Here is a 64,160-nt window from a genome sequence, read left to right on the forward strand (position 1 = left end):
GGATATAATTTGTGTTGTTTATTGTTGCATTGGGAGGTTGTGTTGTTCTGTGCTGTCAGTCCATTTCCTGCTCTCTCGCTCTTTTTCTGAACCACTAATTTCAGTTTTTAGAAATTCAAAGTTCAGTTAACATCAAGTGAAACATCATTAAAGCAGCCATGTCTTATGTCTCGTGAACTGGATATTTTAAGGTCCAGTTCAAACTATTAGCAAACCATTAACTACAACCTTTGTCTCAATACACTCCTAATTTGCTGCTTATTAATAATTAGTAAGGTAATCGTTAAGTTTCGGTGTTAGGGATGTAGAATATGGTCATGAATTCCACACATCTGCTATAAGTGTTTGGGCACTGGATTTCTTAGACACCAAACTATTCCCAGAGATGTTCTTATATAGGAGCTCAATGCCTCACATTCACATGTGCCTGTCAACACATTAAATTACATTATGGCCCTTGAACTCAGTGACTGTCATAAAAGTCTGATAGCAATTCAATCAATGTTTGAGAACATTAAAATAGAAATTAAGTGCTGAAATTATTTTGCATCGTATACCTGACACAAAATTGTATGTGACTTCTCTTAAAAAAGAGCTTTTTTTATTTTTATTGTACACTACAAAATTACATCAATCCAAAATGAATGTTTAATTGCAAACGTACATCTCTCTCAAAAAACAACGGATACTTGTATGCATTTTTTCAATGACAAGATAATAAAACACGTGATACATTACAATACAGTAAGTGTGCAGAGATATGGCAGAAACAGAAAGCAAAGTGAACTGATAGCAGGTTTCAAAAAGGCATTTAAGAGGAACAGCAGGGTATTTAACAAGCAACTGATTAAACTAAACTAGAGTAGATCTGGTAAACTATGAGCACCACTGTAACAGCGGCCTCTGCTGCCAGTGCGCAGTACTGATTTTTGAGCTAAGCAGCTTTTGCATTCTTGATTGAGTTGTAAACAGTGTATATAGTGATTAGGATGTCAGTCACTACACCAAATTGTTATAAATTGTATATATAATTTATGTATATATATATATATATATATATATATATATATATATATATATATATATATATATATATATATATATATATATATATAATTAAGAGGACTTGATTAGTGTGACAACAGTTTATTTATATCCATAAGCAAATCATGTAGTAAACGATGGTTATCGGACAAAATGAATGAACAAAGTATCTGAAGTGATGTTTAAGCACAACATTATTTATAGGAAGACATTCTAGAGGTTGAATTCCCCTTCACATCTTAAAGTATTATATTATTCAAATAAACATCTTGTCGAAGCTGCACAAGAAGGCAGTTCAGATGCAAACCTTCTGCAATCATTTCAGCTGTCGGAGGGCAGAGTTTATCTTTCACATTCATTTACTCTACATCAACAAAAGAAGAACATTACCTACTCCACTGTTGCATTAACCACATTTTATGAAAGGTAGGAAAATCAGGATACATGATTCAAATAGTCCTTCAGTATTTTGGGAATATCCAGACAATCTATGCAGCTCATTTTGTTTTCCATGGGAAGGAACTTCCAAAAAGAAAGTCGCGCCTGAGACATCAGTGTTTTTGGACAAACTGCGTATAGAGAGGATTTGATGTTAAAGTCACATAGGAACGAATGACAGCATGAAAGTAAAGCAGACACACACACACACACACACACACACACACACACACACTGAGTGGTTTTCATACTAAGCTACTACATCCTAAATGCTACATAACTGTTTCACCCAAATCCATGAGCGTAGCTTGACATTTATGTTGGCAGGAATGAGGGGTTAACTGGAAATCACCAATACCATACAAAACATGAGAAGATTTAATGAGGCGAGCCCTGTTCAGTTTAGTATCCATTGTTACTAAACAATTGGCTGTTATATTATTTTCTAACACTGCATCGTTACGCACCGTAAAGCTCAGGCACCAAAACATACCAAAACAATTTCAAATGATTAAACTGTAGTGTTCTACCTAGTTATGAGCCTTATCTTTCAGCTCACCAGAAGTCAAACATCTATGTATGCCACACGGCTGTCAGTCTACCAGAAGATACCAAAGCAGATTCAGCTTCAATACACAACTGAGATTGAGGGAAAGTATTATTTTGTATTTATTTTTCACGTCAGTGATGATGTGTCCGGGAGCATCACGTGGTGGTAGATGTTAAAATAATAGATATTAACAATTTAAAGTCTATTCAATTACTTAGAGGATTTATTTTGGATATGAAAATATGTATATATTTGTTTTGCCTCTCCCATGCACTAAACCTCGCCTTACAGACACATTAATGTCAGTAGATTTAAGTGCAGATGGAATGTAAAAAAGACTTTCTGGTGAACAACACAAATGTGTTGGAGACTCACCTCTCTCTTTGAGCAGAAGCAGCGCTGCTTCATTCTGTCTGGTTGTTTTATCTGCAGTGACCGTGGGCAGATAGACACTTGCTCCAAAGTCTACGAGCAGCTGAATGTATTCAGGCCCGCAGCCGTATCTGAGACACATCTCCAGCACAGTTTTAGGCTGCTTGATGCGGCTCAGCATCTTTTCTTCAGTGCAGTTGTAGTCCGGGTTCGCGCCGTGCTGCAGTAACAGTTTGAAGCACTCCAGATGACCGTAACAAGCAGAAATGTAGAGCGGGCCCCGGCAGGCCGTGGCGTTGGAGACCCAGTCTGGGATCTTGGGCTTGACGTCCACATCGGCTCCGTGCCGCAGGAGCTCTCTCAGGATGTCCAGGTCTCCCTCTCGGGCCGCGGTGAGCACCGGGGAGCAGTTGTTATATGGGCTGCCGTTAGGGTCAGCTCCCGCTCTTAATAAAGCAACGACACAGTCTAGGTGTTTGCCAGCGACGGCTGTGAACAGCGGAGTCTGGGCTTTGACGTCCAGGCTGTCGACCTCGGCCCCGTGAGCCAGGAGCAGCTCCAGACAGCGCAGGTGACCGTGAGACGCAGCGGAGCGCAGCGGAGTGACCGGGACGCCCCAGCCGCTGCGCAGGTTAACACACCTCCTGTACCTGTCCTGAGACAGGAGCTCTGTGAGGAGTCCCTCGTCGTCTCTAAACACGGCCTGACTGAGCTCCTGACTGCAGCCCGTGTCTTCCTCCTCATCCTCTTTGGGTTGAAGAAGAGAAAAGATCTTTGATATGTCCATCAAACTCATGCTGGTGGGCTTCTCCAAACTGCTCACGTCTCCATTCCATCAGACAGCAAAAAAGAAAGAATCAATTTATTTATATCAAGATCTACAACATTAAAAAAGGGGCAAAGTAGTTTTTGCATTTAAATATTTTCCAATGTTTCAGTTTCCAGTCTCTTCGCTCACAGGTAATAGCGTGATATTCAGACCATAAGAACGATTATGAGTGTGATATTGCTTTAATAAAGAGTAAATATACGAAGAGCTTACTTTTTAGACACGATATTGCCAGTTACTTTGTCTATTTTTACTTTATTTCTGAATGTAACAAGCACGTCTGTGAACAACAAAGTCTCTGTGTTTCAGTGAATCAGTGTTTCTGAGTAAATCGAGTAAACAAAGTAAAAAAAAAAAAAATCTGTACTTTCTTACAAATCCTGACCAGAATAAACATGGATTTGATTTTCTACATATATAATTCCAATTTTCTAAAATTAATGGATGAAGACAAGGAACTCTTGGTACAGCTACACTTGGTATGTGCTCAATAAGATATTGTTTAAACATTTAAATAAAATATATGCTGACGCATTCCATTTATTTAACTCTGATTATTTGTTAAAAAAAAAAAAAAAAAAAAAAAAACAATGCATGCTTGGACATGAGTTTGGCATTTTGTGATTTTTATTTATTTATTTATTTTATTCATTTAGACTGGTGGCAGATATACAGTACAGTGTCCCATCATCAGTGCTTTCAATTTTGACAATGACAGCTAGAAATTAATAATAATAATTTGGCAATGACATATCAACATTTACAGTATCTGCACAGTTCATTATGAGGAATAACAGTCAATTCACAATAAAAGAGGAGGAAGTCGATTTAAGTAATTCACTAATTTGCCCATGTGATATTTTAAAAATTTTTTTTAATAGTTAGTTTTGTTTATGTATTTATTTAAGAAACAAACAGATGTATGTTTTGAGTCCACCAAGAGAAGTTTGGAGGCCCTTTGAATGATAAGTTATGCAGGTTATTGTGCCATGCTTCTGCTGTAATAAATAAATTGTAGCTTACCTGTCGAGTGTGAAGTATCCACAGAGAGAAACACATGAAGGCTCTGAAGCACCGAGGGTCAGTGTGACACACACAGATCTGAGCAGACACACGGCTAAGTTTAGGCCACAGATGCACCAGCCCAAACTTCCATTCTTGGAGGTCCAGAGGAATGGAGTTATAATTAGAAAGGAGATAGACCTGTGACAGGCACAGACAACATGAGCTGTTAGTGTAAGATCACAGCCTCACTGGAAGCCATCTATACATGTCTTATATCCACCGAGATCATTTGCAAAACAACAGTGTTGCGCTGAAGCCGTTGAGGATGTGTTATAATCTCAGTCATCTGTACCTTTGTCATGTTAATGGTCATTCCCCTTGATCCTCACAGTCACAGCTGTTGCACTGTCAGGAGCTGCTGATGACGTCAGCTGCTGAAGCACCTATACAGCCCCGAGAGACAAATGTTCACCAGTTGTTTTTGTTTTCTTACAGTCACAGAGTTCTGAAATCTACTGCTAAATGGAAATGTTAAGAGCAAAATTAATTGTTGTCTTTTTTTAATCATCCTGTCTGTTCTGATGACATGGTACCATCCTATTATTAACAGAAAAAGTAAACTTATATATAATGTATGTGTGTGTGTGTGTGTGTGTGTGTGTGTGTGTGTGTGTGTGTGTGTGTGTGTTAATGTGAAAGGCTCTGTGTACAGTCACTGATGTTTGGCCATAATCATTGCTAATGAATCTAAACATGAAAGGCTCTACATACAGTTCAAAAACTGATGCATGGAAATACTGCTAATGAATCTATATGCTGTATTTGTTTGTTCAATGAGGTTAGAAAATTTGGGATAAGTTTATTGTTCCAGAATGTGGCAGTCAAACGAAATGCACGATGAAGGAGGATTCATCACACAACACACACGATGCTGACTGCATGTCTAGCGTTGAACCTTTAAATAATTGCACACTGTAAATGTTATTTCTATGGCTTTCTTTCTGATTGTTTCCTGATGATGAATTCCCACACAAGGCTTTAATCTGAGGAGAGATTCCTGGGCTGCCATTGGATTAGAGGCACAATGGAGCACATTAACGAGAGTAATCCTGGAGAATATCACAAGTCCTTTCATATGACTCTGACGAGAGCGGACCATTACGAGAAGACAACAGTGAGGAACTACACAAATATAGTCAAATGTCTGTGAGTATCGATTATGCATTTATTATTGCAGATTCATTCATTCATTTTTGCACATTTATTAATATGGATCTTTTTTGCTTTTCTAAAACGTGTAAGAATATTGATATACTTATGACAGGGTATGCGTTAAATCAGTAAGAGAAAATACGTTTTGTACTCTCTCTCCCTCTCTCTAATAAAAACTTTATCTTTTTCAAATACTCTAGTTTAAAACACAATCATTGAAGCTTTGTGTTATTTGAGTTGAGTTGAATGGAAGGTGTTGGTTCACAGTTTAGGACTAGCGCCTAGTTCAAATCTTTATGTTAATTTGGATGTTATCATGAAATACTTGTCAATTTATTTTCAACTAAAGAAAGCTATAATTATAATCCTAATATACTCAGTTTTGGAGCTTTTCACACTGCGCTTAACACTGGGATAACTTCGTTCTTAAACCTTTTTTTAACCCCGGGTTTTGAGACGTGACCCTGGGTATCTAGTTCTGAATCCTAGTGTTTTGTTTAGCTTTATGTGAGTTTAATGACCATCTTTCATCTCAAGGCTTCCATTTCTTCTGAAGTTATCTTTGATTTGGTGTTACTTTTCAAGAAATGATGAGGCTATATTCAGTTGTCAAAATGCAGCTGACCCTATCTACAGGTGCTTTTACAATAGTTTTAACAATGTCATGTGTTATTGCACATCATGTATTTTCAGATTAACGTAAGGGTCACTACAATGGATGCTGAGCTGGAGTTTGCCATTCAGCCCAGTACAACTGGTAAACAACTTTTTGACCAAGTATGTATGCTGCATGGAATTCATCAAATGCAACATTGACAGTAGACCCTGAAGAGTGAACAATCAGTGACATCACTCATTTATCCTCCTGAAGTTGTGAAAACGATTGGACTCCGAGAGATCTGGTACTTTGGACTGCAGTATCAGGACAGCAAGGGCTTCTCTACATGGCTGAAGCTCAATAAGAGGGTTAACCTTCATCATATTTGCTTTATTTATTTATTTATTTGTTTTTTGACAAATAATTACTAGTCATTATTAAACACTGTGATTATATATATATAAAAAAGGTATATTTATAATGTAGGTTGAATAATATGTACGTTTATAAAATAAAAACCTCGATATTTTCTTTAACAAAAATGAGTACAAAAAATATAGCCCTTTACAAGTTTTCATGATTGTGGTTGCCAGATGTTGAGAATTTTAATCCTCTTATCCCCTTTTCTCATAAAAAGACGCAGTTTCTGGCCAGTGTTTTACTGAGTAGCGTGACCCTGCAATACAGGAGGCTGCAGTTCCAAGACCACAGTCCTAGGACAGCATTTCTATGTTTTTCAATATAGGCTATGGGACCTATTTCCTAGTTGTAAATCCAGTTTTCTTAGAAAGAAAAGCCTTTTTAATATATACTTTGGATATAATACCTGGGTCCTATTTCATTTTTGTTAGTAAGGTTTTCTTTTTTAGAAAAGCCTTTTTAAGCCTTTTTAATATATACGTCTGGTGTGCAGCTGGCTTAAAGTTCAGGAAAATGTAAAATGTGATGATTTTAATGAATAGAAATAATATGATGAATATGATTTGTATGCATAACAATTTTTGGTTTAATAATGGATTGTTGTTTTTAATTTTAGAATTGAAATTAATCCCACACACACACACACACACATATATATATAAAAGAAAAGAAGCATTGAATTGCTCCTGTTTGTTTCAGGTTTGGTTCAGATCTCCTCTGATGGAGCAGAATTTAAATGAAACTGCTGGTATTGCAGGATTGTACTATTGGTTGCACTTTATATGTGCAACCTTTCAACCATACATGCTTTTTTAAACACTGCGTAAAAAGCTGTAGGCAGCAAATCAAGCCCCAGCCCCTTTAATAGCTAATGCTAAAAGTAAAAAACACTTCCCAATAAGGTCTCTTGACAGTACAAATTTTATGTGCAAAAACTACATTCTCTGTAAATAGCAACTGTCTATGTTCTATTTTCTGTTCATATTATTGTTAATGTGTAATAGTATCTGTATTTCTGTGAATACAGAGTTTTCCTTTGCATCGTTTAAAAGAACATAGTGAAACACATCTTACAAATGCATTTGTGTTTATATGTTAGGTGACTGCTCAAGATGTCAGAAAAGAAAACCTATTGATGATTAAATTCCGAGCAAAGTTCTACCCTGAGGACGTGGCTGAAGAGCTGATTCAGGAAGCTACACAGCGTCTTTTCTTCCTCCAGGTGAAAGAGGGGATCTTGAACGATGATATCTACTGTCCACCTGAGACGGCCGTTCTCCTGGCCTCATACGCTGTGCAGATGAAATACGGTGCATACAACCACGAATATCATGTGCCTGGATATTTGTGCAAAGACAAACTGCTGCCACAAAGGTGTTTCTCTATTCTTTTAAGATCTTAACACCAACTCTATTCTGTTTTTTTTAACACCAACTAAGATTTTGAAAGCTGCTGTTTTACATACAAATACCTTCTTCTAGAGTTCTAGAACAACACAAACTGACTAAAGAGCAGTGGGAAGAACGAATCCAGGTGTGGCATGAGCAACACAAAAGCATGATCAGGTAGAACCTTTACAACTTCTGAACCTAAAACTAGTTGTTTGAGTGCATGGTCAGAAAAGCTTTATCTCCACAGAGAGGACGCTATGATAGAATACTTGAAGATTTCCCAGGATCTGGAGATGTATGGAGTGAACTATTTCAGCATCAAAAACAAAAAAGGATCTGAGCTGTGGTTGGGTGTTGATGCTTTGGGACTCAACATATATGAACGTTCAGACAAGTACACCTTTATCTATATTTTATTTGTAATACAACTAATTAGATTTGTTATTAATTCTATGCAATGAACCGTGCCCAAGTGTACCACACACGTCTTGAAAAGTGGAGCCAAAGCATTTTGATCGCCATCTGGTGTTTGGCTGCAGTATAGATTAAAATCCCCGCCCTTTCGATGCAAACGAATGGGAAATAAGCCAAACTAAAAAAATAAAATAATTTACAGGTCAAATAAATTTTTTTTACCAAAGATTGTTCCCATCATTTTAGGTAGTTAGTTATCGTGCTGATGTATGTTCAAGTGCTTGTTTTTCTAGTAGGTTTGCCTTTAATGCTATAAAAACGTCATGATTGTGAGCTTGTGATTGGGTCTGGGGGAGTTTGGGCGGGACTTTGATATCGCTCACTATTCTCTCACGGCCCCGCCTCCTGATCACTACTGCACAGACTCAGGCTCCAAATTACGTCACTGGTGCAAGATGACAGCAGCCATACTGGGGTGTTTTGGCTTCACTTTTCTATAGTGAAAGGAAGTGGAGGCGTGTCCATCTTTTATTAGTCTATGACCATGCCATGTTAGTATTCCTGTTTTTCAACAGGCTGACACCTAAGATTGGATTCCCTTGGAGTGAGATACGGAATATTTCTTTTAATGACAAGAAATTTGTCATTAAACCCATAGACAAAAAATCACCGGTAATTAAGTATAATAATACATTTAACCCTGCATTAATTAATTAATTAATTCATAGTCTTTCATCTGCTGTATTACATTTCCTTTGCTCAAACACAGGACTTTGTGTTCTATGCACCTCGCCTGCGCATCAATAAGCGTATTCTGGCTCTGTGCATGGGAAACCATGATCTTTACATGCGACGCCGCAAGCCAGACACCATTGAGGTGCAGCAGATGAAAGCGCAGGCCAGAGAGGAGAAGAATAAGAGACAACAAGAGAGGTGACAACATTTATAACAGATTTATCACACATAGCATCTCCAACACTGTTTTTGTGATACCAAAGACAAAATCACTTCATCTAGGATACTGTCTTTTATGCAGACTGTATCTTTTATGAAAGTAAATCTTTAACACAATAGCTCTGTTCTAAAACTTAGTGAGCTGTCTATCTAGACAGCTTTTTAAAGTGTTGTGGGCATGCTCCTAATGTCAAGGCTGTTCCATAAGGTAGGCAGTAACATGTGGCTGCTTTATCCACCTTATTGTTCCTGTAAGGAAGCTGCAGCTGCGGCAAAACTGTAAATTTGATGTGTCTGGCTTCTGGTGTCATCTGCTTCTAGCTATTTTTAGCTGTACAAAACAGCTCGCTTTGCTGCTTGATATTGCAAACTAGTGTGTCTTACCATATTATTTTAATGTATTATCTTAATTATGAACACACTGGTTTGTAGTGCAAACTGTTTTACCATTTACTGCACATTCTTTTTCTTCTTGTTATTTCCCCACAGCAGCTAATGAACCGGAAGTCTAACACATTCACAGAAAACGGCTTACTTCTGTGTTGAAAAATAAGGTGGATAAAATACTGGTGTGCGAAGTAGGGTCGCTCCCTAAAATAAGGAATTTTTCTTCACAGAAATTTGAGAGAGGTGTTGGTCGTATTATTGCACTGCAAATAAATAAATTAATTGCTACAATTGTTGCTGCAAGAGAGCCACATATTCATTATATATATTCTTTAAAGCCGTCTGTGCACGTCACAAGCATATTCCACTGGTTGCAATCGGCTGCATGAGCTTCGGCCTTTTCCTAATTAACCCTGGCTAACTTTAAGTTCTCTTTGAACATGCTTCGCTAGGCCTTCTTCAACTTCGGTGTCCATTGAGTGGCCTCAATGCCATAGTGGTCAAGTCACCTTTATTTATATAGCACTTTATACAATACAGATTGTGTAAAAGCAGGAAAATAGTGTGTTGATAATGCAAAAGGACAGTGGGAAACACTAATTTTTTCAGTTAAAGTCAGTTCATCGATTCAGTGATGTCATCATCCAGCTCAATTCATATCAAATAGTATCTGTGCAATCAAGTCGACAATGTTGCCAGAAATTAAATGTCCCCAAATAAGCAAGCCAAAGTTGACAGTGACAAGGAACTAAAACTCAATCGGAGGCAGAAATGGAGAAAAAACCTTGGGAGAAACCAGGCTCAGTCGGGGGCCAGTTATCCTCTTGCCAGACAAAACCAACATGGCGTGGTTTAATTCCAGGCTGCAACACAGGTCAGATTGAGCAGAGGAATCATCTGGTTCCCGTGGTCTTGTGCCGATGTTTGTCGAGGTGATGAGGTGTTCACAGGGGATCTGTCTCTATGGTTCATCTTGTTGACATGGTCTCTGCTGACATTCAGGGCTGTAGAGGTTGTCTCTAGGTGCTGATCCACCAACTGATCTGGATACAGACTGGATCTGGTGGCTACAGTGACCCCGGAATAAGAATGAAAGAGACTAATATTAGCGTAGATGCCATTCTGTGGTCTTTGCTAGGCACTGATCCAATTGCCACAGGACTAATGTTAGCGTGGATGTCTTTATGTTGTGTTTTTTAGGTTTTGTTTGACTCGTTACATGATGTGGGGAATGTGTTTGAGTCAGCACTGCTGAAACATGTCCAAATTGTGGGCAATGGGCACTGTTTTTTCCAGGTCTCACAGGCATTGATTGTCATCAGTAACATGATGACACAATCTCCCGAGCCTATAAAATGGTGCAGTGAAAAAGTGGTATTCAATAACATCAATTAATACATTAATACATACAGTATATTAGGGTCATTGGGAATGTGCTGAGGTTTGTTTGCCTAGAAGTGATTGTCTCTGAGATTGTCTCTGATGAGGGGTCCAGGCAAGGAGTTCTTGCCAGAACAGCTCAAACATCTGCTCCACTGACGTGCCTCAAGCCCATCTCAAAAGTCAAAAACATCAGTCTTAGAGAAAAACTGAGATGACAAGTGAGCACAGTAATCTCAATTTTAATCCATGCTTGTGAATCATGGACACTCACATTAGAGACCTGCGCAGGATGGCTTTTTCAGTTATGTCATGTTCACCCATGACATTCACATTTTGCCCCACTTCCACCCACAACAGCCCACAGGTAAAAGTAGAGGTTAATTGTTCTGTACCTGTAATTGCCAGCGCTCCTCTATTAATATGGTATGTTTCTGCTTGCTCTCCTGTTGAATAAAATAATAATAATAAAAAAAGAAACCATAACAAACAGAAATGATTAATTATCCCCTTAAATTTTAGAACATATATTTAGCCCAAGTCAGAAATAATAACAGTTTTGCAATGGAAGATAATAAAAACAAAAACAAATGAATCTTCACATACACCTTTAAAGCCAAACAGAAAAGCATTTAGCTATATACTGTTTAAGAATATACATAGAGGCTTTTTGCCTTTAGCAATGCATATCCAAACATTAAACAATAACTATTCATATCCCCTAATAACAAAACAGGACTGTCTTCAAATATATATAAAAATTTATATTATTATCCCCTAATAACAAAACAGGACTGTCTTCAAATATATATACTGAATTACCGGAATTAACAATAACTAAATGAATAAATATGTAGGTCTACTTAATGTGTCTATGTCATTCACTGATGTCATACACCAATGAGGGATTCAGATTAATGTGTCTTTGCTTCAGTATGCGACTACAAATTCTGAAAGCTCTCTCCTGCTGGGATGCAAAGTACATGGCAAATTCTTGAAAAGCAGCCTTTTTTGCTGGTGGCAGTCTGTGTTTTCCTCATCAAATCCCAGTTCAACAACTAGCACTTTGACAGCAAGGATTACAGATTTCATGCACTTTGACAGCAAGGATTACAGATTTCATTATCACTTTAAGCATGTAAACACTTGCTGCGAAATCAGCAATGAGTGTTAGTTGTTTTTGTTGCGAAACTGTTCAGCAATAGGAGTTTGTATGCATGTAATCCATGGCAGACAGTGAACAAGAATCATATTATCTCACTTTAAATGGCTTCAAAAAAGTCACCACAGTTTGAAGAGTACTCTTGTTGATGTACCCTTCTTTGTCATACTGTTTGTCATATTTTGTTATTGTTTTTGTAAAATTCTTTGCATCATACTGGTGAAACACAGAACTGGCACTTTTTAGCATCCACATGAGATCCACTTCCGAAGATCAGCTTGAGTTGCAGGCTAGAAAATCCGAAGTACTCTGCTAGTAGAGAGTTTCATCTTTCAGAAGCTGCCATCTTCAGGTGTTTTTTTTTTTTTTTGTCCATCACAGTGAACAGGAATTCACATGAAAGACGTCATAGATGACCTGCAGCTGCTTTACATTTTGCAAAGACACCAAAGAAAAACTGGCACTTTTTGGCATACAGTTTTATTCATACTTCAGTATGAGTCAGTATCAGTTTCAGTTTTTGCTGTTCTTCTTGCATTTACATGACTTTAACCAGCAGATGTCCTCATCATACTATGTTTCAAGTCCATCCAATCTCCATGATGAGCTTCTCTGTTGTCAGCGAGCATGAGCCCGTTAAATTGGAATAGGTTGATTGGCTGTCAGTGTTTTATTGTTCATCAGCTGAGAAAAAAAAAAAAATGTTGTGAAAGTGATCTAAACAATATTGTTCCTTATTATTATTATAATAGTTGTAGTATAGACTCTTACTATTCTCTTAAATGTATAATGATTTTAAGGACTTTATAGTTAATGTTATTGTTATTTGTCTTGGTCTAAATGGGCCTGAAATCGTAGTTTGTTTCTATGTAATGCATTGTGGCTGATAGAAAAAAGGTCCTCTGATAGATTTTGGTCCAAATGTCAGTCGCCACAGTGCATCCATATTTCACAATTGTCATGGTCATGCTATCTGCAACAGCTCATTGTGCCTTTTCTTTCCGTCATTTCAAAATTTCAGATTTTGGCTGCTGTCAAAGAGGTGTTGCACTAGTTTAATAAAACCTTAGCCAAGGACAGTGCCATAAGGTCTTAGGTTGGCACAAAGAAAGTCAACACATTTTTATGTTTTTACATATTTTAGTGCACTTGACATTTGACACTGCCTCCATCGGAGGCAGCACTGGAACAGTTACGAAAGGCAAGGGAACTAACTTGTGCAGTGCAGTAAACTGGGTGAATGGAAAGGGCCATTCTGCCTCATCTAGCCAGTGCTGGGGAAGTTCACAGCATATTTCAGTCTTCAGCAAACCTGAGCCAAGGAGCCACCACTCTTTTTACCAGGAGTAGCTGATAAAGAAGGCAGAATTATGTCTGTCGGGATGCTGGTCTCAGCTCTGACAGTTGTCAGCCTCCAAAGTCACACTTTATGCATCAGCATCTTGCTCACTGGGGCCAGTGTACCCAGTACCATTGGGTGATCAATACCATAGGTTCAGTTACAGGCTCTGGTTCAGAACAAAGCCCCCATGTTAACCATATTGTTCCAACAGTCTTGAAAGAAAATGCGGAGTACATGTCGCTCTTGGCAGAGGTCACAACACCCTTGTGAAAATGAGCAAAGGACTCCTGCTCTCAGAGTTGGAAGGGCAGGGATTTCATTCTACCTACTTTCTCCTTCCAAAAAAGGATAGAGGCTGACGACCCATCTTGAATTTAAAAAAGGTTCAACAGTTATCTACAAAAACTACCTTTTCATATGTTGAATCTGTCAACCCTCTTCACAAGAATAAGGCAAGGGGACTGGTTCACCACAGTGGACCTCCGGGATGCCTATTTTCATATTCCCATCCACAGAGATCAGGATGGATCCAGGAAGTACCTCACTTTTTTCTTTCAAGACAGGTCATACGAGTACAAGGTTGTTCCCATTGGCTGTCTCTAGCTCCTTGTAGTTTTACAAAGTGCATGAATACAGCATTTATTTTCCTCCATCGGCAGGGAATTTGCATCATTAATTAATTGGATGTTTGACTGATATGTGCCCAAACCAAACAGCAGGAAAGGAGCGATACACCCCTTGCAGAATGGTATCGTATTTGGACTTGTTTATTTGGATTTTTTTTTTTCTTCATTGATGATTATTATGATGAAGAGGAGATGTTATATTTTTTGGTGGGATATTATTAAAAATCAGTGGAGTGTGGACATAGGCTTCTTGGTCTTATGGCAGCAGCCTCTCAGGTAGTGCCACTAGGTCTACTTCACATGTGGCCATTACAGCAGTGGTTCAAAAGAAGCAAAGTGTGAATGCAAATGAAGGCGGTCAGAGATTTTTTTCAGGAGGATCCAGAGTGTATTTCAGCCATGAAGTTGTGGTTTTAAAAGTCAGGCCACCAACAGGACGTCCTTTGGGATCAGAATTGTTCAAGGGAAAAATAATAAAGGCTACCACATAAACCGTCAAGGGAGAACGCACTCTCTACAGCACTCGTACAGGGTCTTTCCATGAAGGCCTTACATCTTTCAGGAGTGGCAGCCTATTTTCTGTCAAGTGGAGGACCCAGACCAGGAGAATATAATTGGACTCTGGGCCTTTTTTATGCCTTTCCCTCATTTCTACTTCTGCTACCAGTACTTCTAGCTGTGGATGCCAGATCTGGTTCTATAAACATCTTCTTGAATTACCTTGTGTCTTGTCTCGGAATGAAATGGTGTCTACTATTGTGTTTTGAGATGACATCACTGAAGAATTAGCCAAATCAAACTGCATCACTTGCTGTCTCGCTAATTTGCTGGATTGGCACAATTTGTCAGCATAGTCCAAGGTGAGTTCAGATTCTCGTAACTATCATTCTCTTAGTTTCTTATCATATAAACCAAAAACAATCTGATCACAAATCATGGAGTCTGGAGTCATTTTTCCTCTATCTTGAGGTCTGTAAGAAAGCAATCAAAAGTCTATCCTTCAAGCTGCATTCATATTCTAAATACAAATCGTTCATAAGTGTCATTCTTTTTTGATAAACAATGAGCATCAAATTTTTCCAATATCATTCAAAGTTTCTTCTTCTCTGCCTCTTCCTCAAAATTAAAGTTGTAGACATCCACAGTATCTGCTCCCGCAGTGGTAAGTAACAAGGCAATCTTTCTTTCATCCACAGCATCCACTTGTCCAATAGCTGCAACATACAACTCAAACTGCTGTTTGAATGTTCCTCTAAATCGTGTCAACATTTCTTAGTGGTTTGATTGTGTCCATTTTGTTCTTGTTACCCCACTCCTGGTAAGATGTAATATTCAACAGAACAACAATAGAAAGAAAAGTCAAAGGATTACTGGTGCTGGGATCTTTATTCCATACGAAACAGCCATCATGCACAAAAGACTACTATTGCCCCACTTAGCAAATGAACTTAATTTATACAATTCATTACTGCCACTGGATGGACTACACAATATCTTACTCATTACACATCATCAACTCTGTTGAGCTGGTTTATGCTGGTTATGAGCAGAAGCTAGTTGCGAAGGACCAGCTTAGGACCAGCACATGGCCAGCCTAAACCCGCTCATGACCAAGTCAAGTCAAGTCAACCTTTATTTATATAGCAAAAACAGTTAAAAAAAAAAAAAAAAAACACATAATTCTATCAACATCAACACATAATTTATAATCTATTCAAAGGCTACAGAGAACAGATATGTCTTCAAGGATGACTTAAAAATGGCTAAAGATGAAGATGACCTCACATAGAGAGGAAGACTATTCCACAATTTCGGACCCCTCACCGAAAAAGCGTGATCACCCTTAGATTTATAGCGGCAGCGAGGAACCGTCAGTAACAGTTGGTCAGAGGACCTTAGTGCTCTAAGGATGTAAGGATGTAAAAGATCACTGATGTACTTGGGAGCGAGGCCAGATAATGCTTTATAAACAAACATCAAAATTTTGAAATCCACCCTAAATTTGACCGGGAGCCAGTGTAAGTTTCTCAGCGCTGGGGTAATGTGATCCCTTTTCCTTATTCCAAGTAACAGTCTGGCTGAAGCATTCTGAGCAAGTTGTAAATGAGATAATGCATTTTGGGGCAAGCCACTGTACAATGAATTACAATAATCTAACCTAGATGTAATAAATGAATGGATTACAATTTCCAAGTTAGAAGGGGAAAGCAAATATTTAATTTTAGCAATTTGTCTCAGTTGGTAAAAACTGCTTTTTACAACGGCACTAATCTGCTTGTTGAAAAGAAGGGAGGAGTCAAAAATTACTCACAGGGTCTTGTATGTTCGATGCTAACGGGCCTAGTTCGACGACTAGTCCAGGTTGACTGGACAGGGAGGATCCAAGAATCAGGACTTCTGTTTTGCTCTCATTTAATTGTAAAAAGTTATTTGCCAGCCACTGTTTTATATCTTTAAAACAATTTAATGCATTGTTAGATGCACGGTTCTTGTCTATACTCACGGGAAAATAAAATTGGGAGTCGTCGGCATAGCAGTGATAGGATATACTATACTTCTGAAAGATGGAACTCAGGGGAAGCATGTACAATGAAAATAACAGGGGTCCCAAAATTGACCCCTGAGGGACACCACATTTTAAATGAGACGAAGCAGAAGAGAAATTGGCCATGTTCACAGAGAAAGTCCTTTCTTTTAAATAGGAAGAAAACCACTGAAGGGTTGTCCCATGAATGCCCACCATGCATTCTAAACGTTTCAGAAGAATATCATGATCAATTGTATCAAACGCAGCACTGAGATCTAACAAAACTAGGACCACTGGCGAACCTGAATCCATAGATAATAAGAGATATCGTTTTGACCCTAAGTAATGCAGATTCAGTGCTGTGCAAACATCTGAAACCAGACTGAAATGTATCCAAAATATTAAATGCATTTAAATAGGAGTAGAGCTGAGAGTAGATGACTCTCTCCAAAATCTTTGACATAAAAGGCAATTTGGAGATCGGTATGTAATTATCATGTATTGCCGGATCCAGATAAGCTTTCTTCAAAAGGGGATGTATAATTGCATGCTTAAAGCTACTAGGCACAATGCCACTTGCTAATGAGCTGTTGACTATAGCTGTCACAGTGGCATTAAGTGTCATAAAAACTTCTTTAAAAAGACGTGTAGGAAGTGAATCCAGCTTATAGCTTGAACATTTCAGCTTAGCGACTATGTCTGCTATTTGTTCTGATGTAACTAGTTCGAAATTAGTCAGAGAACTGGTAACTGGAGTAGTTTGAGGTTGATCAAATGGAACAGGTATAATTCCACATTTGATTTGCTCAATTTTATGAGTAAAAGAGTGTAGAAATAATTCACAGTTCTCTTTTGAAGCTTCCAGAACAATGTTTTCTGTTGGACTTAAAACCGAATTAATTGTCTTAAACAAAACTTTCGGTCTATTTGCATTTTCAGAGATCACTGTAGAAAAATAGTTATTTTTTTTTTAAGGGAAGACCTTTGATCCTGGAAACATGGTTGCACTTAAATTGCCCAATCAGGGCACTGAGGAGGTATATAGCCTGTACACAGTTGTTAAGGAAAACAGCAGTGCATTTCCAGCTATCATCACAAGTTTCATTGAACTCTATTGGTAATGACAAAAAGTTCATAGTTGCTTTTGGGAAATCCACCCCAGATCAGCTATTGGTCTGCAATAAAGAGTCAGCACTGGGCTAGATGATATCAAAACAGGCTGGCCCACTGGGTGGTCAGGGAGAGTAAGATACCATATAGCAATGCATGTGACTCCTCCTATTAGAGTGGTAGCACATTCCACCAGAGGGATGGCTGCCTCCTGGGCATTATACAAAGGTGTGCCCTTAGAGGAAGTCTGTGCTGCAGCATGCTGGACTTCCTCACTTACATTTAGGTAGTTTTATCACCTGAATGTGGCTTCCTCTGTGGCAACCTCTGTCCTACAAATAGGGGGAGGTCTGAGTCTCTAAAACACTTGGTTCTATGAATAAGGTCAAGATGCCACCCAACATGATCACTCAGGGGCTAGGTGCTTCCAGTTTGCAAAATAAAAGAATGTGCTGGTAGTATTGCACCTGTATTTATAGAGGATGATTGCATACAGGTGGAGCAATTTGATTTGCCATCTCCTGACAGCTAGCCCTATAGCGAAGCTGTCCTATACGGTGGCCTGTTGATCTTATTACCTAAGTAATTTTTTACTTTTGATAAGTTAATTTACATATACATTTATTCATGAAGTAGGCGCTTTTATCTAAAGTGACTTAAAAATGAGGAATACAACAAGTGATTAATCATAAGGGGCAAATAAATACAAGAAGTGCTCGTAATATAAAGTTTCAGACATCATTAAAAATAGTACAAGCTACAACAGGTTAAGTGGGTGGAAAGATCATCCCACCAGCAAGGAACAGTGAATGAAAACATTCTGGGAAAGTGATTTTGTGCCTCTCTGTGATAGTACCATGAGGTGTCACACATTTACTGCCCTCAGGCTTCTGGAAGGGGTGTAGACCCCTGAGAGTGGGTGGAAGTAGGAGGGAGCGGAGCCTGTGTCTTGAACTTGATGCGAGCCACAACCAGTATACAGTGCAGGGAGATAAAAAAATGGTGTAATCTATGCGCTGTTAGGCGATGGCAGGTCTAAATGGTAGTTTGGTTAACCTAAACCCTCTCTCTCTCTGTTTATTTGACAGCATGGTGATTTCTGCCAAATGTGTCTTTTTTAACCATAGAAGAAGCAATAGGAGCTACCTGCCTACTATGCAGCATTGAGTGAACCTATGAAAGGGAATGTCATTGTTACATATCCTGGTTTATCCTGCTGTTTAATTTGGCCATACTGTTTTATTACTGCTAGAACTTCCTTTGTAGATTCTCAGGGTGTACTCACAATAGGCACAGTTGCCTTTAGTCGAGCCTGAGCGCGATTATACCCCCTCCCCACTCCCCTGCTGGCCTGCACTCACATCTGCACTAAACATTCCTGGCCTGAGCACGCTTATGCCATGTACGAGATAACAGGGAAAAAACTACTTTCGCTGAAAGACTAATAAATTTATAATTTATGCCGTGCAGTGATTTTCACTTGCCTGTATCAGAGGATTATTATGGAAACAGCTGACATTAATGAAAGAATTTCCAGCTTTATTCGCAAACTACAATTCCTGTTCATCAATAAGGTGAGAACCAGACCCATTATAAACCTAAATATACTTGATTTAATTAAATTAATTAAAAAGTGTACTGTAGTAGTAGTAATAGAAGATGTTTGCGGTCGTAGTGATGACAGTAGAGCACAAAAAATACTAGCTGTTCCATGCTCCGGTGCGGTAAGCGATCACACTACATGCGTACCGCGTCCAAACCCAACTGAACCGTGCTCTGTCCCACCTGTTCCAAGCGAGCCAGGGATGGCTAAATGAACACACTAGTCAAATTAATCAGGCTTTGGGGATCAAACACGCTCTGGCATGGTTCAGATCGCCTAATGTGAGTACACCCTTAGAGGGTGGTGCTAGTGTCATCAGCCTATGAACTGGCATTATCATAAACAGGCCTCAGACGTTTAGGGTGTTCCTGTAGTGTCACTTACTGATGCGATGTCTCATTTCCTACTCAAGGAACAGGGTTACATGTGTAACTGAGACATTTTAATTCAACATCTTCTTGTAAGTAATATTTGTATTTGACATGAAGGGACTTTTAGAAAAAAAGACAGCTCACTAGATTTTGGAACAGAGCACATTGTTCTTCTAGAGATGACAATGTTTTTAATGCATGTTAATTTTAGAGCACTTCTGGAAAATGAGAAAAAAAGAAGAGAAAATGCAGAGAAAGAAACTGAGAAGATTGCAAGAGAGACGATGGAGCTCATGGAAAGACTTCGACAAATTGAGGAGCAGACCAAAAAAGCTCAAGAGGGTTGGAATTACAAGTGTCTACCTAGAACTACAAATGTTACATTTATAGTTAATGGGTTTGGTAAAGTGTGTAATTTCCCTCTAATTAGCGTCACCAAATAGAATTGGAAAAATAGTGACTGTTCTCAAATAGGTTTTCTGAAAATGGTTGAGCCATTGTTGCTGTGTAAGGCTGGATGCTCAAACAAACAGAGACACCTTCAATATTTCTATGATATTTTACTTTTCAGAATAGTTTATTTGTGTAACATTATAGTTGTGTCATCCAGAACTGGAAGAGCAGACCAAGCGAGCATTGGAGCTGGAGCGGGAAAGGAAACTTGCTCAGGAAGAAGCTGAGCGCCTGGAGAAAGACCGCAGGATTGCAGAAGAAGTGAAGTCAGCATTACTGCAGCAATCTGAGAACCAGATGAAGAACCAGGAGAATCTGGTATAAAGGATTATGTACTCAAAACCTTTTAGAGATACATTATGATCTTAGATGGTTAGTTCATTACCTCATATCATTCCATACATGTATGCATTTCTTTTCTTGAGAAACAAAGGTATTTTGGGGAAATATAATTTGGAATGACAGAATTGTGTCAATCATGATGTTCCAAACACTATCTTTCTTCTCTCTAAAGAAGAAATTATGAAGTGTGTACACCATGCTCTTTTACATACAGTGGGGATGGATGATGTCAACTCCAGCTTTCAATCTAAAAGTTCCCATTGTGGCCATTCACAAGTTAATTGTTTTATTTAGGAGACACCTAAAATACATTTACAATATTTAAAGTTCTAATAATACCTTATTTTTCTTGTACTCTGCATTGCTGTAGTACATCTTTTCACCCTCTGCCTGAAACACTCTGTTTTAGTTACATGGATTTAACATTTATATCTTTAAAGGCAACAGAGTTGGCTGAGCTGACATCCAAGATCACTCTTTTGGAAGATGCCAAAAAGAAGAAAGAGGATGAAGCCAGGAAATGGCAGAGAAGGGTGAGAGTGTAAACCTATTGTTGCATCAGTTTTATATGGTTAGCCTCAGGCAAAGTAGTCTTACAATAGTTCACTGAGCTTTTTCTGTATGAATATCTTGACAGGCGATTATGGTTGAGGTAGACCTGGAGAAGACAAAAGAGGAGTTAAAGAGTAAGCTAATTGGGGTCCAAATCCAGGCAATGTCCCAGACGGAGAATGACCATGATGAAAATGATGAGAGCAGTGCTGAGGCCAGTGCTGAGCTCACATCAACTGGAACATGTCAAGACCGCAGTGAAGAGCAGCGCATAACAGAAACTGAGAAGAATGAACGTCTGCAGAAGCTCCTACAGGTGAGTATAAGAGGCAGTCATCATGTTTATAAAAAAGAGCTGTCATTGCCATGGGCGTTTCAAAAACCATTTCTAAGAACCTCTAAACACTGCACATTTTGTATGTCTTCCTATTCAAATACAACTAATTCAGTTCATAAGTAGAATTTTCTAAGATCTAAAAAAAATTATGTGTTAGACCAAGGAGACATTCAAAATGTGCAATGTCGGGGAGCTCCAGGAACAGGGTTGAAAACCACTGTCCTAATGGCTAGAGCATGTGATCCAGCACACTGACACATTTACATTTAGTCATTTAGTGATGGATGGAGAGTGTGATGGAAAATAGAAGCGATTAAAAATATCAAAAGAGCAACATGTAAGTGCAAATGACAAGTCTCGGTTAACCTAATGCAGTACACTTAGCAAGGTTTATATATATATATATATATATATATATATATATATTATATATATATATATATATATATATATATATATATATACACATACACACACACAAAGAAAAACAAGTAGATAGAATAGAAAAAATACTCTGAAGTAATGAATTTAGGTAAAGGGGTGTAGAGCCAGTGGTGGTTTTGTAAGCAAACATTAATGCCTTGAATTTCATGTGAGCAGCTACTGGTAGTCAGTGCAGATGAATAAACAGAGGTGTGATGTGCGTTCTTTTAGTTTCATTAAAGATTAATCTTGCAGTGGCATTTTGGATTAATTGTAGAGGTTTAATAAAAGTGGCTGGAAGACCTGCCAAGAGAGCATTGCAATTGTTCAGCATGACTAGAACAAGAGCTTGAACAAGGAGTTGTGTTGCATGTTCTGAAAGAAAGGTCCAGATCTTCCTAATGTTGTATAAAGCAAATCTGCAGGACAGGGCAGCTTTAGCAATGTGATATGAGAAATTCAGCTTATCATCAGTCACAACTCCAAGGTTTCTAGCTGTTTTTGAAGGAGTTATGGTTGATGAGCCTAACTGGATGGTGAAATTTTGATAAAGTGATGGGTTTGTTGAAACCACAAGCAGTTCTGTCTTAGCCAGGTTGAGTTGAAGCTGATGGTCCATTATCCAACAAGAAATGTCTGTTAGACATCATAAGATGCAAGCAGCTATTGTGGGATCATCAGGATAGAGTGAGAGGTAGGATTGAGTGTCATCAGCATAGCAATGGTATGAAAAGCCATGTTTCTGAATGACAGAACCTAGTGATGCCATGTAGACAGAGAAGAGAAGTGGTCCAAGAACTGAGCCCTGAGGCACCCCGGTAACCAGATGTTTCAACTTGGACACCTCACCTCTCAAAGATACATTGAAGGACCTATATGAGAGGTAAGACTCAAAACCCTGGTGTGTGGTTCCTGAGATGCTATTTTCCGATAGGGTTGACAGGAGAATCTGGTGGTTCAGCGTATCAAAAGCAGCGGACAGATCCAGCAAGATAAGTATAGAAAATTTGGAAGCCGCTCTTGCCAGTCTTAGGGCTTCAATAACTGAGAGCAAGGCAGTCTCGGTCAAATGTCCACTTCTGAAGCCAGATTGGTTGCTGTCCAGGAGGTTGTTCTGTGTGACAAAAGGCAGAGACTTGTTTGAAAACAATTGTTCAAGTGTTTTCAATGAAAGGTAGACGGGAAACTGGTCTGTAGTTCTCTAAAAAAGTTGGGTTTCTTAAGAAGTGGGGTTATACAAGCCTGTTTAAATGTTGAGGGGAAAACACCAGTGTGAAGGGCTGTGTTAATGATGTGAGTAAGTGCAAGTACAAGAGCAAGTCAAGTCAAGTCAAGTCACTTTTATTGTCACATCACCACAGCACATGTGCCTTGGTGAGTGAAATTCTTGGGAGCGTGCACCAGAAATTGCAGAAACAGTTAACATATAAGCATACAAACTTCAACAGGTGAAAATATGCAATATGCACATACATATAGTCAGTACACACAGTGTACTATTGGACATACTTACAGTGAGCACTACACGTTTTACGCAATATGTACATACATACAGTTAGCACTACACATTATACACTATACACAGAATGTACACATTCTACATTATGTAGACATATATACGCATGAAAATATGCTAAGGTGCAACAGAGTGTATGTGGGCTGGATACAGAAATGTTTTGGATGTGCATTGGATGGAATCCAGTGGTAGCAGGTAGATTATTGTATTAATAGTTCGGTGTTGAACTGTTAAAGTTAAAGTGCAGTGTGTGGCCATACCATATTGTGGAGTATGCTGTAGGGTGTATTAGTTCTGACTGTTCATAAGTCTGATAGCCTGAGGGAAAAAGCTATCCCTCAGTCGGCTAGTGCGGGATCGGATGCTGCGGAGACGTCTTCCTGAGGGCAGCAGAGAGAGCAGTCTGTGGGAAGGATGGCTGGAGTCACTGATGATCCTGAGGGAAGCTCACCTCCAACAATGTGGCTGGCAGTTCGCACGACCCTTTTCAGAGCTTTGCGGTTGCCAGCGGTGCTGTTTCCAAACCAGGCAGTGATGCAGCCCGTCAGGATGCTCTCTATAGTGCAGGTGTAGAATGATCTGAGGATGCTGGGGCTCATTCCAAACTTCCTCAGTCGTCTCAGGAAGAAGAGGCGTTGATGTGCCTTCTTCAGCACTGCATCAGTGTGTGTAGACCAGGTGAGATCTTCACTGATGTTTACACCGAGGAACTTGAAGCTGCTTACCCGCTCCACAGGTGTCTTGTCGATGGTGATGGGTGTGTGTTCTCTGCTCTGTCTACTGAAATCCACCACCAGCTCCTTGGTCTTGTCTATGTTGAGTGAGAGGTGGTTCTCCTGACACCATTTAGTCAGGGTGCTCACCTCCTCTCTGTAGGCCGTCTCATCATTGTCGGTGATCAGGCCTATCACCGTTGTGTCATCAGCGAATTTGATGATGACGTTGGAGCTGTGTGTGGCTGTACAGTCATGTGTGTACAGGGAGTACAGGAGCGGGCTGAGGACACAGCCCTGAGGAGCACCAGTGTTGAGGGTCAGCGGGGATGAAGTGTTGTTGCCCATTCTGACAGAGATCTGTTTAGTCCCAGAGTCTGGAGCTTCGCAACAAGTGTGGCAGGCACTATGGTGTTAAATGCTGAGCTGTAGTCCACAAACAGCATTCTCACATAGGTGTTCTTATTTTCCAGGTGGGAGAGAGCAGTGTGTAGGGTGAAAGCAATAGCATCGTCTGTAGAACGGTTGCTACGATATGCAAATTGTAGTGGATCCAGTGAGGCCGGCAGCACAGAGCAGATGTAGTCTCTGACGAGTCTCTCAAAACACTTACTGAAGATGGGTGTGAGAGCAACGGGCCTCCAGTCATTCAAGCATGTGATTTTATTTTTCTTTGGTATGGGCACAATGGTGGATTTTTTGAAGCACGAGGGAACCACAGACAGACAGAGAGAGAGGTTGAAAATGTCTGTAAAAACACCGGCTAGCTGGAATGCGCATGCTCGGAGCACACGGCCTGGGATGCCATCAGGACCCGCAGCCTTGCGGATATTCACCCGTCGAAAGGATCGGGTTTCATCCTAGACAGAGACGGAGAGTGCACTCACATCTTCTGCAGCAGCCGCGGGAGCTCTCTCTGTGTGGGCGGTGTTGTGAGCCTCGAAACGAGCATAAAAGTTATTAAGCTCGTCCGGTAGAGAGGCGGCAATGTTCACAGTAGCTGGTTTATTCCCTTTAAAGTCTGTGATGATTTTGATTGCCTGCCACATGCCTCTTGCATCGTTGGTGTTAAATTGTTCTTCAACTTCATTTTTATATTGTCTTTTTGTGGCTTTGATGGATTTCCTGAGATTGTAACTGGCTTGTTTGAGATCATCAGCGTTTCCGGATTTAAAAGCAGATGTCCGCGCTTACAAGGCTGCTCTAACATCGCTATTAATCCACGGTTTTTGGTTGGGGTAGATGCGGATTGTTTTTGTCTGCACTACATCTTCTACACACTTCCTGATGAAACACGTTAAAGTTTCTGAGTACGCCTCTATGTCGTCATCAGACGCTGCCCGGAACATGTCCCAGTCCACGTGATCAAAACAATCCTGTAGTATAGCGTCTGATTGGTCCGACCAGCATTGAATTGTCCTGAGGGCGGGTGCTTCCCGTTTCAGTTTCTGCCTATAAGCAGGCAGCAGAAGAAAGGAAGAGTGATCCGATTTGCTGAAAGGTGGGCGTGGGAGAGATTTGTAGGCGTCCCGGAAGGGAGAGTAGCAGTGGTCCAGTACACGATCACCATGCGTGTTGATGGTGATGTGTTGAAAATATTTCGGAGCTATTGTTCTGAAGTTGGCTTTGTTGAAGTCCCCCATAACAATAAACGCTGCATCTGGGTACGCGGTTTCCTGCTCACTTATATTCCCATACAGTTCCTTGAGTGCCTGGTCTGTGTTGGCTTGAGGGGGAATGTAAACAACTGTGATTATGACCGCTGTGAATTCCCTCGGTAGCCAGAATGGTCGACACAGAAGCATATGAAATTCCAGATCAGGGGGAGCAGAAGGATTTAATAGAGTGTAGGTTCCTTTCATCACACCACGAGTTGTTGATAAAGAAACGAAACGCCCCCACCTCTGCTTTTCCCTGTGAGCTCTTTCGTTCTGTCCGAGCGGTGCACGGAGAACCCCGTAAGCTCGATGGCTGAGTCTGGAACCACTGCAGACATCCAGGTTTCTGTGAGGCAAATAATGCAGCAGTCCCTTGTCTCTCGTTGGTATGAGATAGGTGCCCGCAGTTCGCAAAGTTTGTTGTCCAGTGACTGAACGTTAGCCAGCAAAATGGATGGGAGAGGAGGTCAGAGGGGACGACGTCTGAGTCTGACGAGGACGCAGGAGAAATGGCTTGAAGGAGATGAGATGGAATAGGATCAAGCGGACAAGTAGAAGGATGATTGGAAAGGATGCGTTTAGAGACTTCTGCCTTTGTTGTGATAGTATGTCCTTTTAGCAGTGGAGACATTAGCAGAAAATTAAGAGATGATTGATCAATATACATTAAGGTCAGTAGGACTTTGTGATTCGCGTCATAGTCTTTCTGCAGCTCTGAGCTTAGAACGATGCTCACTGTAATCACTTACCCTGTAGGAACCATGTTGTTCCAAACCCGTAAAAGCTCAGTTCATCTTCGGAACACAATTTAAGATATTTTGGATGAAAACCTGGAGGCTTGAGACTGTCCCACAGACTGGCACGTAAATAACAGTGTTAAGGTCCATAAAAGGAATGAAAGTAGTCGTCAGAATACTCCATCTGCCATCAGACGGGCAATCTGGATTATATGAAGAGTAGGGAGTGCTTTTTGTAATTGAAGAAAACAAAAATAATGACTTTATCCAACAATTCCTTTGTCAACAGTCTCTGTGTCTCTCCATATCACCATATGCTGTGTATGCTCTTCTGTGTCATCCGCGCCACAAGGATGCGCTTTTTTTTTTTTTTAATCAAAGCTAAATACACGTAGAAAACATTGCATCCTTGTAGCGCGGATGACACAGAAGAGCATACGGGTTTTGAACAACATGGGGTTAAGTGATTAATGACAAAATTTTCATTTTGGGGTGGAGTATCCCTTTAACTAAAACATTTCTGTCAAATTACTTAATTATAAAAACATTGATAAATCATTCAAAATGCTTTCTTTAATTTCTTGTCGAACTTTCTGTTTTGCCTTTTGTATACAAGACACACATAGAAATTCTGAAGAACAAATAATGGTTACACTTTAAAGTGGTCATATGATGCTACATGCACTTTTACAAGTTACTTGAACTGAAATGTGTGTTGGCAGTGTGTGTACACAACCACCCTAAAATGATAAAAATCCACCTTTTTTAATCTGTTATAATCATTACCCCTTTCTCAAATCAAGCCGATCTCAGATGCCTGTCTGTGTGATGTCACAAAAATAGGCCCAAGATAGTTTGATTGACAGTAGTGTTTCAGCGCAGACTGGACTGGACTTAGACCTGCCCTGAGTGACTGTCATCAGTCCACCATTGTTTCACCGCCGGAGCAGATGTAGACAAGAATGACTCCTAAATGATTGAGGTGTTTTGTTGTTGGATGTAATAATAATGAACATAGCAGTCGTCATCTACTCCTGACATCTGATCCAGCTTCACCAACAGAAGCAGTGAGTGTAAGGCTTTTTTAATGAATCTTTGCAAATCACCATTCCAAATGTGCTAATTAGCAAGTTTCACGATGAATGCGGCTAAAGTAAACAGTCCCTCAGAGAGTGGGTTGGAAGAGAGGGGTGGGGTCAGCAGAGCTCATTAACATTTAAAGGAAAATGCTACAAAACGGTTTGCTCTGAAAAGAGCTGTTGACATGGTAAAAAAAGGTGTTGTTTTACACTTATTTTGAGTAATTTTTAAATAAATGTGTTAAAGGCTTTTCATTGTGGTGCTGAAGAATGATATCAACTTGTGGAAAATGGGCATCTGATGACCCCTTTAAAATGACTTTAATTCATAAATTATTAACATACATTATATAATGCTTAATAGATCATTAGTTAATATATATTCAAACAGCTAGAAACAAGAGATAATGTGCTTGTTATGGTTAACTAATAACCTTTATATACATTATATTATACTATACATTACCTAATGATTTACAGATAATTATTTAATGTAAATTAAAATGCTTAACAATGTCTGTAAACTTTCAATTCGTGTGATCATGGACTTCTTCAAAATCTACAAATTATTTTGACAGATATTATGCAATGATTAAAAGCTTTTGTAAATGTATAACACTGCTGCTGCTATTGAGATACGGGTGGGTTAGGCTAAGGTTTGCTGGTATGGGTAGGTTTAAGGGTTGGTTAAAGTGTCAGAAGTGTGCAGGGGTCAATTTGATTACTATAAGGGAACAGTTCAAACTGTTTATATCATGTTTTGATAAATCAACAAGTATTGTCTTGAAAAATGTATTTGTTTTCTCCTGCTGATGTACAGTATGATTCAAGGAATATTCTGTTTTATGATATACGATAGTATACTAATAATAAGTGTTGAGGCAATAAAAACATGTTTTGCACCCAAGTTACAGAGTGTGTGATGTCTTTAGAAAGTTACATTTTACTAACCATCTTTTACACAAACGTTGTTACGGCAGATGAATGTCTAATGCCCATAAAGAAACTGAATTATTAGTAAATGTTTGTTTATAAACATTTAGAAATTATTAATAGTTTCCACTTTGGATTGGTTACTGCAAAAACATAAACAAATAATTAATAAATGATTTGTTAAAATGTGAAAATAGTAGAAGTCTACACAACCAACAAACACCAAATATAGGATCTTTTACAGACTTTGTTTTTGAGATAATGAATAATATGCTAACATGAATAGTTTATGAAGTGCTTAAAAATTACTAATTAAGTTTTTTTTATTATTTACTTTGTAAATGTAAAATATATCACTAGGTAATATATGAACTGAAATTTTATGACATTTGTTAGCATTCAAAAGTACAGATAAGCTTGTAATCATTGTATAATTTCTGTTAAAATCATTTGTAGATTTTTAAAACGTGCTTGATCGTATGAATTGAAAGTTTGATGACATTATTAAACATTTCAATTAACAATAAATAATGATCTGTTATTCATTAGGTAATTTTAATAAGTACAGTATTAAACATTAACAAGCACATTATCTAATATTTCTAGCTATGTGAATATGTATATTAACGAGTGATCTGTTAGGCATCATTTAATGCTTTTTTAATGATTTATTAATGAAAGTTATTATAAAGTGTTACCCAAATGATCATATCAGTCCCACTGAAATGATACATACGATTTGTTTCTTTATGTCTTTGACAGGTTCTGAGCTCTGAGCTGGCAGATGCTCGTGATGAAAGTAAGAAGACTGCAAATGATCTCATCCATGCTGAGAATGTGAGGTTAGGGAGGGACAAATACAAGACCTTACGGCAAATCAGACAAGGAAACACCAAACAGCGCATTGATGAATTTGAGTCCATGTGAAAAACAAGTTGGACAGAATGTCTGTCAGTTAGAAGTATTAATAATCCATTACAGAGCATTTGAACTGCAGAGTCTAGTGATTTTAGTCTTTTGATGTGAATTAAAAAGCACAACATGAAGTAAAAGCAAGGGTAAATGTTGTGAACCTCTTGATTGTTTGAATTAAAGAAATTAGACTGTACTGAGTTCACATAATAAATAAAAAGAAACAAACTAAATTATTATGTGATTGTACCCCTGATAATCTCCAATGTGGTCATCAGAGCAGTTTATACAATAAAGTGACACGTTTCAACCACATGATCCTGGTGTTATGGTAAGGAAGTTTCTTCAATGTTTGATATGCTTCAGAACTCATGCACTATTGGTTTCATCAAACTGAAAACATTCCTGTAACACTTCCTTTGTTCAGCTGAATTCATGGTCCATGCTTCTGGAGCATATGGGCCATCCTGGGAGCTCAGTCAGCGATGCAGGTGTAGTTTTATTTTTTTTTACAGCTTGTCCTCCAATCCTCGTATAGCTCACAATTCTGTGATGAAAAGGGAAACGCCTATATCCACCAAAGGTCCCAACGACACCATCCTAAAAGCTGTGAGACAGGCCTTGAATGAGAAACAGCAGTAATTTAACATCTGGATCTGCTAAAGCAGAGGTGTAAAGTATTTGAGTAATAGCATTAGTACTACTAGCATGACTGATAGTTATAGCACTACTATACTGAAGTGTTACTTTGGGGAATCTATACTTTACTTGTGTTCTGGTAAAATACCTTTACTCAATTACATTTACAGGAAAAAACTCAACAATTATATGTAGACTTAAAAAGTACAAAGTACTGATGTCACGTCATTTTCCTTAAAGTCTGAAAATCTTTTAAAATCTAATGGATCTTTCTCAATAATTAAAATATAAAAATAGTATTTTTTCTTTATCCTAACAGGACTAAAAAGCCAGTCAATCATGTTTACATAAATTCAGCTTTTCTTTTATTTAAACAGCCAATTAATTATATTTTAGTGTACAGTAAATACTAATATGTGAGCAGTTTTTAAAGTTCACCAATTTTTTATTTTTTTCCCCAACATAATTGTCATTCCAGACATGCATGACTTTCTTCTTTTGATCACAATCATTAATGAACTGACTTTAGCTGGAAAAATGGTTACTTGTTATTGTCTTCCTGCATTGTTGACAATCTGTTTGCCTGTTTGACACTGTAAAGCTGCTTTGACAATTCATATTGTGTAGAGTACTATACAAATAAATAAAGGTGAACACTATTAATAGTCAATGATATGCCATGAAGAACTTTCCTTTGTTTGCTAAATGTCCACGTGGAAACTGGGAATGAGGAGAAACAGGAACATGAAGACTGATGAGAAGGACACAGAGATGAGTATATTTCAGGTAAGTCACAATCCAAACAATAGCAATCAACAAGAACAATCAGTGCGTGCATGGAGTGTCCTTATATCTGGTGCAGGGCTCATGAGATGATTGGATCCAGCTGATGATGATGATTGTGGAACGTGTGCAAGTGGTGGACCAGGAAGGATTCTTTGAGATGTAGCACAGAAGGTGAAAGCATGGTGACTGAGATTGTGACAGTCTCAGTACTTTTTACACCTGAACCAGCGCTCTCTCTCTCCCTCTCTCTCTCTGTTACACACACACTTTGAGTTTTCATGTTTTATGGGTTCATTCCATAAGCATAATGGATTTTATAATGTACAAACTGTATTTCCGATCCCCTTACCTAACCCTTACCTAAGCCTTACAGAAAACTACAAGCATTTTTAGATTTTCAAAAAACTGATGAAAAAATGTTCCCACAAGGTCAAAAAGTTTGGATATTGTCATCTTTGTGGGGACATTTTGTCCCCATAACGTAGTGTGTAACTGAACCACACACACACACACACACACACATTTTACATAAACAGAACATCAATGCTCATTCACGATGAAGTGGGTCTATTCTCTTTCTGTTCCTTTTATTAAATAAATAAAACTAGCCACAGTACAGAACTACATCTGACATCAACACAAACAGCATGAGAAGAGGAGAAAATGTACACCTGAAAATAATAAAAAGTGACTGCTGCATTTGCAGGAGCATTGTCCTTTCTGTCACCTTCTTTACAGCTTTCTCCTGCTCATTTAGGCACTGATGTTTTTCTTGCAAAAATAATTTTGGTCATATGTATTTCATGATGGGTATACATCATTTTGGTAAACAATTTTAGTCTAAACCTATTTCTAACCACAGTGTTTCTACAGGTTTTGGCTGTTCTTTATAGGTAGAGAATTACATAATGGTAAAAGAGAACGTTAGACAAGAAATCATAATATAATCAAGCCATTACTTTACAAAACTATAGGTTTGCACAGGAAAAAGTAACTCCACAAGTTTGAATAACTATGCCAGTGATGAGATCTCTGTATGATCTATTAAACCTTTGCATTCTTATTAAGGTCAAGGTCAAACATTTGCTAATACTTTTACTATGCACTCAAGATAACCTAAAAATAGCATTTCTTTATACAATATCAGTGAAGTCAACATGTCATACAAGCTGTGTATATTTTCTCTTGCTTCTGAAAAAAAAAAAACTCAAGATAACCTAAAAATAGCATTTCTTTATACAATATCAGTGAAGATGATATTATTTCAACTGACTTATAACAGATTACTCAATAACAGTTCAGTAATCTTCATGCCATATTGATGTCCAACGATATACACTTTTATGTTTTTGGTCCTGACTTTATGGTTTCTATTCATGTTTATCTGTGTAATGTATTTGTGGCTGGTGCAATCTTTTATGTAGGCTATAATACAGTTCTACACATAAAGTCTTGGAAAAATATATGTATTTTTGTCACAAAGAAGTAAAAAGGGGGAGGTCTTCAGCACCACTGATGGTTCTGTTAAATACAAAGAAATAACATCATTTAATGTCCTCACATGGATTGTTTGAGGCTACATTTACAGTATATAAGAAAAGAAAACCAAAGAAGACTGCTTGTTGCTCTCCATGTAAAATCAACTTTGTGCACCATAGATACACAAAAGACACCAGCAAAAACCCCTATTTTTTCTTCTTTTGTAATTGTTTTGTTTGTTTTCTTATTTGTCCAAGTTTGGTAGTAATCTTTGCACCTCACTCTGTCAAATTTGAGATTTGTTTTTTATCAGTTCAGTATAATCCATATTGTACATTTTGGTACAATCATCTACAAACATTTGTAGATCACTACAGATAGTTTTTCCTGAAATCTCTCATTTAGTCTTTTTGTTTCTTTTTTTTTTTCTCTTCATACTCTGAAGACTTTTGTGAAATATTGAATATATTAAGGCTTTCCAATTGTGCTCCCAGAAGGCCACCAGCAGAGTTTAGCTCTAGTCCTAATTAAACACACCTGAACCCCCTACACAAGGTCTTTAGGATCACCTGAAACTTGCAGGCAGGTGTGTTGGAACTAAACTCTGCAGGACAGCGGCCCTCCAGGAGCACAATTGGACACCCCTGGAATCATCATTCATAATATACTAATAATCATACATTATAAATAAAAATACAGACACCCAGTAGTTGAACAAAAAATATCACAACATATAAAACACTTAATTCAAACAGAAATCAGAAAAAAAAAAGTTTGGAACATTGACCTTACTGAACTTTCTTAGAGCACAACAAGACGGGAACAATCAGTTTAACTGTTTCAGACAAAAAAAGTATTTTACTATGCAATAAAGCATTGGCTGCATGCTGATTATTTCTCTTGAACTTTTTGTCATGCCAATGAAGCATTAAATTATTGAAAATCATTTTTTTTCTATCAAAAGCATTTGATAGTTTATTATGTTTTGCTTGTTTCTTTGTTACAACAGGACCTTTCAGCTACCTCTGATAAAACAAGAACAGGCCAAGCCAAGTTTTTTCCTCCGAACGTATATTTTTCATAGTAACTATATATTGCAGTCTTTTTTCGTCTTCCTGTTTTTAAACCAATTATCGTCACTGACTTTTTCAATTAAATGCATGTAACATTTGTTTTAACCTTCATATTGCAAGTGCATTGGCTCCAATGTTTGTATGTGTAACTCTCACTGATAGATCAGATCTTAATTGACAAACACTGTTTTTTTTGTTTGTTTGTTTTTTTCTTTTTCTTCAGTTAAGTGTTGGGACACATGCTCAAGGGTAGATCATTTGCTGTGGTGGATATTTATTTTAGGTTGCAAGATTCAGAGATTTCCCTTTGCATTTTCCCATCTATATTACGTACTTAGACCTAAACTAATCCAGACTGCATGTGTATGTGTAGTGGGTAAGGGTGGTATATCATTGGGGACTGGCCGTTTGAAATGTAATAGTTACTGAAGTTGTGGTCTGTCATGTATGGTGCAGGCTGGTAGTAGCAGGTAACGTTATTGGCATTGGGAATGATGTTCTGTTCACCCAGGACTTTAAGTGCTAGAATGGTAATCATATTAAGAGTCTGACGGCGTTCATGCCCCATCAAGCACACAGTGCTCTCATTGACCACTCTCCGAAGGGTCATCAAGTAATCATATTTACTTTTCTCCTCTCCAATAAAATGGTTGCGCAGGTATGATTCAATCTTGCGCTGCTGCTCATTCACGTCAGGGAAGTCAATAAAAAACCGTGAACACATGTAGCGCTCAAGTGTCTTAATTTCTGTTTCACAGGCAGGTTTGAAGTCCCGGACAAGCAGATTACTGTACTTGAGCAGGCCTCCACCCCTGATCTCTTCAGGGTTGCGTGTCGCTATAAGCCGGTAGCGTAGGTGGTCCATAGCCTGCTCAAAATCACCATACATGCTCTCAGCCAACACTGTAATGCAAGGCAGCTGTTTTGAAAGGTGTATGCGCTCATTAATGTCTGAAGATGATGGGTCCGATATCTTGAAAACCACCTCCTCACTTACTGATGACATAGATGTTTCTAATGTATGTGACACTGATACTGCAGAGGGTTTTAACACCTGTGAATGTGATTCAGATGGTTCTGTAACTTTAAAGAATACTTCAGAGGGTTCTATGACATCCAGAGATATAACTGATGATTCTAAAAGGGGTTCTGAGATTCTAGGAGATTCTAGATTTGCTGTTGAGGATATGGAAGGTTCTAGTGGCTTTGAAAAATGTGGTGCTGATACTGTGAGGCTTTGAACTTCTGGTAAAGAGACAAGTGATAATAGTTCTGGAGGTTCTTTAGTCTGTGGACTTGGCAAAATAAGTTCCTGAGTCTGCAGAGTGGACACAGGGTAGTTGTGAACTTGAAGTGATATAACATGTTCGGAGTCTGAAGAATTAGTCCCTACCGCTTGTGAGTCAATAGTAAGGTCTGCAGACAGTGATTTTAACATTTGAGATGCACAGTTTGTTGCCATAGTGACTGATTCTGAGGGTTCAGTAAGATATCTTGGTAATGTGGCATCATCAACTCGAGCACAAGGCTCAATATCTTTCTTTTTTGGAGAGGCTGAGTTGAGGTCATAACTGTCATTCGCCTGAAGTAAAGCCTCAGAATTCACATTAATGAGAGGTACCATTGCCTGACACTGTGCTGTCTGAACACTTTCATTAAAAGGCTGGTTTATCGTGTTTTGATCTTTGGGGAGAATACTGGGATTAGATGTAGGAATTAGAATAGTGACGTGAGTTGCTTCACCAGTTTCTGGTTCTGAAGTTTGCACTCGACTTTGAAGGCTTTTCTCTGGTGATAGACTCATGTACAATGTCTTTTCAGAATGCATACCATTCTCCGGAGCAGAAACAGTAAAAGCTCCGGTAAAACTGGCTAGTTCTTTAGACTCTTTAGAGTCATTTTCTGAGGCACTGGATAATTCAAAGCTTTTTGTGGTAAGACCTGACATTTTAACCTGCATAGGTAATGATTCTTTTGGGTAAGCATTAGGTGGATGCAAAACCTGACAAGTATTAACATTTGAATTATTTGACATTGATTTTTCTGGTGAATATGGTACAAGAGTTGTCTTTTTGGACATTTTCCGAGGTGGTTTGGGTGAGGAATGCTTGAGAACAACCATTTGTGAATTTTGGTTGTTTTTCTTGGCAGGGGGTGGTAAAGGATACTCTGCATATGATTCTAGTGTTGATTGTGTAAGAAATGTAATGGGAGCAGGTTGGAATGTGCATTGCTCACCAAAGGTCTCTGTTGTTGAAAGACAAGAGAAGTCTGTATGCACCATTTCTAGCCATGGTTGGGATTTAACTGGCTCTACGTCTAACATGTATTCTGTTTTGTCAGAATCTGTTTCATTAATATAAGTTATAACAGTGGGATCTGTTTCCTTATCAGACATAGTTTTTACTTCAACTATTTCATTTCCCTCCCCTGAGTCAACACCAGTTTCATTTGTATTTACTTCGAGCAGTGTCTCCGTTTGCAAAGACACATTTTCATGAAGTTCATTCTTTTCCTCCACATGCACCATTACCGAGTGCACTGATGTTTGTTCCATAGACACAGGCATAGTTGTGGTTTGAACCATCTCTGTTTCAACATCTTTGTCTGTTTCAAGAGTTGGTTCTTGTTCTGAATATTTAGACTGCTCTTTCTGACTTGTTTTACAATAACACTGAGAGTCACAGAAAGTCTGAATATCATCAGTTTTGCAGGACATGTCAAATTCACTTTCCTGGTGATGCCCTGTGTCACAAGAGCTGAGGAGTGGTTCATCCATTAGGGCTGTCTGAATTCCTTGATTTTGAGCTAAAGAAGAATCTTGGCCCTCTTGCCCTTCCACGATCTTCCTCCTTTCAACATCCAAATAAGATTGAAGCATACTGTCCAGGATGATCTGAAAGGAATCCACACTGAATTCAAACTGGCGTCGTAGAGAGTTGACGAATTTGAGCTCCACATTCTTACCACTGTTGTTTGAAAGGGAGATAAGGCTCCAACGGTCATGCTCAGTGAACACCTTGACCATTTTTTGTACATATGCCTCTTTCATGGTGAGAGCTGTAATCTTATCTTTGTTGACACCTTTAGGTAGAAAGTCCAGCAGACAGCCCAAAACAACTTCCTTGATAATTTGGAAGTCCTCTGGTTTGGGAAGCTCCACACCAAAGATGATATCCAAGTCTTTGTAGCTGGTGCCATTCTCTTTGACCAGCACATGACTGGCTGTAGAGCCATTGAGACGGACGTCTCTCACCTTGATTTTCTTCAAAATCAGTCTGTCTCTGACCACATGGATTATGTCTTTAGGCTTGATTTCAAGGGTTGGGAAATTACCCCTACCATGAATGGGAATGACCTCTGTAAGAACTTGGTCCAAAGTCTCCACCTGTTCTTTTGTCAGTTTGTGAAACCGGCGGTCATCTTCCATCTCTATTATGTTCACAAGATCTGGAAGGAATACAGACAGAGAGAAAATTGATTATATATGGGCAACATACATAAAATTCTAGTAAATAAAGTGTAATATAATGGCCACATTTGCTTGTTGTCTTATGTAATGACCTTTATGCTAAATTAAATGTATTCAGATACAACAACATATCACTAGTATACATCCACTGTATAAATACACAGTTTCATTGGCACAATATTTCACATGATGTACTAAACTAGGTGCTTAAAAAAACAAGTCTTTGGAATGATGTGCTAATGTTTGTTGTTTTTAATCTTGATTGTGTGGATTGGTGGGTAGTTTTTTGTTGTTTTTATTTTTGATAGTTTTGTGGTCTCAGCTTTATGACAAGACAGCTGAAGCTGCAAAGGATCTGAACAAGGAAGGTTATGCACTGAAATCAATTGAAGTAGTTTTAATGAGAGCCTGTTTGCAAGCATGGTTCTAACTGACTCTAATAATGGCAATGAAGACCACATGTTGGCAGTCTTACATCTGTTGTGTAGACAATGTTACAGTCAAGAAGAGCATACTTGTTTTTCAGATATATCAGAGACATTGGTTTTAACAAAGATGTTGACCTTTAACTGAGAGCATGAGACTCTGCATTGGGGGACAAAGAGGCCTACAGTGTTAAGCAAAAGAAGTAATCTATACATATAAACTCTGGATTGAAGCTCACTTCAAATCAGACACTGATTTTCCTCGACACAGTCAGTATTTTAATATCTATCTATCTATCTATCTATCTATCTATCTATCTATCTATCTATCTATCTATATGTGTGTGTGTGTGTGTGTGTTTTTCCTATCTCTGTAAAGAAGACTACTCTGGAAAATGGGACCAATGGAGCATTGAGGACAATCTAATTCTGAACACAAATAAAACAAAATAACTCAATACTGACTTCAGAAAGCACAAATTCACAGAACTACATCAGTGGTTCCCAATTCTGGTCCTGGAGTACCATTTTATTTGTCTCCCTAATCAAACACACCTGATTCAACTTATAAGTTCATTAGTAAAGACTCCTAAAAATTAAAATGGATGTATCATAAGAAAAAATGCAATGTGGGGTTACTCCAGAAACGGGATTCAGGACAACTGCCCTACTTCAATGGAGATGTAGTGAAAAGGGTGAACAGATTCAAGATTCTAGGTATTTAAATCACTTACCACCTCTACCCTTGTGAAAAAGGTGTATAAGTGCCTTTTTTTCCTCAAAAGGCTAAAAAACAAGGCATCACCAACTACAAAAACTCAGTCTGATACAAGTTGCTGCTCATCAGACTGGAAAGGCCTACAGCAGAAGTCTCCAACCCATCAGATGCAAACCACTGTCTTTCTTTTGAATGAGAAAATAATAATGTAAAACCTACAGCATGCTGTTCTACTGAGCGGTTTGCAATTGCAGCTCCATGTAGCTTTGTTTTTTCTGTTAGAATCTCTAACTTACTATTGCTTTCTGTTGTTAATTAATATACCTGATTCAGGTTATCAGCTCATTAGTAGAGACTCCAAGATCTGAAATCAGTTTGTGAGATAAAGGAGACAAGAGAGATAAAGGAGACACACAAAATGTGCAGTGATGCAGGGCCTCAAAGAACAAGGTTGAGGACCACTGTTCTACGGCATCGCCAAAAAACCCACTCATATAAGTGAGAGTCAATTAAAGATCAAGAACAGCCAGGCTCCACACAGATTGTATGATAGCTTTTGTAATGACGTCTGTGATTTGCAGAGCAAAATCACTTGCACTGTGTAACCCTAATAAGAGCTCTGGGTTAACTCTTCCATTTGTTGTAGGAGATTGGTTTAGACATTTCAAATGATAAACAACACATAGTATGTGTAGCATCTCTAGTCAAAAGCACCTACAATAGACATGTGAGTGTCAGAAGTAGAGCCTGAAGCAATGAAAGAAGGTTGCCTAGTCTGATGAACCATGTCTTCTTTTTGATCTGGTAGATGGCAGCAGGATGCACTATGGGAAGAAGGCAGAAGCAGTGCTATGCCTGGGCAATGTTCTGCCGGGAAACATTGTGTCCTGGCATTCATGTTGACGTTGCTTTGACATACAACCTAGCCAAAGATTTTTGCAGACCATATACTCCCTTTCATGGTAATGGTGTTCTCTCTTGGCAGTGGACTTATTCAGCATAATAACGCACCCTGTCACACTGCAAAATGAATGCAACGGTTTCAGGAATGGTTCAAGGAACATGATAAGAAGTTCAAGGTGTTGCCTTGGCCACCAAATTCCCCAGACCACAGTCTGACTGAAGATCTATGGGATGTGCTGGACCAACAAATCCAATCCATAGAGGCCCCACCTCATAACTTGCAGGACTTAAAATAGGGATCTACAACCCTGCTCCTGAAGCTGAAATCTGCAGGACGTTAGCTCTTCAGGAGCAGGATTGTAGACTCCCTGACTTAAAAAATCTACTGATAATGTCTTGTTGTCAGATACCACAGGAAATGTTCAGAAGTCTTGTGGAGTTGATACCTCAATGTATTAGAGCTGCTTTGACAGCATGATGAGGAGACACTTCCTTCCGTCCAAGATGGTGCTGAGCATGGTAGCCGTGTTGTGAGCTCCAAGTAACAGTTTTTCGTTTGTTTTACTTGTTATTTTGTTGTTCTACGTGTTGGATATTGTTAGTATAACTGTCTACGATAGGCACATGCTTTTAAACATTAGTTCCTTCATTTTTAGAGTACTTGAACGCCGGCGCTTTTTTTACAGACACCGCATCAGAGCCCTTTGTCTGGTCCGCACGGTCATGACTGAGGAAAAGCCACCGGAAAAGGGGGAAGCGAGCCGGCGTCCTTGTCAGACTCAGACGTTGTCCCCTCCGACCTCCTCTCCCAACCATTTTGCTGGCTAACATTCAGTCACTGGACAACAAACTCCGTGAACTGTGGGCACGTATCTCAAACCAACGAGAAACAAAGGACTGCTGTGTTATTTGCCTCACAGAAACCTGGATGTCTGCAGTGGTTCCAGACTCAGCCATCGAGCTTACGGGGTTCTCTGTGCACCGCTCGGACAGAACGAAAGAGCTCAAAGGGAAAAGCAGAGGTGGGGGTGTTTGTTTCTTTATCAACAACTCGTGGTATGATGAGAGGAACCTACACTCTATTAAATCCTTCTTCTCCCCTGATCTGGCATTTCATATGCTTCTGTGTCGACCATTCTGGCTACCGAGGCAAATTACAGCGATCATAATCACAGCTGTTTACATTCCCCCTCATGCCAACACAGACCAGGCACTCAAGGAACTGTATGGGAATATAAGTGAACAGGAAACCACATACCCAGTGAAACAAAGCCAACCTCAGAACAATAGCTCCAAAATATTTTCAACATCACCATCAACATGTGTGGTGATCATGCACTGGACCACAGCTACTCTCCTTTCAGGGACGCCTACAAATCCCTCCCCTGCCCACCTTTTGGCAAATCGGATCACTCTTCCATTCTGCTCCTGCCTGCTTATAGGTATAAACTGAAATGGGAAGCACCCGCCCTCAGGACAATTCAATGCTTGTCGGACCAATTGGACGCTATACTACAGGACTGTTTTAATCACGTAGACTAGGACATGTTCCGGGCAGCGTCTGATGAAGACATAGAGGAAGAAGTGAGTGCACTTTCCATCTCTGTTGCAGATGTAACCCGATCCTTCTGATGGGTGAATATCCGGAAGGCTGCGGGTCCTGATGGCATCCCAGGCTGTGTGCTCCAAGCATGCGCATTCCAACTAGCCAGTGTTTTCACAGACATTTTCAACCTCTCGCTCAGAGAGACTCGTCAGAGACTACATGTGCTCTGTGCTGCCTGCCTCACTGGATCTGCTACAATTTGCATATAGTAGCAACCGTTCTACAGACGATGCTGTTGCTTTCACCCTACACACCTGGAAAATAAAAACACCTATGTGAGAATGCTGTTGAGGACTACAGCTCAGCATTTAACACCATAGTGCCTGCCACACTTGTTACGAAGCTCCAGACTAAACAGATCTCTGTACAGCTAGATTCTGGACTTCCTGGCAGGCAGAAGTCAGGTGGTCAGAATGGGCAACAATACTTCATCCCCGCTGACTCTCAACACTGGTGCCTTCTGTACAGAGGTGGGTAGAGAACCCAAAAACTGTACTCAAGTAAAAGTAAAACTACTTATAGAAATATTTACTCAAGTAAAAGTAAAAGTACTAGTCTGAATAGTTACTTGAGTAAGAGTAAAAAAGTATTGGATAAAAAAACTACTCAAGTAGTTAGTTACTAGTTACTTTGGGTCATATACTGAATATCTATAGTCTATTTTTATTTGGATATATATATATATATATATATATATATATATATATATATATATATATATATATATATATATATATATATTTAATTCATCAACCTTTACTCTAGTCTTTAGTGTCACATAATCCTTCAGAAAATCTGCATGCCACAAGAAAATAGTTACTGTCCTAGACAAATGTCAAAAAAATGAGGAGAAAGCATTGTGTAAAATAATACGGCAATCCCAGACATCCAATCTGGATGGATTAAATTTGAGTTATGATACAGGTAAAACTACTTAAGAATGTAATTAAAAAATAGGGCATATTGTGATAAAAGTTCATTATTTTCCATAATGTAATGATAATAAATTAAACTTTCATATATTTTAGATTTATTGCACACCAACTGAAATATGTCAGGTCTTTTATTGTTTTAATACTGATGATTTTGGCATACAGCTCATGAAAACCCAAAATTCCTATCTCAAAAAATTAGCATATTTCATCCGACCAATAAGAGAAAAGTGTTTTAATACAAAAAAAGTCAACCTTCAAATAATTATGTTCAGTTATGCACTCAATACTTGGTCGGGAATCCTTTTGCAGAAATGACTGCTTCAATGCGGCGTGGCATGGAGGCAATCAGCCTGTGGCACTGCTGAGGTGTTATGGAGGCCCAGGATGCTTCGATAGCGGCCTTAAGCTCATCCAGAGTGTTGGGTCTTGCGTCTCTCAACTTTGTCTTCACAATATCCCACAGATTCTCTATGGGGGTTCAGGTCAGGAGAGTTGGCAGGCCAATTGCTCACAGTAATACCATGGTCAGTAAACCATTTACCAGTGGTTTTGGCACTGTGAGCAGGTGCCAGGTCGTGCTGAAAAACGAAATCTTCATCTCCATAAAGCTTTTCAGCAGATGGAAGCATGAAGTGCTCCAAAATCTCCTGATAGCTAGCTGCATTGACCCTGCCCTTGATAAAACACAGTGGACCAACACCCAGCAGCTGACATGGCACCCCAGACCATCACTGACTGTGGGTACTTGACACTGGACTTCAGGCATTTTGGCATTTCCTTCTCCCCAGTCTTCCTCCAGACTCTGGCACCTTGATTTCCGAATGACATGCAAAATTTGCTTTCATCCGAAAAAAAAAGTACTTTGGACCACTGAGCAACAGTCCAGTGCTGCTTCTCTGTAGCCCAGGTCAGGCGCTTCTGCCGTTGTTTCTGGTTCAAAAGTGGCTTGACATGGGGAATGCGGCACCTGTAGCCCATTTCCTGCACACGCGTGTGCACGGTGGCTCTGGATGTTTCTACTCCAGACTCAGTCCACTGCTTCCACAGGTCCCCCAAGGTCTGGAATCGGTCCTTCTCCACAATCTTTCTCAGGGTCCGGTCACCTCTTCTCATTGTGCAGCGTTTTTTGTCACACTTTTTCCTTCCCACAGGCTTCCCACTCCTGCAGGTGCCTTGATACAGCACTCTGGGGAACAGCCTATTCGTTTTGAGAAATTTCTTTCTGTGTCTTACCCTCTCGCTTGAGGGTGTCAATGATGCCCATTTGGTGTGTAGGTGATGGCTTTGTGGTTTGGGTTGTTTTATGTTTGGGACCAGTGGTCCCTCTCGGTATGCAACATGTCACTCAAAATCTTTTGCAGGTGTTTAGAGTTAAGTTAGTTGATTCAGATGATTTGGGTTAATAGCTCGTTTAGAGAACCTTTTCATGATATGCTAATTTTTTTGAGATAGGAATTTTGGGTTTTCATTGAGCTGTATGCAAAATCATCAGTATTAAAACAATAAAAGACCTGAAATATTTCAGTTGGTGTGCAATGAATTTTTATCATTACATTATGGAAAATAATGAACTTTTATCACAATATGCTAATTTTTTGAGAAGGACCTGTATATTGGTATTTTATACTGGGATAATTCTGGGGTGGCAGATGGGGCGGCAATACTTTTTCTTAGGGTGGCAGTTGCCACCCCATGCCATCCTGGTAGATATGTCCCTGAAATTATGTGTATTGTGAAAAATGCTATACTAATAAACCTAACTTTACAATATGGGGGTTGGCTAGATCTCATAGCGAGATACCAAAACATCTTAGAAAGTGAATTTTAGATTACTGTCATAACCCCAGTTCTCTGATAACAGGAGTGCTTTCCTCTTTGCCACTGCACGGAGAAAAGATGTGCTGAGAATGTGGCAGTGACCAAGGGCAGCAAGATAAAGAAGACGGGACACCCTCGTCACTGCAGTGATAGGACTGTCAACCGACAGACATGGCATCATTGCATCCAGGAATAGTCATACCCAAGACATATCCAATAGTTAGATAACTCCCAGGGGTTACATGATTAATCTAAAGATAATTCCAGCCGCTGCCCCTTAATGTTTTTTGTAAATTTGTTTGGAAATAAACTTTGTAGGACAGCTGATATCTTGGAACTGGGTTGAAGACCTCAGAAATAATGCTTCATTAAATGACGTTTTATTTACAAGTTTCGGGAGGAGCGCGTCAGATAATTAGCCTAATCAACACCGGTGGACCACAATCAAGTAATCAATACCACAGCATAAATACAGCTGTCTTACCTCTATACATTGACGGTTTATCAGCATCCCTCCTCCACCCCAACTCCTCACTTCAAGTTCACTTTACAACTAGACGGGGAAGGAGGGGGGGGGGGGTACTCTACGTTCAGGCCATTCCCGAGCTCGGAGCCCTTCCCCGGACAGCACGCCAAATAAGCATTCCATACCTCAGCTAATAATATGTAAGCGTGAACTGGTGAAATGCCTTCGAGATTTACTAAACAAGGAAAATTAGCCCAATTCCAAAAAATTGCTGATTGGAGTGGAAACTTCTGTGGTTGACCTACTGACAAGGTGGACATTCAAGAACACATATGAATCATCTAATTTCAATAATGACCAAAAAAATCTACCAAGAGCATCACAAATTATTGTATGGATATGTTTGGATAATGTCTTCCTCTGGCATTCCAAATAAATTTTTGGGAAGTAAATAATGGCTCAAATATATTAAGTGCATTACAGCAAACCTTAGTAAATCATATTGCGTGTGTCACAGTCTTCAGTTGGTTGCCCAGCATGGCCACCAGAGGACACTGTGTGGTTGTAGGCACATGGCTTCTGTTGCGTTTGTTTGCTGCCATGTGCTTTCTCCTGTCTATTGTCTGTCCCCTCCCATCTTGTCATCTCATTATTGTTTCAGTTGCTTCACCTGTGTCTCCCTCATTACCCTCCTCGTTTGTCTCCCTAATTATTCCTCCTGTGTTGATCCGTTGTTAGTCGTATACTAGTGGCATGTATTATGTCTGCCTGTATTGTTGTCCCTGGCCTGCCTGCCTGTTTTGTCCCTTCGGGCAGTTTTTGTTGTTGCATTGTTTTGTTTCACTTCAGTCCGGGAGTATTATGTCTGCATTTATTGTTGTCGCTCTAGTCTGTGAGTGTTTTTAGTCCACTCCAGAATCTACTCCACTCCGGGAGTTTTCAGAGTCTACTCCAGAGCCTACTCCTACCCATGAGTCTGCTCAACCATGGTGGTCAATTTCCCTTCGTGCATTTTTTTTTTTTGCATTGTTTTTTTTTTCTTTAGTGGTTGTGTTGGTGTCACCAATATGGTGGTTGCCAGCTCCACCTGATCCACCATGGCCCTCTCTCCCGTCTGCTTTGCTGTGGTTGTCGCTTGCTCTGCCATGGGGCTCTTCAGTCATGCCTGCTCAGCTGTGGTGGTCTTCTGCACTACAGTGGAGATCTTCAGCCTTCTCTGAGAGGCTGTGGTGGGCTTCAGCTATGCCCTGGAGGGCTTCAGTTCTGCATGCTCTGCCCTGGTGGGCTTCAGCTCCGCCCTGGCCTCCTGCTCTGCCGGCTCCGCCCTGGTCATTTGCTCTGCCACAGTGGGGAAGTTATGGCCTAATGGTTAGAGAGTTTGACAGTTAGAGAGTTAACCCTAAGGTTGTGGGTTCAAGTCTCAGGCCGGCAATACCATGACTGAGGTGCCCTTGAGCAAGGTACCAAACCCCCAACTGCTCCCCGTGTGCCGCACCATAAATGGCTGCCCACTGCTCTGGGTGTATGTTCACTGCTGTGTGTGTGCACTTTGGATGGGTTAAATGCAGAGCACGACCATACTTGGCTGTATGTCACGTCACTTTCTCTTTTTTTCACTTTCAGTCTCCAGGCCCTCCTCCACTCCACTGGCCTGGACAACCATCCCTCCCCCTGTTGTGCCTCCTCTCCATCACCCTCCTGGACTCTTGTTTTGTGCCCCAGACTGTGGAGCATCTGGAATCCGCTCCTTAGAGAGGAGGTTCTGTCACAGTCTTCAGCTGGTGTGCCCAGGATGGCCACCAGAGGACACTGTGTGGTTGTAGGCACATGGCTTCTGTTGTGTTTGGTGCCATGTGCTTTCTCCTGTCTATTGTCTGTCCCCTCCCATCTTGTCACCTCATTATTGTTTCAGTTGCTTCACCTGTGTCCCGCTCGTTACCCTCCTCGTTTGTGTCCCTATTTATTCTCCAAGTGTCTGCAGTCCTGTGCTGATCCATTGTTTTTCGTCAAGTATGTTTGTGGCATGTATTATGTATGCCTGTATTGTTGTCCCTGGCCTGCCTGCACGCCTGTTTCCCCCCTCGTGTAGTTTTTGTTGTTGTGTTGTTTCATTTTATTATTAAATAACCCTTTCTTCCTGCAACTTGAGTCCTCACCTCATCTCTCCACATGCACTGTGACAGCGTGATTTATTTAAATACTCTCCTCCCATACATTTTGCATCTGAAAGGTAAACCCCAACAAATGCATATACGGTAAGTTCAGCTGCAAAAAATAACTATGTCCATGCCCTTTCAGTGCTAATTTTTCACTGTGCCTCTTTAGTAAATCCTGAGAATAGATTTTAATGGCAAAAGAGTTTTTGTAGTGGTGCAAGCTGTTAGTAAATCTGGCCCATAGTCTAACTTAACTACTTTCAACGGGTAGTCTGCTTGGGGCTTAAAGTCGGCATGTAATCAAAATGGAAAATTCTTATTTTTTAATGGAATACTGTAGTGTTTTTTATAAGTAATTTATCCTTGCACTTTATTATTTTATTTACTTTTTTAATTCATGTGCCCTCGTAATCTTTAATCAAATACGTTAACCTCCCTTCCCCCTGAAAACGACTCATCTTCTCTTCTGGTCACAAGCTATACCACAAGGGTGGAGCTAGTGTCGAGAGGGGTAAATGCTGGGATAAACAACAGGGGGAAAAGCTGAAGCTGATGCTTCCCTTTATAGATATCAATGCATTGACCATTGCTGACGCAAGCCATGGGGTAGTACACTACCCTAAAAATTTAAAGGATAATAGGATATTACCACAACATTACTCTTAGGACATCGCAAACTATTTTTTTTTTTATGAAAGTTACTTAACCTGATGGAGGATGCACTCAGTCATTCAGGCAGTCTCTCTCTCTCTTGTGTGCGTGCTGTTAGGCAAATTTTATGCTAGGGTGTCGGCGGTGAACCCAGTAGAGAGAAATCTCCCCACAACTAACTGCAAACTGGCATTCAGGTCTGCCTCCATTTTGTTAGCAATGCCTCAACTTGCAACAATCCAATCAATTCCCGAAGGACAAAATCAAGTCCCGCCCTCTCATTTCAGATGTCGTTTCACTCTGATAGACGTCACAGGAGAGAAAAAAAGACAATCGCTACTTCCGTTTCATGCGGACTTAAACTACATTATTGTTTGGGAAGCTAAACTTTCATGCTTCACTAGTTAAGAGTGTGAAACCTTTTTTTACACAACTAAGCCTACATCTTAAGTGGCCTAATTAAAATAACACTGATGACTAAGATGTAAACAACCATAATCAATTCCTCTTTAAACAGCAGCTTGGTCATTTGAGCACTACCCTTATAATTCCTAAATATCCTTAAGCCATAATCTTCCACTGACCTGAGCTGAAGGAGGCTATAGTCAACAAACTCTATTCATAACAACAGGCTAACATTCTTGTGTATATATATATATATATATATATATATATATATATATATATATATATATATATATATATACACACATATATATAAAAGGCTTTATTCTCTCCAACTACTGCTGTTTAACTGGGGTTCTCTTCTCTCTTCTCTACCCTGCAACACTCTCTCTTTTTCTCTTCTGTCTTTAGTTTTTTCACTTCCACAATAGTGATTTCTCCCTATGGTCCTGCAGGAGCTTTCTCTCTCTCTGTCTCTGTCTCTCTCTCTTGCTCTCTCTTTCATCTTTAATTTCATCACTACTTCAGTGGTGATCTCTCCCTCCGCTCCCATAATAGCACTGTTTGACTTTTTTTCTACATTTCCTTCACTTCCTTTCCTTCTGTAACAGTGCTCTTTTCTTTTTATGCCTTTTGCTTTCTTCAGTGCCGCAGCAGTAATCTCACCTCACATTCTGTCCATTTTCTGTCCAGATTATGTTGGCGTATTTGCATTACTTACCTAGATAAATTGGAAATATGACTCATTTTTCATTATTATTACTATTTTATAATTATTGCAAAGTCATCAAAACTGACTCATGGCATCAAAATGCATTATGTTGTGAACTATAATTCTGAACATAAATCAAAATGATCATGCTCGACATTCTTTAACATATACAGTAGATTGTTGAACAAAATGCCTAGGCCTATTACCGCTGCAGAAACACAGCACAGTCAGATGTGAAATGCATTTGTGAAATCACCATAAGGTGCAACATAGGGACAGTTGGCACATCACTCAGTAAGGCTGGAATTGTGATATTTCCACTTGTAAATGAGGATAACATAATAAAATAAATTAAACAAATTCTTTAAGATCCCTTTGATGTTACTGACGGCTCCTTCACTGCTTTCTGAGACATTATGAATATGCCCTTTTGGGTCTGATTCTTTGCCACTCTCTAAATCCAGTATTACTTGGGGTAAGTCATTCAAAATAGAATAATAAATGGTATATAGTTATGTATATTATGATCAAATAAAATATTTTTTTTTTGTTTTGTTTTGAAAATAGAATAATAAATGGTATATAGTTATGTATATTATGATCAAATAAAAATAAATAGGCATACTCTGAATAACACTGATGTAGAAGCTATAGGTTTAAAAGTACCTAAACCCTTGTTGTAAGATTAAACTGGTCAGTTTGGGAGACTCATAAACTGCTGCTGGAAAAGGGGATAGTCGCCCCTCTAGCGCCCCAATCTGATTGGAAATTGATTAGAATAGCAATTTGCATACCTTGTTGTAAGATTAAACTTTACATAAACTGAAAAGTTGTGCATGGAATCTGATTAATTGTTTAGTTTGATTTTTATAGGTGTTCTTCTGGGTCCTGAAAAACAGGTTCTGCAGGGACCCCACATAAGACTTGATTCAATTTTAACTTGACCTGAATGTGGCCATATAGGTAAAAAAGTACAAAGATGAGCTACTAAGATTGCACCTAAATCAACAATATAGGTTCTCAAGAACTTCAAGGAAAGAGGTTCCTCAAAGAAGGCTTCAGGGCGTCCAAGAAAGTCCAGCAGCGCCATTACGTCTCCCTAAAGAGGATTTCAGCCCAAGTGACCAGTGCGAGTTGCTCAGGAATGGCAGCAGGAGGTGTGAGCGCTGCACGCACAGTGAGGCCTGAGACTTTGGAAGATGTACTGGTGTCAAGAAGGGCAGCAAAGAAGAGGGACAGATTGATCTTCTGCAGAAAGTATAGTGAATGGTCCTGAGGACTGGGGCAAAGTCATATTCTCCGATGAAGCCCCTTTCCGATTGTTTGGGGCATCTGGAAAAAAGGCTGTCCTGCCAACAGTAAAGCCTCCTGACACCATTCATGTGTGGGGTGCTTCTCATCCAAGAGTGGGCTCACTATTCTGCCCAAAAAACAGCCATTAATAAAGAATGGTACCCAAAACACCCTCCAACAGAACTTCTTCCAACAACCCAACAACAGTTTGGTGAAGAACAATGCATTTTCAAGCACGATGGAGCACCGTGTGCAAAAATCTAACAGTGGCTCGGGGACCAGAATGTTGAAATTTTGGGTCCATGGTGGAAACTCCCCAGATCTTAATCCCATTGAACTTGTGGTCAATCCTCCTAGGCGGGTGGACAAACAAAAACCCACTAATTCTGACAAACTCCAAGAAGTTATTAGAAAGAATGGGTTGCTATCAGTCAGGATTTGGCCCAGAAGTTGATTGAGAGCATCCCAGTCGAATTGCAGAGGTCCTGAAAAAAGAAGGGCCAACACTGCAAATACTGTCATAAATGTCATGTAATGTCGATAAAAGCCTTTGAAACGTATGAAGTGCTTGTAATTATGTTTCAGTACATCACAGAAACACAAAGATCTAAAAGCAGTTTAGCAGCAAACTTTTTGAAAACTAATATTTATGTAATTCTCAAAACTTTTGGCCACGACTGTACTGTCAAGAAGCACCGTCCTTCAGATGAGACATTAAACCGAGGTCCTGACTCTCTGTGGTCAGTAAAAATCCCAGGATGTCTTTCGAAAAGAGTAGAGGTGTGACCTCGGCATCCTGGCTAAATTTGCCCATTGGCCTCTGACCACCATGGCCTCCTAACAATCCCCATATCCGCTGATTGGCTTCATCACTCTGTCTACTCTCCCCCAGTAAGGTGGTGTGTGGTGGGTGTTCTGGCGCAATATGGCTGCCGTCGCATCATCCAGGTGGATGCTGCACACTGGTGGTGGATGAGGAGATACCCCCTGACTATGTAAAGCGCTTTGAGTGCCTAGAAAAGCGCTATATAAATGTAAGGAATTATTAATTAATTATTATTATGTGTCACGCTCTTGTGGGAACTTAAGTAGGGTGAGTAATGAGGGATAGACAGGTGAGGACGATAACTTATCAGACACATGGAAAAACTAGGTCAAACTCAAAATGTGCATGAAGAACAACAAAAGAAGTCCATAACTGTGACAGTACGCCCCTCTCCAGCCAGGTGCAACCTCGTGCTGTAACGACATAGCAAGGGAGAGACGGAGGGGGACTTAGGAGGAGGACAAAGGAGCTGGGATGGTAACAGGGGATGATGAAGGGCAGGCAAGAAGACAGGTGGATGACCAGGGTGGTGACTATGAAGGGAGGGGCCAAAGAGGAATCAGGAGGAACCACATCAAATCAGACAGAGTAAGGAGCCAGGATAGACTTGGAGCAGGAGGTACCAGGCGGGACCCAGACTGCAGCCATGAATGAGGCCCACAGTGGAGCCGATAGAGGAAGGAGCCATGGTAGAGGAAGGGCCGACAACTCCAGGGGGCTGACTGACAGCAGCTGAGCAGGTGACAGAGGAGCACAGGATGGAGACGGAGAGCTGACGAGCCAGGGCGACGGAGAGGACATGGAGGGCCAAGACAGAGCAGATGGCTCAGGTGACTGAGGTGTAGGCGGGGATCCGGAAGGCTGCAGTGGAGCAGGAGTGACAGAGGACCAAGCTTGAGGTAAGTCAGGAAGAGGCTGTATGACTGACTTGTAAAGTGACCATTCACAGTTTTGTTTTATTCATGTCATCTTTGGTCATGATGTCTGATGCTCAGACTAAAATAAGGGTGGAATATTGAAGCAGAATTACTAAGCTAGACAGTGACTACACAATGTAACAAAAATTTCTATCATTAATTATGATTGGTTTAGTACAGATTAGTTTTTGTACTCATTTTGCATGTTTTTTAAAGATATTTTGCTTTTGCAAGGATGAGAACATTCTAGAATTTTTGTAACATTTTGTAATATTCTAGTGTTAGCTTGTACAAGTTGTCAGTATAATTTTTAGTTGTTTTAAGCACTGTTAATGATACACAAAAATAAATGTGATACAAAACTTTTATTAAAATTTGTTTCACAGAGCTATTGATTGGCTTTCAGATTGGCTTTAAAGTTGTGGCCAAATGACTTATTGCCATTTCATCATTAAAACATAATGTTAAACTATAAATGTGTAGAAGACAGCAACAAATTGCATGTGCATTCAAGTGGGATTTTACACACATTCAAGTGAGTTCATCTGTTTCAGTCAGTTACGCAAAATATATTCCCAGTTAGAAAAACATATATGGCCCATTTCTGAGGCCAATTTTTTGGGCTGTAAACAAACGTGCTGCTACTACAATTTGATTAGGGTTTCATTAGAGTTGGAGTTAAACTCTGCAGGAAAGTGGATCTGGAGGCAGTAGCTGTTTTTGGCAAGGCGAACCGGGCAGCTGCCCGGGGCAGCACGAGCAGTTAAAAAAATAAAATAAAATAAAAAATCCTCTGCGCCGCCCCCACGAAGTGGTTTTCTGTTATCTATCATTTCACTGTGTGGGGAATAGGCAAATTGGCGCCCCTTCTTGCTGAGAAGGTGCCGTGCACAGAAGCTGTGTGAGATCCACTGTAGGTAACTTCGGTCTTGGAGTGCCGATGTCCTGTAGAGTTTAGCTCCAACCCTGAAAAAAAAAAAACTCACTTGCCTGTAGCCTTAGTAATTAGTAATCTGTCTCGCCCAGGGTGTAATTCAATGTAGAACCGCCACTGTCTGGAGGGCCAGAGTTGCCCTTCTCTGATGTAGACCATTTTATAGGGCCTGTCCCAATACTTTCAATCCCACACTTGGCCACTAGAGAGCGCAGTGCACAAGGCAAGAAGTGTGTGTGCAAGACTATCCCAGGTCTGACAAATGCCAAAACACAATGAGCAGCATTTGAGGCTAAAGCATGTCCCATCATCCATCATGTTCAGGAACTCGTGTGCAATAAATTGAAAGATTTCAAGGAAAACTTGAATAAGTTGAATAAGATATAACATATAATGAAATAATTTGGTAGTGAAACATTGAATGTTGAACATTCTATTAGTGCAGAGATAAGTGTGTATTTTGTCAAATGTTTGCAACTGCTTTTAATCATTAAATTAGAAACACCACAGTTAAATTGTGTCATCTGATACAAAGGAACTACTGAACAGACATGTAGAAGTTTATTTATATAAGTACAAAGTATTAAAAATCACAAAATTTAAATAAAGCTCTGTAAAACTGGGTGTAAGTGTGACCCATTGGTTAATCAAAAGTTCTACACACTCTTGCGGTCTTTATGGCCACTTGAACGCTTGAACATGTAATGTAAATAGACCAGTGATGAACAACAAAGACCACAGGTGTGGGTACTGGGACAGGCCCATAATGGCATTCATTGGTTTGGAAAGTGACGTCATTGTTCCTGGAACTAGCTATCAAACTCATTCAAAACAATAGCAGGAGCGAGTGTTTGTGCCCCCTGTTTGGCTGGTGTATTTATTAGTGTGGCATGCCTTCACATTTAGGCTGTACAGTAATATGTTACTGTGTTTAGAAGACTGAATGTATGCAACACTTTTTTATAAGCTATAAAGTTTATATATTTCACATTTTGCCACAGAACACAATTGTAGAGAGTATAAAGTTATATGGATGTATTTAGACAGCTAACTAACCCGCAACAGCAGTACCAATGGAACGATAAGTTAATTGGGACAGTTTTTTAAAAAAGTGCATCTAATGCAATATTATGATTAAGTAACAATATCATTTTAATTATGATAAGAAATTAAAAATGAATTGCTGGATCCTTTATTATTATGAATTATCTGGACCTTAAATAGGGGATTGTCACTGAAATAGTCCATGTCACCAAAATCTCACTCCAACCGGGCAAGCAGAGTTAACAACCCAAATATTTGATTTGTCTTCTTCAAGAAAAATTATTGTGTTATTTAATTATAAACTAGTAAGCAGTGGAGTCGTTTCACAAAAACAAACTGAACCAAACTTCAGTTCTGGGTTGATGATACAAGACTGATTTTGTTGTTTTGGTGGACATTAAAGACATGCGCATTACTGTAGTTTCTTCATCATCGTGGCACTGGAAATTCATTGTAACCTAATGTGTGGGAACATGCTTAACCAGACAACCAATCACAATAAAACCAACTGCCCTTAACTAAAATGTGCGTCTGTAACCTATTAACACCAGACATTGGCAATTCATCTTGACTGACTGAGTGGGCGGGATAGACGTCGTGACGCCGGCCCGGTGGCTATGACGTCATTGGCGACACGTCACGGCAGTTCAATCCCAGGGAGATTTACATTACATTTACATTTAGTCATTTAACAGACGCTTTTATCCAAAGCGACTTACAGATGAGGACAATGGAAGGAAGCAATCAAAATTAACAAAAGAGCAATGATATACAAGTGCCATAACAAGTCTCAGTTAGAGATGTATTCAAATAACTCAAATAACTGTCCCCATGATTACTCCCTTCTGCAAAAAGAGCTTTATTATATTTTTTACTATATTTGTGGTGCCATTTCTGTCCACGTACACACACACAGTGGCTGTGACGCTGCAGCACGATGATGTTTTCCTCCCCCGCCCCTCACGCGCGCGCTCTCCCGCAAATAAACCGCTGTGAGTCATCTTCCTCCGTTTGTGTATTCAGATCTTCGATTCAGAGGTTTGCGGGAGCAGCTTAAAGCAGCCTCTTCTTCGCGGATAATGCCACGTTGTGCATTTAAACGCGTAGAGTACATTTAAAACTTAATCACTGATTCACAATTGCCTGTTTTGTGTTGAATATAGCATCTCTCTGTTCACCGTCTCCAGTAATAGCTGCGTACAGACCAAGTGTTTTTAAAGTTCTGATCAGACGCGCGTGACATTCTCAAATCACAGGATGCAGAACATAAACGTTAAACCTACTACATTGTTTTATTTATGTGCGCGTGTCAATGTTTATAAATAAAAATTGTGCGTTCGATTTAATAGTAAACACGGTGTCGTCGTCACTAGGCTACCCTAAAAGCACTCACTTACAGGTATTTCCATACATCAGAGTTGGTTTTTCAAACTTTGCCAATAAAAACAAGTGTAGGCTACTGTAGCGATTCGCAATTCTAACTTGACAGCAGTCGATCACGGAGTACAAATCAGTCGCCAATGCATCATTCAGTGACAGTGAGTGTTTATCTAGTCGTGTGGTAAGATTAGAAGTCAGATCGAATGAGTTGAAGTCCACTCAAAGATGGGACTTCTTCAACTCACCGCTGGATGAGCAGAAACGTCAGTGCTGATGTCCAGGGTTAATCCGACAGTGATCTGCTCGGTTAGGGTTCATTAGGCTGAATTCCAAAGCTGGGAAGAGCTGCAGGACTCGGGAGCGCGGTCGCTGTTCGGGCAGATCGTGGTTCTGAAACTCTTCAGTACCCCACACCTTCTGCTCTGTCGGAGCCCGGAGCTTAAAGCAGTTTCCATGACGACCTGGCGTCAGAGTTTTGAGGTGGTCCACGTAGCGCGAGTCACAACAATGGCACGCATCAGAAGCGCGCGCAACAAACAGGTGTCAAGTGCGCGCACACGTGCGTGATGTGCTGTTGCGCGTTAATGACATTTGAGATCTAAAGAGAGTTTTTACAAAAAAAAAAGCAAAAGGTCCATTAAATAGCTAAAAGGTGGCCATTATGTCACTAAATGCCTGTGGAGGGAAAAAAAAGGAATCAAAGTTTACAGTTGTTAATAGTTATATCAGACCTTTATATCAAGTGAATAATAGGCGTCGGTGACGTGCGCTTCTAGAGATGATTACACACACAAGACTGCATTTCTGACGGATAAATAGAATGTTCAGGGAATTCTGATGATACACACGACATCTTTCATCTCTAAAAATCTAGATCATGTTTTACAAAGCATTGATGCAGTTGAAATTTGTACACAATTCCACACTGCCACTGATTATACTGCAATAAAAAATAACTTCCTTTTTGGTGTTTCCCCACTTTTTTTTACTTGAGCTAAAATGTTAATAATCACTACCTTGAATATGTTTTAATATAAATCATACGGTCAGATACATGTAATAGATTATTGCTCACACAGATGAGTTCAGAGGATGTTCTGCACAGGAGCTGCAGTGCTATGTTATATGACTCATCCCTCTCTTGCTCTCATGATGTAGAGACGCAAAAGCATGCATCAATCACCCCTCCCTCCTGCACTCGTCAAGGATAGATCTCTGCAGTGAAGGCCCGGACAGACTGGTCAGTGTCCGATTAGACACTCCTCACTGAGACTTCTGTTAAGTTGCATTTCTAGACATAACCAGATTACAGCCTGACCAAACACTCTCTAATGTGTAATAATGAAATAGACACTATACCTTTTTATTTAGAAATTGAGAAATGGCTTTGAAAAAGAGAGAACTTATATATAGCCTAGCCAGTAGACAAGCCTACATCTATATTTTCCCCTCCAGTAACAGTATTCTTTAAAAGGCTTTTGGCTAGGCTACGGTTTACTGGACTTCATGAGTGTTTCAAGCAAGCGCTCTCGGTAGATGATGGCAATTTGCGAATTTCCATGAATAAATCCGACGTCACTACGCACCTAAATGGACTCCCGCACAGTTTATTAGAGACGTCTTGTTGAGCTGAGCTCCCGCCCGAATGCGCGTGACGTCACGGAGGACGCCGTCGGTGACGCGAAGGGTACGTATCTGCTGGATCTCGCTCGATGAAACCAAAACAAGCGTTCATAATAATAAATAATAATAAAGAGAGGCTCGGATCTTCCAGCGCTGTTTATCGGGGTTGTAAGAATATATGTCTGCGAGAGGAGTTTGTTTTCAATCCGTGTGAACGGGCGGATTAAAAACATAACAGAACTCCGTTAACCGTTACAGTGCCATCTATTATAAGTCATAAGCCCTTTGCTCTCACAAAGCTTTTGTTTAAGGATTATTTAAGTAATTGTTTTAAGCAATATGATTTATATGATTTGTATTGTTCTGCACAAGCAATACGGAGTCATAAACAAAAGATTGCTTTGTTCTCTGCTAATTAGTCAAATCTTATGGTTCCTCCATGTGAAAAGCATATATCATGTTATTATTAAATATTCTATGAATAGTTAAGGTAACAACTTAATTTATGAAAAACGTGGTTTGTACATTTGATGGAACATGAGCCAAGCTTCGTGTACAGAGGAGCGTCCCAATGTTGCTACTCTTAGCACTTTCGAAAGACCGCTTGGCCAAATTAGATCTTGTCTAATAAATGCGTTAATGTTAATAAAAACAAATGAATATATAGCTTTTTCAGTGCACGTGCTGTAATCATCTTTTCAAGCTCATATAAAAGTGGCTTCCATACTGAAAATTGGCAGCTTCTTCCACGTTATGTTGTTTCCAAAGCACTGGATCTGTTGAGGACCAGTACAGTAACCAGAGTGTCTCTAAAACTGATATGTCACTTTGTATAAGTTGTTTTGTATATGCACAGCTAGTTTATTATTGTCAATATCTGGGTTTCAATATAATTGAAAACCAAGTCCCATCTAAATGAATGGGGGACTCCTACAGTCTCAAAAAATGCCTGCTGAACACACAATTAAACTGCATATTTCAAATCAGCAAAAAATATCTTATTTTTTAGGCTGGACCAGCCAATGCGCATGTGCAGTCATAAGCATGAGTCTCTGGTTTCTATGGGAACCAGAGCTGCTAACCAAAGCCACTAGAAGGCAAGCCTGCAACCTTTAGCCAAAAAAGCGTAACGGCTAATGCTAACACTTCTGCTGTGGCAGTACACGGGAAAGTAGACCAGAGGATGTTTGTTTGAATGGATGTCAATGGAGGAGAGGCTTCACTACGCTGAATAAACAGCTTTTTAGAGGAAACAGCCTATCATTTAAAACTATACTTTTGCTATTTGAGTTTACACCGAAAAAAAAAACGTTTTATAAGAGAAGTCACTGACTTTTTGCGACAGGTGGGATTCAGCTTACAGCTTTTCACATTCATTCCCGTGGTATCCATAAACAGAGATTGAGTGTCGCACAACTCTGACTGAGATTCAGTGACATCAAGGCTGTAATGTGATTAGTTATTAAGGCACACGTGATCCAATTTAGCCGTTACGCTTTCTCCAATAGTACTGTAAGTAATACAGACCCTCGTATCTCCCAATAGTAAGACAATCTCTGTTCTGACGGCAGCTGCAGTGATGTAATGACTTTAGATTGGCTGTTTTCATTGCAGTTCCTCCCATTCATAGGAGTGAACCGTTTTTGTTAATCTATAGTCTTTGGCTACACTAAAATAAGGATCAGTCAGAAGATTATTAGTTTTAGCCAAGATTGAATGCTCTCACACTTGCCTGCACTGAACATCTGCTCACTTTTTATTAGTTAATTTGTTAAAGAAGTTTATTATTTGTTTATTAGTGAACGTGGGAAAATTATGAAATTTTCGGAAAAATTTAAATTCTGTCATTAATTATTCATATCGATCCAAACCCTTAATTGATCTTCGGATATTCAGAGGCTAGCAATATTAACATCTCAAATTATTTTGTCATGATTATTTATTATCATCATTGTTATTATTATTATTATTATTTATTATGTAGACTACCGGTATCTAGAAATCTATTATGAAATATTCAGAAAAAGAGAAAAAAAAATCTCTCTAACTTTTATTATACTGTAGACTGTATAAAAGAATGTTTGGTTAATATTTTTTTAAATGACAGAAATCTCTGTCTATTCAGAATTCATTAAAAATGCAGTTTCACTTTTTTCATCAGAAGAACACTCTGGTTCTTACATAACCTCGCTTCCCTGAGGTAAGGGGACGCGCACACTACGGGGAAACTGCTGTTTTCTCTGATACTGAAACCTGATTTGTTCACATTCGTGTAGCTGCACGAACCAATCAAGCTTCAAACTGCCAAAAGGGGGCATTTCATCAGAATTTTTCGACTGAAAAGACAATGCTCATTCCCTTACCTCAGGGAACCGAGGTTACGTAAGTAACCCAAGTGTTCCCTTTCGAACGGTTTCTCACGTTGCGTTAATCAAGCTATGAGGAATCACACTGGGGCTATAAGCAGGTGCTTAGAGAGGTTTCTCTGGTTGCGTTAATCTGGGTGTTAGTAATGAGGGTGGGGGTATAAGGAGGTTGTGGCAATGTGAAGCATTTGTTATGTGGATATGTGAAGCATCTCATTTCTTTGTGAGCTTAAATTCTGTATCACAGTGTTGACACTATGGGTACATTACTACCCGAGCTGCCATACTGAAGGGATGCCTGCCCCACAAGTTTGAGAAAAGTATTATGCACAAAATCCTGTGAGCTACCAGAATGAATCATCCTGAAAGGTCATCCCCACTATAAAACCTAATGAAATATCCAGCCCTGATGGAGCTGGCGGTGTGTGGGCAAACCAGAGAGGACAGTGTATGAACATGTATCCCTGCCAAACCAACCCCACCACATCTGGGAGGAGTCTCATTCCCCAGACCTCAGCCCCTGTTTCTTTGCACCTAACTACTGTATATCCTACATAAAAATCTCTCTTATCACAAGTTGTGCTGTAAGTAACTTGTATGCAGATGTAAGCTATGTAATGCAGATCACTTGTCAAATAAATAAACTTGAGATATTAATTTGAGTTGAAATCATTTTAGCCTACATGTACTTATTGCAGAGGGATGCAGCATAGGTGAACTGAAGACACTAAATTGTCCATACATGTGAGTGTGTGTGTGTGTGTGTGTGTGTGTGTGTGTGTGTGTGTGTGTGTGTGTGTGTGTGTGTGTGTGTGAGAGAGAGAGAGAGACCCATTGAATTACTGGCCATCTGTCCAGCATCTCCAGGACCCTACAGAGAATAAAGCCCCTTTCACACTGCATTTCCGTAAAATACACGGGTAATGTGTTCCGGCAATTGTTCCCGGGTCGCTAGATTTTGCCCCTTTCACACTACCAGTGATTAACCAGAATATGTGCGTGCGTTCACACACAACCCGTAAAGGTCCCGTAAAGACACGTGATATCAGGGTGTGACGTCTAATGTATGAGTCGAAAACGCTAGGCACGTTAACGTTCACTTAAGCTGGGCGAACAATCTCAGGTTCAGCCCGGATAGTGAGGAACTACCTGATCTCTGCTTCATTACAGTCTGAACATATTTTTTTTTTTTGTCTCATACGTTAAAAGAGTCACATGATAATGTGCGTCATCACTACGACACAGCATTGGTTCTGGCTGGTTCCAGTTTGTGCAAATAGTGCACAAATATTTAAGTTTATTTGTTTAGAACTTCTGATGTGTGCATGGGAAATGATGTACACTCATTTATTTATATAAAACTTTTCCTAATACACAATGTTTCAAAGCGGCTTTACAGAAAGTCAGACTGTTATGTCTATAATGACTTATTGCCCTAACTTAAAACTTTCCCTGTGGTAAAGCACTGTGATGTATAATGATGCATAACATATAACGATGGTATAAGTGATCCTCCAGATTTAGATCTAGCTGTATTGTATTATAGTGCTGCGTCAGTTGTATCAGTGGTGCAATGACTCACGTCTGTGACACAGTCTGAGTGTTCAAAGGCAATTAAAATATTTAAATATTGGTCAGTTCTCAAAAAGTATCAATAAAAATATCAGTTATCAATATCAGTTGTAGCAGCTAAAATATGTGATGCTCAGGCACACACCTAACAAATGTGTTGTGTTTGTATGTGCAACATTCATACATAGGCACCTTCAGATACATTTCAGAAACTGAAAATAAATGTCAGTATGGGATCATGTTAAAGTACACACTGTGTATAAAGAGTAGTCACAAACACATGCTAAGTATGTACTGGAAACAGTCATTTATATTTGTTGTTCAGTTTGCTTTATTTTGTATAAGCTAGATTTTGAGTTCAGGTCTTGTTCTGGTGATTCTGCATGCTTGAAATGTGCCCATTTTTTAAGACATTTGCATATGTTTTGTGTGCTTGCATCAAAAGCCTGCGTCATATGAATGTGAAATGTGCAAAACTTCAACAGACCTGTGCATATGGTCCCTTTTGCCTCATGATGGTGCTATAAACTTAATATGTTACAGAATGATGGAACAGAGTCAGAAAATATTTCTCTCTACTCAGTAAATCAGTTTTTAATTTGGTTTTACTGCTACATGTTATTTTATGTTATTAAATGCATGTGATTTATGTTTGCCTTTTTATTTTTCATATTTTATTTCCTCACTTTTAATAATGTTGCATATTTATTTCTAGTGCTGAATGTTATATTTGCTTTTTTTCTGTCATGTTGGTGTTTTATCTTACACCTGGAAGTTATAGTAAATAGGAGTAGAATAGGAGTAAATACAGCTGAATAAAACAAAAGCTGTCTTCATTTCAGGCTGCAAAGCAACAAATTGTGATTATTTTAAAGGGGGCTGATTCTTTTCAAAACACTGTATATCTGTTCTCAAATATCTAGGAGCTGAAATTGTCAGATTTGATTACAGTTGTTATTTGGTCATTCCTTCCTCTGTTCCAGCTCCTCAACAAGAAACGGATGAAAATCAAACATCCCATCTAGGACGGAAGCTGTTTTTTACATGCCAAGCCTTCATTACCATTATGCATTGCTACCAATTTGAGTTCCTGTTGCCTGTGTGTGTTGCCAGGACACAGACACATAACCTCCTGCTCCGAGAAAATGTCTGTCCAGCCCGATTACAATCAACATTCACGGACTGATGCATCAGCTGCTGAGCAGAGCCTTCAAACACATTGCTGTGATGAGTTTAGTTTATTAACTGCTGCTATGCCAAGTTCAGTAGCTCAAATGTAATTTGATCAGATTTTTTTCAAAAGAAAAGGATTCTGTATCAGAATATTCCAGATTTGGAAATCCTATGTTTCGATAGCTAGAATACAGACAACTTTATTACTTAACCTATTTAAACATTTTTATTACATTTTGTTCCAGAATTAATTTTTTTTTTATCAAATGTATCCCAAAACCAGGTCTTGAAAAACACACACTGAAGGTTTGATTCAGATCAAAACCAAGACTGAATTATGTTATCTCTTACAGTTTCTTCTTCTTTTGAACAACCCATTTTCAATCTTTGATCTAATCCAAGCCAAAAATCCAATCAAATTGATGTTTAACAGCTGATCCTAGAGGGTGGATTTCAGGAATAAAATGTAACTTTAAACTGGTCAAACTAGTTTGCATTTGTTTAATAATTTCATTGATAAAGTAGATAGTTGACATTAGATTATCTATTAAGTTTTCCAGTTCAGTAAGTAAATAAGTAATTAATTTGTCAGTATCAAACAAAATATTTAATTTTAACTCAACTCAACCACTCAAACTTTATTTCTAAAGCACTTTCAACACCACGACTGGAACCAAAGTCCTGTAAAGACAAAGATAAAAGAAAAAATAATATAAAACAAATGAAAAAAATAATAATAGTAAAATAAAAGGAAAAATAATAATAATACCAACAAATAACATACACAGCTAAAAAGCATTGTCAAAAGCTAGAAAACACAAATTAGATTTATGCACACTCTGAAAAACACCTAAAGTTGTAGAAGATCTAACAGACAGAGGAAGGGCATTCCAGAGCCTAGGAGCTGCCACAGAGAGAGCACGATCCGCTCTACATTTTGGATGAGATTGCGGAACCGTTAGGAGTAGTTGATCATTTGAGCGCAGAGATCTGCTGGATTGACAGACACTAATTAAATCAATAACATAGTCAGGTGATAGACCATGCACAGCCTTGAAAACATACAACACTTTGTAATGAATTCTGTAGTGTAATCAATGGAGTTTGATTAACGCAGGAGTAATATGCTCTCTCCCCTTTGCACTTATTAAAAAAAATGGCAGCTGAGTTCTGAATAAACTGCAAACGAAAGAGAGAGAGCTGATTCAAACCCAGATACAACACATTACAATAGTCCAAACGAGATGACACAAAAGCATGAACAACCTTCTCCATTAGTTCAAAAGAGAGGATGGACTTCAACTTAGATACTGACCTTAGATGGAAAAAGCTATTTTTAACAACAGCATTCATTTGTCAGTCAAATTTGAGCTCAGAGTCAAAGATGACACCAAGGTTTTTTTACACATGACAGTTTCTTGCCCCAGGCAGTCATAGACATCATTAATATAACACTTATTACCAAATAAAATCATCTCTGTCTTATCTTCATTCAGTTGAAGAAAATTATTTGCCAACCATCACTTAACCTCTGTCAGACATTCATGCAGAGACTGCAAAGCACATTTATGGTCCTGTTTCAATGGTAAATAAATTTGTGAAATCATCCACATACAAGTGATAATGAATCCCAATTTTTTTCAAAAATAAAACTTAATGGTAACCTATACAGAGAAAATAAAATTGGTCCCAGAATAGAGCCCTGAGGAACCCCACAGACAAGAGAAGCAGTAGAAGAAGAGTAATCACCTAAACTGACTGAAAATGTCCTATCCTTCAAATAAGAAGATAACCATTTTAGGGCTAAGCCCTGAACACCAACATGATTCTTGAGATGTGCAATATCGTGATCAACTGTAGCAAATGCTGCAGTGAGATCTAACAAAAGTAGAACAACACAAGTCCCAGAGTCAACGCCTCTTAAGATAACATTGGAAACCCTCAAAAGAGCAGACTCTGTACTGTGGCCTGCTCTAAAACCTGATTGGAATCTATCCAAGATATTATTCCTCTTAAAAAAAAAAATAATTTAAATGCTCCAACACAATTTTTTCCAATACCTTCGATATAAAAGGCAGCTTCGAAATGGGGTAAAAATAACACGTTAAAAGGATCTAAACCTTTTTTTTTTCTTTTTTTTTTTTTAGAAGGGACTGAATAACAGCATGCTTAAAACTAGCTGAAACAATCCCCAGATGACAGACTTCTATTCAAAACAGACAGAATACTTGGACCAATAGTCTCAAAAACCTTCTTAAACAAAGAAGAAATGCCATCACCTGGAGACCTGTTAGGCTTCATATGGACAATTATATCTGTAAGATGCTGAAAATACTTTGAAAATACTTCAAATTATCAAAAAACATCAAATTATTAATAGGATCGGCAGGAATGATCAGATCATTGCTAGCAGATGAAATTTAAGATCTAATTCCAGCGACCTTACCAATAAAAACATTTAAGAATACTTCACATATTTCAGCAGAATGAATAAGTGACAGGACGGAGCACAGCATTTACAGTTGAAAAAAAAAGTACTGTAGAATTATGACAGTTTCTGGAAATAATGGCAGAAAAATAGTTTGCTCTTGCTAATTTGACAGCCCTTTGATATTCATTCAGACAGTCCTTCAAAATCTCATAAGAGACCTGTAATTTATCTTTAATATCTTTAATTTTAAGTGTCATTTATCACTGTATATTGATTACAGTGACATAATCATCAGAGATGAGCCAGTCAGAATTAAAATGTGAGCCCAGGCTGACTGCTTTGCCTGTTGTTCTTCACATAGCTCTCTGGAGCACTGGATTTGTTCAGGATCAGTCTGTATCTGTGTCAGGGTGATTCACTCCAATGTTTGCTTTGCTAAACCGGCACAAAAAATGACCTGATCCTAGACAACAAAACCAGATTAAACCCTTTGAACTGCCGGTTACTCTTTATTTTGTGGTGTTATTTTTTTAGTTTATTTTTGTGTTTTGGTGTTGGGTATTTTTGTTTATCTTCATGTACTTACTATATGGTTAGGTTAGGATCAGGGTTTGACGTATGGTTACTTGCATGTAATTATGCATCATTAATTGTTATTTTAATAGTAAGTACACGTAACATGAGTAACAAAGACACTTTAAAATAAAGTGTTCCTGAATGGCCTGGCCCTGGGCTTCGGTTGATCGTTCAGAGCAGTGATCACTTCTTCTCTGCTGGACTGCAAGCGTCCACATAACAGATGAAATGCTAATTTATTTCAGCCTGTTTAAGCATTTCATCCACTTCACTGGCATGTTGACCAGAATGAATTTACTTCACTTAATCTCTGCTTGTAATTGTGACAACATACAATTTTCCCCCATTCTTTAGAAACAACATTGTCCACATCTTGGCTGTTAAAGCTCTG

At 39.2% G+C, this 64,160-nt stretch overlaps 3 protein-coding genes across 3 annotated transcripts; 1 reads left to right on the plus strand and 2 right to left on the minus strand.

Moving 5' to 3' along the window:
* Positions 1 to 1,220: 1,220 nt before the first annotated feature.
* Positions 1,221 to 4,564, minus strand: LOC122147400 (ankyrin repeat and SOCS box protein 12-like). The gene is made up of 3 exons (XM_042769744.1): positions 4,257 to 4,564; positions 2,408 to 3,229; positions 1,221 to 1,613 (listed from the first exon to the last, which is right to left on the minus strand). Exons 2-3 carry the CDS (start codon positions 3,198 to 3,200, stop codon positions 1,480 to 1,482), a joined length of 927 nt encoding a protein of 308 aa, XP_042625678.1. The 5' UTR covers positions 3,201 to 3,229; positions 4,257 to 4,564; the 3' UTR covers positions 1,221 to 1,479.
* Positions 4,565 to 6,131: 1,567 nt separating this feature from the next.
* On the plus strand, positions 6,132 to 29,708 carry LOC109056878 (moesin-like). Its single transcript, XM_042769745.1, has 12 exons — positions 6,132 to 6,231; positions 6,322 to 6,416; positions 7,568 to 7,842; positions 7,950 to 8,033; positions 8,107 to 8,253; positions 8,849 to 8,945; positions 9,043 to 9,206; positions 19,947 to 20,077; positions 20,346 to 20,506; positions 20,971 to 21,063; positions 21,168 to 21,398; positions 29,241 to 29,708. The coding sequence occupies exons 1-12, from the start codon at positions 6,132 to 6,134 to the stop codon at positions 29,403 to 29,405; spliced, it is 1,743 nt and encodes a 580-aa protein (XP_042625679.1). The 3' UTR covers positions 29,406 to 29,708.
* Positions 29,709 to 32,580: 2,872 nt separating this feature from the next.
* Positions 32,581 to 54,665, minus strand: LOC122147401. The gene is made up of 2 exons (XM_042769746.1): positions 54,274 to 54,665; positions 32,581 to 36,817 (listed from the first exon to the last, which is right to left on the minus strand). The coding sequence occupies exon 2, from the start codon at positions 36,795 to 36,797 to the stop codon at positions 33,708 to 33,710; it is 3,090 nt and encodes a 1,029-aa protein (XP_042625680.1). The 5' UTR covers positions 36,798 to 36,817; positions 54,274 to 54,665; the 3' UTR covers positions 32,581 to 33,707.
* Between the last annotated feature and the right edge of the window lie 9,495 nt (positions 54,666 to 64,160).

This window comes from Cyprinus carpio, chromosome A14, assembly GCF_018340385.1.
Source record: "Cyprinus carpio isolate SPL01 chromosome A14, ASM1834038v1, whole genome shotgun sequence".
NCBI classification, from domain to species: Eukaryota; Metazoa; Chordata; class Actinopteri; order Cypriniformes; family Cyprinidae; genus Cyprinus; species Cyprinus carpio.

Bases quoted from the DNA above. Each gene is read 5' to 3' on its own strand.
- LOC122147400 (XM_042769744.1), bottom strand. From the start codon at position 3,200: ATGAGTTTGATGGACATATCAAAGATCTTTTCTCTTCTTCAACCCAAA. The intron at 1,614-2,407 runs GTGAGTCTCCAA...CTCTATACGCAG, and splicing joins GCTTCTGCTCAAAGAGAGAG to TTTGTCCAAAAACACTGATG.
- LOC109056878 (XM_042769745.1), top strand. From the start codon at position 6,132: ATGTATTTTCAGATTAACGTAAGGGTCACTACAATGGATGCTGAGCTG. The intron at 8,254-8,848 runs GTACACCTTTAT...GTTTTTCAACAG, and splicing joins ATATATGAACGTTCAGACAA to GCTGACACCTAAGATTGGAT. The intron at 21,064-21,167 runs GTGAGAGTGTAA...ATATCTTGACAG, and splicing joins CCAGGAAATGGCAGAGAAGG to GCGATTATGGTTGAGGTAGA.
- LOC122147401 (XM_042769746.1), bottom strand. From the start codon at position 36,797: ATGGAAGATGACCGCCGGTTTCACAAACTGACAAAAGAACAGGTGGAG.